This window comes from Bidens hawaiensis, unplaced genomic scaffold (assembly GCF_021521415.1).
Source record: "Bidens hawaiensis isolate Kalapana, Puna unplaced genomic scaffold, B.hawaiensis_p1.1 tig00006359_1, whole genome shotgun sequence".
In the NCBI taxonomy this organism is placed as follows: domain Eukaryota; kingdom Viridiplantae; phylum Streptophyta; class Magnoliopsida; order Asterales; family Asteraceae; genus Bidens; species Bidens hawaiensis.
In genome coordinates, this window is record NW_027491424.1 from 1,189,710 (window position 1) to 1,261,798 (window position 72,089).

General features: G+C 36.6%; 4 protein-coding genes and 2 pseudogenes across 5 annotated transcripts; 4 read left to right on the forward strand and 2 right to left on the reverse strand.

Moving 5' to 3' along the window:
- The first annotated feature begins 18,546 nt into the window (after positions 1-18,546).
- On the forward strand, positions 18,547-21,451 carry LOC143632046 (O-fucosyltransferase 20-like; annotated as a pseudogene). Its single transcript, XR_013153476.1, has 5 exons — positions 18,547-19,378; positions 19,740-19,908; positions 20,102-20,191; positions 20,302-20,585; positions 20,959-21,451. The product of XR_013153476.1 is annotated as an O-fucosyltransferase 20-like (transcript).
- A 2,102-nt stretch (positions 21,452-23,553) lies between these two features.
- LOC143632047 (S-adenosyl-L-methionine-dependent uroporphyrinogen III methyltransferase, chloroplastic-like) lies at positions 23,554-26,192 on the reverse strand. The gene is made up of 5 exons (XM_077100642.1): positions 25,545-26,192; positions 24,677-24,754; positions 24,516-24,585; positions 24,147-24,424; positions 23,554-24,049 (listed from the first exon to the last, which is right to left on the reverse strand). Exons 1-5 carry the CDS (start codon positions 26,070-26,072, stop codon positions 23,897-23,899), a joined length of 1,107 nt encoding a protein of 368 aa, XP_076956757.1. The 5' UTR covers positions 26,073-26,192; the 3' UTR covers positions 23,554-23,896.
- A 3,381-nt stretch (positions 26,193-29,573) lies between these two features.
- Positions 29,574-31,457, forward strand: LOC143632048 (small ribosomal subunit protein cS22-like). Its single transcript, XM_077100643.1, has 4 exons — positions 29,574-29,742; positions 30,733-30,834; positions 30,904-31,203; positions 31,288-31,457. The coding sequence occupies exons 2-4, from the start codon at positions 30,736-30,738 to the stop codon at positions 31,324-31,326; spliced, it is 438 nt and encodes a 145-aa protein (XP_076956758.1). The 5' UTR covers positions 29,574-29,742; positions 30,733-30,735; the 3' UTR covers positions 31,327-31,457.
- Positions 31,458-32,652: 1,195 nt separating this feature from the next.
- On the forward strand, positions 32,653-37,241 carry LOC143632073 (disease resistance protein Roq1-like; annotated as a pseudogene).
- Positions 37,242-43,140: 5,899 nt separating this feature from the next.
- LOC143632049 (large ribosomal subunit protein eL6) lies at positions 43,141-45,385 on the forward strand. Its single transcript, XM_077100644.1, has 4 exons — positions 43,141-43,438; positions 44,406-44,512; positions 44,873-45,054; positions 45,145-45,385. Exons 1-4 carry the CDS (start codon positions 43,182-43,184, stop codon positions 45,298-45,300), a joined length of 702 nt encoding a protein of 233 aa, XP_076956759.1. The 5' UTR covers positions 43,141-43,181; the 3' UTR covers positions 45,301-45,385.
- Positions 45,386-45,752: 367 nt separating this feature from the next.
- On the reverse strand, positions 45,753-48,528 carry LOC143632050 (FT-interacting protein 7-like). Its single transcript, XM_077100645.1, has 2 exons — positions 46,994-48,528; positions 45,753-46,862 (listed from the first exon to the last, which is right to left on the reverse strand). The coding sequence occupies exons 1-2, from the start codon at positions 48,381-48,383 to the stop codon at positions 45,871-45,873; spliced, it is 2,382 nt and encodes a 793-aa protein (XP_076956760.1). The 5' UTR covers positions 48,384-48,528; the 3' UTR covers positions 45,753-45,870.
- Between the last annotated feature and the right edge of the window lie 23,561 nt (positions 48,529-72,089).

Below are 72,089 nucleotides of genomic sequence, written 5' to 3' on the forward strand. Positions count from 1 at the left end.
CGAGACCACAGGCCACCACTAAGTACACATAGCAGTCTGCCGCCCGCCGTTGTCGGCCACCATCTTGGAGACCACCAGCCACCACGCACAGGACAACGACTTCAGCCTTGGAGACTCCAAACACGTCGCAACACCGAGTAAACGCACATCGCAATCACTAATTAACAAGGTGATTGTTAGTTTTAGTTTATTATTTATCATTGTTGAGTTGTTAAACATTGCATTGCGTGTATATTGGGGTTTATAATTACGGAATTGGGGATTTAGAAAAATAGATCACTTGAGCTTATAACCGGTATTGTATGGTTAAATTTTGGTTTAACTCAATCTAATGAAATCTTTTTAGTTAGGTAAATCATGGGAAAACAACAAGATACTATTCATTATTTTTTTCAAAAAAAAAACGAAAAGAATGATGAACAAACGGGTAATCCTTCTTCTAGGTAAATCCAACCGACTCGAAGAAGCTACGAAAAGCACAGAAACTGGAAGCATCAACTTTTATAGAAACGTAACCAACAAGATTATCATCAGGATTCCCAAAGTAAATCGGTTGAGAACATCTTGATATAGCAACTTGACAATAGCATAAACAAAGGAGTCTAACTACAAATATTATACATAGATATCCTAGAAATAGTCAATGCTTACATGGGTTATCGCTCGCCAAACAAGGGGCAAAGCTCCCGCATAAGGGAAATCGAGAGGATAAGCTCTACCTCATTAGGAAGGTGAGTCGTCTGCAATGAAGCTCCCTCCTGCTTATGAAAGGAGACTCAATACTTAGTAAATATTTATTCACTTCGTCTTAAAGCATTCATAACCTATCCTATCTTCAAATTCAAAATTACACTAAAATCACTATCTTCTTTCTCTCTGTTTTAATTAAATAATATTTTTTTATACATTCATCATTACATTTTTCTCTTTCTTCACTCATAACCACTTTAAAAAAAATTAAAAAATAATAGGGGGTTAACAGTAGTTTTTTTAAATATACAGAAAAATCATTGTATTTTCTCACTCTTACACTCACAACACCCTAAATCATTCCCTACATTATAAAAATCTCACTCACAAAATTTGATGGATTGAATGTGAATGCTCTTACTCTCATTTAATACTTATCATATTCTCTATTTCATCTCTTACTCTCATGTCGAAGGCTAACCACATGAGAGCCCCTCTTACGGTGAAGCTAACAATGCTATATGTTTTTAGCAGACACCAGGAAGCCCGAGCCCCTCTAAGCACAAACATAAAATTTAAATTCGTTAATGGTAGTCATCTAATTCAACATTAATTTAAAAATCTATAAAAATATTAAATTAAACATCAAATTTCAACATGAATAGTAAGTTGGAAGCATACCGAGTTATTCGGGATACTGTAACGTAGACAGGTGGTGTGATTAGGGCAGCTGGGGCGAGCGCAGAGGCTGAAGGTTACAGGTGTTCGATGGGGTTGTGGTGGTTGTGTGTCTTCAGAGTTCAGTAGCGATACACATTGTGAAAGGGTGAAAATGTGAAACCCTAGTTTTTACCTGGTTAGCGTTTAAAAAAAATGAAAGAACAATGCACATGTGGGGATTCGAGCTAGGATTATCTTTGTAGGGATGCAAAGTGTTTAACACTAGACCATGGTTCACTTTGTCTATGAGGTTAATGCGTGAAAAACGCGATGTTAATGTATTTAAAGATAGTTTCACAAGTTAAGTACTAAAAAGTGGATCTACCCAATTACGCTCCACACGGTGGCAAGTGTATCAATCACAGAGTAGCACCGGATATCAAACTCAAAAAACCATAACGAAAAATTTTACCAAACTTTTTATTTAGTTGATGAACTAATAATATGATGAAGTTTTATTTAATTTTAAAATAAGCTTAAGTCTTTAAAGCAAAAAAGATTGACTTGAGAGTTTACTTAGCAGTTTTGATAAAGGGGTCATCTGGACAATTAATCTTAATGACGCTAACAAAGGTCGCGGGTCTCAGCAAGCATTGTCATCGGGTTCTAAAAGAACATAGATAAAGGTAACGAGGAATCGCCGACCGACCTCACCAATCTTCCAATAATCATGAAACTGTAAGCGATGGGCATTCTAAGTATCCAAATGAATTATTACGTGGTCATTTGTTAATTCATAATCCTTCTAATGATTATTTAGACAGTTAAGTATCTTGCCTTACAGTCTGACAAATCCTTGAGGGTCAACTAATCGTGATCTCGAGAAGGTCAACCATTTCAGCGGGTCAAAAAAATAAACCAAATCTCAATTCCGTGGTCAAGCAATGGCAATGGGATGTGAGCTAATCGCACGGAAATGTTGAAGGTGGGCCTCTCCTATGGCGAGCTTAAACCATAAATGACCCAAAACACCAAGTAACTAATCAAAACACGCAAACCAAGTTAACATAAAACCAATTTGTACAACCTAAATTACACTAGACTCATTTCAATTTTAACAAATTAATTCACATCAACATATCACAATACAAAGGTCATAAAAACATAATATTACAACCGAAACCCCACTTACGTCCATTAAAACCCAAAAATACTTGTTAATAAATAACCATTCAACCAAATCTAGATGGCACTAGGATTTTAGCCTCTCATTTCAATTAAATGCCCAAAATTAGAAGCAGTAGCACTCAACATGTTCATAAATTCAGCTTCAAATGTAAAATGACGTATGAATGTAAAACCGAACCGATTTACTCGCTTAAATATTCAAGTCTTTGCTTCGATTCCTCTTGATTGAATCCAAAGGTTCCTCCTTTTCTTCCATGCTGAACTTTCTTGCAATGTGGCGAAAACTCGCTTAAAAAGGCCAAGAATCAAGTGGTAAATGACTTTCCAAACTTGTTGGCCCGACATGGTTATTGGTTAGGGATGGCAACGGGCTGGATTCGGCCATGTATCGGTAATTCCCATGCTCATACCCTTTTGTAAAATCATGTCTCATACCCGACCCACCCATTGCATGTCGTGTAATTGTCGGGTAATTACCCTTCGGTTATCGGGCATACCCGCAGGTATTGGGTATACCCGTTGGGATTTTCAAGTACATTTTTTTATCATGATAATTCTTTTAAACCTTTTATTCATACAACAATTATTACAAACTAAAATATAATATACTCAATATATACAAGTGTTACAATAAATAAATAATATCATTATATATATATATATATATATAAAGGTTCAAATAAAAAGAAGTTGTTTCCTAGGAATTGTAAGAACCAATAGAATTTTGACATTTGGCATTAAAACTTATGGTGAAAGAACAATTATAGGAAACTATGTCGGCTATAATGGTCAAAGAGTAATTGTAGAAAACTATGACGGTTTTTTGTAATTTTAAATCTCAACCATTGATTGATATGATCCAATGGCTATGATTTATTCCTAGTCTTCCTAGGAAACTACTTGTTTTTAGGATAACCCTCCCATATATATATATATATATATATATATATATATATATATATATATATTTCACAACCTATAAAATACAAAGAATTTTTTGGGTATATGGTTTCAGTAAACGGGTACACGTTTTCGAGTAATTAGGACATGCATCATCTAATCCCATACCCGGCCCATACCTACGAAAATTTCTGAATCCTAATCCCATAATCGGCCCATACCCATCGGATTTCGGGTATACCGTCCAACTTTTTTAGGGTATACCCATCGGGCTCGGACTTGTTTGCCATCCTTAGACAGGATGGCAGCAGCCCATCCCGATGATGCAACCAACACTGACATTAGCCCTTCTATAATCAGTCATATGTGTCGTTGTAAGGGCGGAAAACTGTCATGAATCCATGTTGGTTCGTCGGGAAACACGAAATCAGAATCTTTGCTTCATCTTCAATTAGTCGATCGCAAAAAAAAAGTGAGGGAACCTGAGATCTGTACCAATAGCGTCAAATCATCAAGTCATCGTCACGTATACCTCAAAATCAAAATAAAACACAATTTAATACATAATTTACAACAATATAATACAAAATGGGTAAAAAGTGAGGGAAATCGGTACTAAAATATGGATGGTGCGGTCCGTTGTGGATGCTGGGAGTTTCGGTTTCCAATGGAGCGATTGGGTCCCGAAAAAAAGATTCATGGTCTTGGGCGGTTGGTAGATGCAAAGAGTTCGAGGTTTCGGCGATTAAAAGATGGATGGTGCGGTCCGTTGTGGATGCTGGGAGTTTCGGTTTCCAATGGAGCGATTGGGTCCCGAAAAAATGTAATATTTTTATGTGGAGGGCCGTTCTGGATAGTCTTCCAACCAAGCAGGCTTTAGCTAGACGTCATTTGCATTGTGATGATCATAGTTGTGCTTTATGTGAGAGTAATGAGGAATCGCTCGAGCACTTGTTAACCGGGTGTTTCATTTCTATGGCCGTTTGGAATGCGATTGGTTCATGGTGCAACATACCTAGATCTTTTGTTTTTCATGTCAATGATTTGGTGGAACTGCATAAGGTTTGTGGTGCGACGGGGAACAAGAGATTGATTATTCATGGAATTGTCATCATTACTTGTTGGAGGATTTGGCGGGCTAGGAATGAAAAGATTTTTTCGGGCAAGAACACTAAGGTGGTAGAAATGGTTGCGGATATAAAATCTTTGGGCTTTCTTTGGTACAAAAATAGATCTAAGATAGGGGTAGTGGATTGGAAAAGATGGTGTTTATTTGATGTAACGTGATTGTTGTTTTTGGTTTTTGGATTTCAGCGTCTTTCTCCGTCTTGGTGATAGTCGTTGGTTGTGTTTGTTTTTAATGAAAGTCAATTTTCAAAAAAAAAAAAAAAAATCAATACTATTAATGATTGGGTAAGAATGAGATGATTGAAATAATCCTAAATACATATTAAACCTACATAAGATTGCAATTGTAATCATCCTTTTTTATAATTGTTTCTACACTTCTGAATTCTGATTTAGTGTCATTGATCTTATCCTAATCCTTTTTTCTCATGTCCTCTATGAAGAGGCATTTCTACTAGTTAACACGTGATTTCTAATTATAAATTCTTTTTTAAAGGCTAACGAATCCTTTATATGGGATTTTGGCTATTTTCAACACACCATGATACACTTATCTTTTTATCGGGGAAAAACCCTAACCTAAGACCGACGCTCCTGAACACTCACCCTATGACACGACAGTGCAGTGAGATAACACTCGTTCAGTTCAAGGATCCAACTAGTGAAAATCACATAAGCGTCTAGTCTCCCATCATCACCCTAATGTCTCTAAAACTAAATGCTAGAGACATGAATCGAACCTGGGTCACATTGAACACCATCTATAATATATATAAACGAATCATTTAAAAGCTCTCTAGTTGCTCCATATTTTTCTCAAGCCACCAGATTGTTTTATTTGTAAATAAAGGCTTCTTATGCTTTTGACCCTAATTCACGGGTATGGGTCTCACCAAACCCATATAGGCATTAAACGGGTTATAACATGTCATTAAATAAATATTAATCTCACCAAATATTTGATATGAAAATTCATATAAAATAGGGATATACTAAAAATTAATATCCTACTTTTTTTAAAAAAATTATTTGTAATTAATAAACAATTTTATAGTAAAAAAAATAAGCGGGTCATTGGTCTCACCAAACCCAAATAGCTTAAATAAAAATAAATTACATGTTATAATTATTTCCTTCGAGTTTTCATGTTTCGAAAACAATTCATCACGTCTTGAATCACGACTTTTAAAAACAACTAATTTTCAATATAACAAATGTAAGCGTCATTCATATGATCATCACCCATTCAACTATGTGAATCTGTCTTCACGCGCTTTATTAAAGAAAACAACTCTCAACCTTGTTATTTTTTACTCATAATAGATTTGGAAAACAAAATCAAAGATAAATGGATAATGGATGATTGATGATTTTGAAAATCAGGTCGACTAGTCAAGTTCGCTTATTGCAGATTGCATGTGGCATCATTGGACGCTTGATCGGCTTGTACGCTGAAGGGGATCGTGGCTGTTGGATTACCTACGTTCAAATATTTTTGAAAAGATGACAATGGATCCGCTCGTAATAAATGGGCTCATTCGTTATTACGATACTATACCTATATATAAAACCGATATAAGATTAGGTTCAGACGAACCCGAACCCTAACACATCCCTACGCCCCTTGCTCCTCTTAGATGTGACCATAGTCACATAAATTGTGGTACGCTTCGGTACGGGTACGCGGTTCGCTAGGCGATACGGATTCGGTACGGAGGGGGGTAGGTTCATTTCGGTACGCTTCGGTACGGTGTACCAAGTAGTCTGGTTCGATATATGTCTAATATATTCTTATGCCTATAGTAATACAATCTTACCAAAACACAAAACTGTAAAATACTTCAAACTTCAAAACAAAATCTTCATTACTAATACCACCAACAAGAACAAAGTTACAAAGTACAAAATAAGTTCAAAACATATAAGAAAGACATTCAGAACAGAAAGTTCAGATTTCAAAAGTCAAAACAATAAAGTTCTAATCTTGTCGTTTCCTTTTTCCTCTCCCATTTTGAACCCCTTCGTCATCAAGATCATCCCACATCATTTCCTCCAATCTAGCACTTGGGCCTTCTATGTAAGCGCTTTCCGGATTGATATCCCACTTTTTGTTCGGGCCCGATTTATAAGATTCCGTGAAACGCGATTGAAGCCTAATGTTAGAGTGAATAAACACAAGTTTATCCCCTCTCTTGGAATTTAAACGATTCCGCTTCACGCTATGGATATAGGAGTATGTACTCCAATTTCTCTCGGCCGAAGAGCTATTAATTGGTTGTGAAAGTACCTTTTTTGCTACTTCGGCTAATTCGGGTGTCTCTGATCCATACGTAGCCCACCAATCAATTGCATCCATAACGACAACATCGGCTTGCGTTGCGGCTCTTGCATATAATCCTTCTTCATATGAAAAGTTGCAAATTGTTGTTGCAACACTTGTCATTCAGCCTCATTTTCAGAAATTCTTTAAAACGCCCCCATAACACCAAGTGTAACTTCTTTGTCATCGTTAGGAGCCTTTCTACGCTCTCCACCGGGTGCCAACTTCTCTAAATAGTATCTATCATAAAACTTAGGACTTAAAGCAAAGCCTAAAAAATGAAGAGAGATTGTCATCTTATTCCATCGAGCCACAATAATCGCTTTCGTTTCAAGGAAATAACTCGAGAAATTGTTTTCCACCATAATATCTTTAATTTCACCAATCATGTTATCCATTTTCTCATAAATTTCTCCCATTCTAGGACCTTCACCATCATAAAATTTAACTAGCAAATAAATTGGTTTTGTGATGGCTAATATGTTCTCAACATCTTCCCAAAACAAGTCATCGTTGATGGTCTTAGCCACATTTTCCCCGGTTGTTCGACTATTTTCGTCCCCACTTTTCATCAATTTCCTCTAAGAATTGAGAACGGAAACTGTTGCTAGTGCCTCTCGACATTTCAATAACCTACTCAAGAGAATATAATGCGATGCAAAACCAATCTTTGAGTTTTCTTTGAAAATTGCTAAAGCATGAGTGTGGTTAAGGAAATACTTAAAAACATCCTTGCCTCTTTTATAAGTGTCAAACATCCAAAAAAATTGCATTTGCCATGTCTTTAAAAATAAGATTTAACATGTGTACGCAACAAGGGAACCAAAATATATGTGGACATACCTTCTCGATCTCTTTTCCGGCAGCCTTGCAATTCGCCGCGTTATCCGTCACAACCGACAACACTTAGCTTGGCCCAATCGTCTCAATAGCTCCACTAAGAAAGTTAACAATCTCCACTCCAATTTTCTCCACCCCTAAAAAATCCTTCGCGTACATGAACATTGCGCTACGTGAATTAACCGCAAGTACATTGATAAGTTGACTCCTTTTGACATTAGACCACCCATCTGAAACAGTCGATACTCCTTGGGTGTACCATGTATCTTTAACGGGTGCTAACTCCTTCTCCACATCCCTTACCCATTCGCCAAGGAGTACCGTTCTCGACTTTTCACTTGATGGTGGCTTATATCAACAGGTGCATTCCTAATGGCATCTATCATTTCAAGAAAGTGTGGGTTACGTAACACATTAAATGGAATTCTGTTTGCACACAAGCCTCTCTCTATCTTCAAGTCCACCACGTTTCTCTCTAACGCGCCAAAAGTTTCAGCAATGTCTTTCTTTGAAGGTGCACGAGTTGATAAAATTGATTTTTTTAAAGTCTTTCCCTAATTCTCAACTTCTTTTACCTTGGTAAAAAGCCTTTCGTACAGCCCTCTGTCTCTAAGTACCGCTGAGCATCTTTTAATCTTAGCTTTTTTGCCCACAGCAACCCCGAAGAAATGAACGTGAATTCTCGTGTAAGTGCTTGTGAACTTCTCCTTACAATGATTGCAAGTCCACTGTTTGCTACCTCCAGGATTCTTACTATTTCCCGCACCATGGAATGTTACTTCACCAGTAGTGGCTTAGATGAATCTTTGTCAATTTTCGATTGAATACCACCTGATGCTGCTGTTGATGGATGAACAGCCTCATCATCATCAACGTCAATGTAAGTATGTTGTGTCTCACTTATATGTGTATCGCTTTTATCTACTATTCTTTGTGATTGAGATTGACTTCCAAAAGCCATTTGCAAATTTCTAATATTGGGCAAAACCACACAAGTTACAGACTAAAAGTTACAGATTGTTTTTTGAGTGTGAGTGTGAAATTAGAGATGAAAGAAATATGATCTTATAATAATGAAAGCCTTTAAAATAATAATAGCCTGTGGAGTGAGAAGCTTTTATAATAATAATAGCCTTTATTTATAATAATGACTATGGAGTGAGAAGTGTGAACGTCGGTCCTAAATTCCCGCTCAAAAATATCAACTGACGCAATAGCGATTTCAATTAACGATAATCGCGAATTCGTAATCAAATCGAATGGCGTACCAGGCTCAATTGAATCGCGAATTAGGGTTTTATGGTTCGAATCGTACCGGCGACCGAAACGCCGGCGAATTGCGATTGGGTACACATCGTACCAATTCGAAATTCGCGGCTAGGCTAGCGATTTATGTAACTATGGATATGACAATGGGATGTTTCCCCAAGTCCATATCATTATTAATCATTTTGAAGTCCTAACATCAAAAACATGAATTTGTGAAAGGGGGTGTTGCCTTCTAGAGCGTGTCCACAACAATGGCGGTGGGCACAAGTACCATCCTTCATAATTGTTTTCAGCCAATCATAGTTACTCGCATTGCCTAGTTTCAATTCATTTGTTTATATAACTTAACTAGTTTTTATCCCCCATACTACGGGGGTGTTTTATATTATATTTTTTTAATATTTATTTTTTTTTTGAATTTTTGTTTTTTTATTGTATGAAAGTTAATAATATACTTATGGTTTGATGATAAATTGTTCACAAATAAATGAGATGCTATAACCCGGTTTAAAAGCTATATGGGTTTGATGAGACCCAAGACCCGTTTGTTTTTTTTACTATAAAATTGGTTTTTTAATTATAAATTATATATATTTTTTGTAAATAAATCATATATTAATTTTTAGTATATCCCTACTTTATAGGATTTTTATATCAAATATTTGGTAAATTAGTTTTTAATTTAATGAGATGTTATAACCCGTTTAAAAAATATCTGGGTTTGATAAGACCCATACCCGTGAATTAGGGTCAAATGCATGAGAAGCCTCTATTTAAAAATTAAACAAATCTGGTGACTTCAAAAAAATGGGGAGCGACCACATCGCGACACCTAAGATCTTTATGTTTTCGTTTATATATATTATAGATGCTATATAAATTAGAGTGAATAGGTGAACCATTAGGCATCTTCTTTGTGCGACACTTTTCACTTACACATTACTTACGTGACAAAATGTTTTTCACTCTTTTACAAAATCACTACGAATGTTCTTAGAACATCTCCAACGCTCCGTCAGTAGCCGATATGACATACTAAGGTGAATGTGTTTTGGCAATGCTCTTAAAGAAAAAATTGAAGGTGACTTGTTAATTGTCATTATAGGGTCGTGGATAAACATTACAAAGTGTGTATAAATAATACCTTGACCCAAAGGGTAAAGAATCTTGTGATGAGTTGTGTACCTTTTAGATGCCAACGTGGCAAAGTTGAATTAAAAAGGTCACTGTATCCACGTAGGACAAAAACTGCCAGCTGGTGGAATAGCTGGACAGCAACAAATAATTGAGAATACTAGTACTATAGCCCAGCCTGTCCCAAATAAAAAGGCCATTGTAGGGATGCAGCATGTCACGTGTTCCATTTCCATATAATCAATCAATTATGACATCATCAATTTAAATCCTTCAACTTTGTTTGGTTTTTTTTTATTGATAAATTATGGTTTATATAAAGTTTTTAAATTTTTTTTATTCATAACCTGATAATAATAATAATAATAATAAATTTAATTTGAAAGAGTATGGGTACGTCTTAAGTTTAATACAAAGACATTGCTAATTTAGTGATAACGATAATAACTACCAAAATGTAAAATATAAGAAACTACATTTATTGTATTTATTTTCTCAAAATATTACATTAAGTGATAATAACAAAAATGGTGATGTAATAATAGTGAGATTATCGAAAAGTAAGAAAAACTTTCAAATATATGTTATATTTCTCGGATGTTTTTTCCACATTTAGAAATTAAAATCAAGACAGAGAGATTGCATGTATTGTTAAAAAAAAGTTTGTTTGATTATTTAACTATATTAGACAAAAAAAAACTAAAGACTGAATCGTGCTATGCGTTTTTAATACATAATTTGAACATTTAATTGACGGTCCAATTATAAGGGGATTAAGAACAAAGTCTCGTTATGCAAGCCTGGGGATTTGGGTTGCATTCCAGACTTCCTGTAGGAGTCCTGGACACTCACAACTCAAAACGTTTTGATCGAGTTTTGTAAACCATGCTTGTATGTAGGTTTTAAGTAAACCAAATGTTAGGAGTTTACACAACCTAGAGAATCCTTATAAAGCCAATTTGAAGTTTGTTTATTAGCATCCTATGAAGATTTGTTTATCATCCTATCCTATATGGAATAAGTTCTCACCTAATTCTTAGCTTGTTGCAAACAAACATATTATTTTTTATTACACATTATTATTTGTGCCTAAAACTCATTAAAACTAATTTTCCACTAATTTTTCTAACCACTAATAAGGATCATTAAAACTAATTTTTCCACCTTCAAACTAGCAAGTCAAAAATAAGGATCAATTTAATGAGAAGCAATATTGTTAAATAATTAATTGTCGTGTTCCTTTAATCTTTTCATTTTAAATGATGAATATATTTATAGACAAACTCTAGTAAGTGACATTTTTAGCTTTCATGTTACAAGATATAAGGAATTATTGAATTCTAGGTGATTTTTGTTACTTTTGTGACCTAACCCGGTAAATAATGAAGGGCAATAGTAACATCGGTTAAAAAAAATTGGGTTTGCATGCTCATCCTTGTATGTGGTATATTTGTACATTCACGAGCTTAAGTCATTAAGCATACACATTGCATACACTGACATGTTCTTTTTTAAGCTGACCCCGTAGCACTAAACTCATGGAACCCCATCAATACTTTGGTAACTAACTGGATCATGTAAGATGTTCAAGACCAAATGTCACCTTATTTGTTATTTGAACAGTAAAATTTTTATCTTGGTTTTAATGGGGATAACATTTCTCTCCTGCATGCCTATGGAGTTTTGTATAATCCAAACATCTCAGAGATAGAAAGATAGGTAGGATTTTATTGAACGAGCCGCACTTCGTCATATATGTCAGGAGTCCATTGATGAGAACTGAGAACGGGCTAGGGAAAGCTCGAACTCAATTCCTACAGTAATGAGTTTGAGCGCAATTGATTTTCCTGTGGAGTTATACATTTGTTTATTGATAGGACAATTTACTATACCTTGAAGCTCAATCTCTACTAACAAGTGATCTACTAGTCTTTAAACTATTAAAGGTAGAAGACTGGTGAAAGCTAGATTCAAACATATCAAACGTATACCTCTGTTTAATTCATCTGAACTGGGAGGTTTTAATGTAAGTCGAAAAAAGTTGTGTTGAAGTGAAATTATAATACATTTTTTAAAACCATGAAAACTTCATCGATTCTTGGTTCTTTAACAATAATTTTAAGGTTAGGCTAAACATACCCCCTCCACTACTTGTCATACCCTCTCCCTTGAATTTTCTTTTTTTAAGAGTTTTATTTGAGATATTACTCCACTGTAATATTTTTTTTTGCATTTTATAGTGTCAATTGAAAATATTAAATTAAAAACCATAAAGTTTTTTTTATCTTCTCTTAAATTTCATTTTCTTTTAAGAATTTTATTTTACATCATTACTTTCATGTAACATATTTTAATCCTCTCTTTAAAATATTAAAATAAAAATTGTAAAGTTATTTTTTTCTCACTTTTTTGTGTTTATTATCCTTGATCGTAATAATAATATTTATTATTATCATTATCGATGTATTGTTATATTTATAAAATGTAACATCACGAAATTTATAAGAATAAATAATTAATATATTATTTATTTAAAATGAAAAAGTTTTCTTGAGTTAATAGAAAAATAGTAAAATAATAAAGATAGAAGGATAAATAGACTAATTAGACGTAATTAATTATGGACCAAAAAGGAAAGATAAGCCTAAGGTCCATGGGCTTAAGGGAGTATAAATACCCCTTAAAACCCTAATCCTTTCCATTTTCATACATCTGTACACCATAGCCTACACCATCAAAACACACACTTAACCCAATTCCCGTTTTTGAGAAAACCACCCACAAAGACACAAAGATTCCCGGAGATATAGCCGTTGGATCGGTCTCAAATTTTAACTGAGTGTTCACGGTTTAAATGAAGATTCCCACCGATTAGATCTTCGATCAGAGGTCGGGAAGTACGGTTTTTATCAGCAAAACCATAGCAGCTCAAAAGTGAAGATTCTGGCGACTGTTCAGTTGTTCCGGCGACTGTAGCGGCGGTTTCCGGTGAAGGTGAGCTGATGGGTTTGTAGATCGGGACAAGACGGTTCCGTGGCCGCTTGAATTACTCAAATCTGAGTTCGTTTGATATGGTTTTGAGCCTCTCGAGTGATTTCAATCAAAAACCTCAAAGGTACATTTTTGTTAAAAATGCTTACTTTTCATGAACGGATTTACTTGAAAATTGGTAGGATGATAGATCGGGACATGATTATTGATAAAGTACTGAACTTGATTGTAAACGGGTTAGTTGGTTCGTTTCGGGTAAAACGAGTAGTGTACGGTTTGTGAAAAGAACGAGTAAACGAAGTCGGTTTTGCATGAAACTTAGTAGAATAGTAAATCGGACCTTATTATATGATAAAGTTGCAAACTTGATGTTTAAAATGGACTTAACGAACTCATGGACATATACGACTCGTATAAAGAAACCCTAGATCTAGCCTTGGACGTTTTGGACCATAAAGATCCAAGCTTTATGGTCACTCGGGTCAAGTTTTGGCCGAAAACGGTTAAGGAAATGTTTATGGGTTAATACCAAACCTTAATAAAGTATTAAAGTCAAGAAATGTAGTAATAAAGGTGAAAACCGGTGGAAAACGAGTCAGATCTCGTTTTTCCGGTGAGGCCACGGTTTTCCGGCGACGATGGTGCCGGTAAGGCGGTGAGTATGAGGTTGATATGTCAGAGAATGTTTCTGACATTCTCTGACCTAACCCTAATTCGTTAACGGGGAGTTAACGAATTAGAGGTAATTCGTCATGCGATTCGTTAATGGAAGCTTAACGAACTAGCCTTAGTTTGTGTCCTAATTCGTTAAGGAAAAGATAACGAATTAACCCCAATTCGTTATGACTATTCGTTAAAAGGAGATAACGAACTAAAAGGTTTCAATTCGTTACAGAAGTGTCATTCGCTATGAAGTCCAATTCGTTACATGGACCGGTTCGTTATAATGGTCAATTCGTTATAAAGTAACGAAAGGGTCATTCGTAATGAACCCAATTCGTTAATAACCAAATAACGAAATAGAAGTTTGATAAAATGACAGAAAAGTCCCTGGACTTGGAAAGAATGAGATAACTACATAATAACCCTTGAACTTTGATAATTGATGAAAGATACCTTTAAAGGTTAACAAGTAATGATTAACTAACCGGTAAGGGTTCAATAAAGTAAAACCGGCTTAGACGCTGAATATTAATTAAGTAAATGATAAGATGAGCTAGATCCGTATTTAGTATATGTAATGATTATACAGTTAGTCGCGCACAACAAAAGAAATGAGTAACCATAAGCGGGGAACGTAACCGAGTTCAGGTGAGTTTCTAGCCCCACTTCCTTGTTATGTTTTCGGGGCTGTGTGCATACTTGATGTGATAGTTAATACACTTACCTTAAGTGGTAAGTGTATGCCTCGTATGATTTATGCATGATGATTGTTTGACGGTGCGTGAACGATCTTCGGATATTGCATGTACCGCCAGGTAGCAGTTAAAGATATGATTGGTATATATAATGTATGAATGACGTATGTATGATATATATTTATGATGTATGAATGATGTACGTAAGATATGTTGACAATACGTGAACGATCTTCGGATATTGCACGTATCGTCAAGGATAGTATGTAAAGACAAGTATAGTACAGTGGCACGAAATGTAGGGTGACCGGACCCTAATAATATCCGAGGATGGAGGGTGACCGGACCCTAATAATATCCGAGGATGGAGGGTGACCGGACCCTAATAATATCCGAGGATAGATAGGCCAGTAAATATATAATATGAAAATAATAAAGTATGAAAGTATGTACGACATTATGTAATGATAGTACATCAATATAGTAATTATTATGTATCTTCGAATGCATAATTGGTGGTAAGCGTATGTATTGTATGATGTGTGATTAACTAGAACTCACTCAGCGTAGCTGACTTTTAGTATGCACGCAGGTGAATATGTTTAATGAGCTAGCTTGAGGAGGGCACATGGCATGGATTAAACGGCTGACATCTGAAGATGGAATAAACGATGTTTTAAATATAACGTTTTATGTTATGATGTTAAAGAAAAGATTAATGTTTTGTATCGAATGATTAAAGTTCAACTTTTCCGTGAAAGTTTTTAACGAACTCTGATTTGTAGAACTGTGTTTATGAGTAAATCCAACGTTAAAGTAGTGCTACCAGGAACGGGGCCTTACATAAAACAATATATATATATATATATATATATATATATATATATATATATATATATATAATATTGATACTATTAAAAAAGATATTATAAATATTTACAATATTAATACTAAAAAAATAAAGTAACAGTAATAGCTTAATAGTTTTTAACTTGATATATATATATATATATATATATATATATATATATATATATATATATATATAGTGGAGACTATTAAGTGAAAATGATGTTGTAGGGACTAATATATACATAAATAATGTTAAGAGCTAATAGTAATTGATCTAATAAATTCAGAGAGTATATTTAATAAAAATGATATAGATGAGGTACGTTTAGCAGCACCATAATTTTAAATTTAATCGACTTACTAAAGCTAATAGTTGGCCTAACACCAATCTTTTGCTTTGAAAATGTATACAACAATAAATGTCTTACCAAACAGGATATAACAGGAAACAAACAAAAAATGATAGTTAAACAGTTTCTTACTTGACTAGAAACAAGAACTCACATTCTGGTTTTCTAACATAACAAACCAATCACTTGTACTTAATTTGAGTCCAATCGTTTTTAAAGGCTTAAACCAAATTTTATATTCGGGTCGTTTCTTAATTGCCTGTCAACAACAACTCACAAAATAGTCATGTCAGCTTACGGTTAAAACAGTTGTTTGTTATTCGGCTACTATCTGGGTCTGTTAACCTAAAAACGTTGTTGTTTGGGATAGTTTGCGAAGACCAATTAAACAAAAGAAGGCATAGCAGAAACAGGCGGATTCCATGTCACACATCGATATCTATTAAAAAAGTTGATTTTGTTCCGCTGCTAAAGCATAAATACATATCAATATTCCAAACCATATGAGAACAATTAAATATGAAGTTGACTTTAACTATAAATTGCAAATGGTTGACTTTTTCTGTACAAAGTTGTTAAAAGACGAAAACTCTACAACGATATATGTTATAAATAAACGATATATGTTATAAATAATGTGACAAGTTAAATTAAATAAACAAATAAATACATAATATATAACTGCAAAGCGGTATACGTGTCAAAAACATATACACTAGGTATACCATAAGTCCATAACGCTTGTTTGTTTTAGAAAAAATATTTTTTAGCACCCACGATAAAAAATCAAGGATAATTAACATGTATTAGTTTGGAAAAAGAGGTTACTTATTCGTGCAGAAATATATATTTTTGAAAGTACAGGTTTTTCTAGAATTGTTGTCTTGGATTTAAAGCCGGAGGTATGTATAGCGGAACGGAGTCAAGCGTAGCTATTGATTTTTGAAATTTGCATAGATCGGGTATAATAAAATTTTACACCGCTCTTTTTTTTTTATATTGAAGCCATGAATATTACTTTATTACAATTGAAATTACCTTCAAAACTAACCCAACTACATAATCTAATTTTTTTTCCAACAAAGATTTAAACAAAATCATTTATAATGACCGGACCGTGTAAGACTGCGTTCATATAAACGAATGTATGGGAAGAAATGTGAATCCGGTCCAAAATATTTATGGCCTCGTCACTCCTTGAATTTGTTTGAAGAGTGTTACAACATTAACTAGTTATCATGACCTGCACTTTTAGGGTGGGGTGGTTTACCCACCCACCCAAAGTAATCGTTCGATCAACTAATAGGATAGCGCACCTCAAAATAACCAAAAACTACTCAACAGTCAACACTACTCAATTTAGGGGGCAGAGTGTACTATAGTACTTACTCAATAATTAACAAAAAAGAATATAAGATAATGTCATCTCAAGCCAACTAAAACCATCCCAGCCAGTGACGCTAGTTGGACGGTGGGGTGGAGACTAGTGATTAATCGGAAATAATGGGAACAAACTTTAATGTATAATTTTCAGTTTTATATATACATGCACACATTTTTATATGTAATTTTTAATTTTATATGCGCACACACACACACACACATTTTGGCTTGAAATTGGCTGAATCTCACTGGAAATCGCTAACTATGACTGGAATCTCGCTGAAAACCGCTGATTTTGGCCATAATCTTGCTGAAAACCACCGATTTTGGGAAGAACCTCATCAGAAAAGGCTGACTAGGTCCGATTAAACTTGATTTTGGCCGGATTTGACTGTAGACTGGTTAATTGGCTGATTAGCCCAAAATTAATCAGTGAAATGGATACTAACAATTAATCGACGTCTAGTTGGGATTTTTGCAACACTAATCCCAGCTACATTGCATTGAGTTCATATGAGTATTTATACTCGATCCCAACTACCTGGCTAGCTACTCGATTAACCCGGGATGGTTTCCCCATCTACCCGGTTACTAGGTGGCGGTATTCGACTAGGCCGAGTACTCGATCCCATCCACCCTTAGATGGTTTACACATCATTACATTAAGTTAATGAATCAAACATACATCAATCAAGTGAATCTTCAAACTCATTAGTCATTAATATATGAATCGGATATCTTGGTGTAAAAGATTCTCTTTTTATCAAAACTATACTGTTGCTTTATACATTTTAAGTTACATTAATGCTATTTAAGGACGAATGGATTGTTCCTTTTACCAAAAGACCAAAAGGGCAACCGTTTCAGCATCATTTACATTTACCATTTGAAAACCACCCAATGCTATTTAGAGACAGTAAATTCTCAGGTTTGAATCTGATCTCAACCGGGTTTTTATTATAGTGGCCTTTCAAACGAGTGGTTTTCGTTAAAACATGAGATGGTGAGCTTAAGCTGCCTAACGTTGTCTGCGATCCCGAATGTATGAGATTTCCTTTTATCATTGGATTACTCCGAATAGCGAGCTTTATTTGTTGAAGTTGACAAAAAAATACCATAAAATAAAAAAACTATTCTATCATGATTCGCATTTAACGTACCACCAAATGCTATTTGGACTTTGGAGACCGCAAAGTTTAAGCTCACATCTGAATTCAACTGAGTTTATTGTAGTGGTTTTTGAGCGGTGGGTCTTCTCCAAATTAAGAAATATAGACTTGGGCTATCTAGCGTTATTTGTGATCATGAATGTATGAAGTCACCTTTTATCATTATTATTTCAAATAGCTACACTTTATTAGTTGGAGTTAGAAAATAAAAACCACCAAATGGATTGCAAGTATAAAATATAAGTCTAAACTAAGATTCAAACTACCTATACTAAAATAGCTCCATAACCCCCTTCCACCCCCCCCCCCCCCCCCACTCCCCAACTTCATACAATCACACCTATATATAAAACTCTGACACAAATTTATGACTTAGCAAACATCTTCGCTCATTTCTTCATCCATGGCTCCATACCCTTTCATTCAATTCTCTGTAAAACATCATGACCAAAACAAATAATAATAATAATAACAACAAAACCAACACCAAAAGGGTGTTCTTCATCTCCCACTAACACCTTCTTTTCTTCATCTGTCAATGGCCATTTCAAAGAGTGTCAACAGCAAGAAACACCATCATCACCAATGCTACATATCTGTACCTTCAGAGATCATAAACTCTCTCTCATCCAACTCACTCCAGTCTCTTCTTCTTTCTCCCAAGAAAGCTTCAAAGACTGCACCTTTTTCAAGATCAAAGCTTTTCAAGAACCCCAAAACATGGTTTTTATGTCTTTTTCTTTGTGGGTTTTTGTTTATGATGAAGATGTGGTACAATTTTGACCCTTTTGCAACAAACCCATGTGGGATTACACCCCAAAAGGTGATTCCAAATGGGGTTTCAGAATCTTTAATTAAAGATCAAGAAAATAAAAAAGAAATGGAAAAAAAAGATGAAGAACTGGAGGGGTTTTGGAAGCAGCCTGATGGGCTTGGGTACAGGCCTTGTTTGGATTTTAGTAATGAGTATAAGAAATCAAGTGTTGAGATTTTGAAAGACAGGTCAAAGTATTTGGTGGTGGTTGTGTCTGGTGGGATGAATCAACAAAGAAACCAAATTGTTGATGCTGTTGTCATTGCTAGAATTCTTGGTGCTACTCTTGTTGTACCTATCTTACAAGTTAATGTTATTTGGGGAGATGAAAGGTATTTTGTTAATCTTTTACTTTTTTTTGTAAATTTGTTCTGTTTTTCAAATTTCAAATTTGATTCTTGTATATTTGTTCTATGTCAAGATTTTTTATTTTTGAAAATTTACAGAAAATCAATTGTCTTTTTGAGTTGATTTTCATCTTTTTCTTGGCTTTTTGGTAAATTTTCAAATACTCTGTTACAAAAATTGTCCTTTTTCACTTAAATTTTTTATTTTGAACACACCCTTTTGAGTTGTCACCATTGATCTTTCAAGGGATCAGCCTTTTCTTATTAATTCATAAAATTTTGAGTCAACCTGTTTTCTTGATCCAAATTATTAATTTAAAAAAAAATATTTTCATTATTTTTGCAGTGAATTTTCAGATATATTTGATGTGGAACACTTCAAGGAAGCTCTAGCAGATGATGTGAGGATCATCTCATCATTACCATCTAACCATTTGATGTCAAGACCAGTGGAAGAGAAACACACTCCCCTTCATGTTTCTCCGCAATGGATTCGGGCCCGATACCTCAAAAGGGTAATCATAGTTCCATTATTCGAATTTTACCTAAAATACGCGGTTTACCAAGTCAAGTAGTTAACTTTAATGATTCCAAGATTCAAACTTTAGCCAAAAAACATCATACATTGTTGCATTTAGTCATCTGTTAGCCGTCTGTTGACCAATTCAATGTTCTTACAATTGCACGTGTGTTTGTTTGTCAATACAGATGAAACGAGAAGGCGTTTTGTTGTTACGCGGGTTAGACTCGAGGTTGTCAAAGGATCTTCCGTCTGATCTCCAAAAGCTTAGATGCAAGGTAGAATAAACTAATTTAATAAAAAACTAATTTGTCAATTATCAAAACATGAGGGTGTTGAATATAAATACACGTACGCCGGTCATAATACGTGTTTGTAACTTGTTTAGGTTGCCTTTCATGCCTTGCGATTTGCACCACCGATTCGTGAGCTAGGAAACAAGCTCACGGAGAGAATGAGGAGCAAAGGGCCTTATCTTGCTCTTCATCTTAGAATGGAGAAAGACGTGTGGGTCAGAACTGGCTGCCTTCCAGGCTTGAGCCCGAAGTATGATGAGATAATCCGTAATGAAAGAAAAAGTCGGCCCGAGCTCTTAACTTGAAGATCAAACATGACCTACCATGACCGAAAACTTGCTGGTCTTTGCCCGTTGACAGCCTTGGAGGTCACTCGGTAAGTCTTTTTCCATCAAGGCAAACTTTATTATTACTTATTTGTTAAGGTGGCAAAACGGGCCGGGTTGGTCCAGTCCTGTTGGGCCGGACAATACACTTTATGGGTTTATGTCGGCCATTCATGTTGGGCGGCCCGGCCCAGTCACGTTGGGTCGGCCCAGTCATGTTGGGCCGACCCAGTCACACCGGGCCGGCTCATACACTTATTGGTCTGGGTCGGCCCAGTCATGCTGGGCCGGCTCATACACTTTATGGGCGGGTCAGCCAGTTACTTTGGCTAACCCAATCATGTTAGACCGGCCCGTATGCTATGTGGGTCAAAATACCATGTATAGTCATTTTTGTTCCTTGCTGATGATATGGACCTGCAGGCTTTTGAAGGCGCTTGGAGTACCGAAAAATGGGCGAATCTTTTGGGCGGGCGGTGACCCGTTAGGGGGTAAAGAAGTATTATCACCATTAATGACCGAATTTCCTCATTTCTACAACAAAGAAGATCTAGCATTAGCCGGAGAGCTAGGCCCGTATGCTAAAAAAGCATCCATCATGGCTGCCATCGACTACATTATCTCTGAAAACAGTGATGTGTTCATGGCATCTCATGGTGGTAACATGGGCCATGCACTCCAAGGATACCGGGCCTATTCAGGACATAAAAAGACGATTACGCCCAACAAACGACATATGTTGTCTCATTTTCTTAACACGTCTCTTCACGAAGACGAGTTTAATAAGATAATATTGGATTTACATCGGGACTCGATGGGGCAGCCCGAGATTAGAACCAGTAAGGCCGGACGCGATGTTACAAAGTTTCCGATACCTGAGTGTATGCGCAATGATTCGTCTATTTAAAGAATATAACAAGATTCAACAAGGTATTGGGAAGATCTTCTTTTGATTCTTGAAGTTGAGGGGAGTGGAAACAAGTGTTCATGGATGTGGAGATATTCATTGTTTTGATTATTATACAGATGTATACTAGATTAGTAACATGTATATAAAAATTATACAATAATATATATAGTCATATTAACCTCCCTATTTTTGACATATGATGTCAACTGTATGTTGTAAACTCATTTAGAAGTATTTAAAGATTATTATTGGCACAAATTCGCACCTTCCGTCTTCAATTGTTTCAGACTCTATGTAAACTCGTTATATCCAACTCAGCTCATTTAATTTCCGAGAGCTCGAGTTGGGGCCTAGGCTTTTGGCTCATGAGTAATTTTACAAGCTAATGCACCAAATACACTCGTTTAGGCTTCTGAGCCTAATCAAATTCGATATATGAAACTCGAGCTCTAACTCGTTTATTAAATGAGCTCCATTTGTTTAAAGTTAGCCCGTTGCCTTAACACGAGCTTTTAGCAAACTGGTTTTAAGTAGCTCGTGAATAGCTCAGCAAAGAGTAATGTAATTCTTTTTTTTTTACTATTGGATTTTCAGTTAAAAGTTAGTTGAAAGTATATATGTTGGTGTCATGAATATCTTTTGTCATTGTGATGTGGGATTAGCATTGTGGCTAGATTGTGCACACTTTTGCACTTAGGTAATAATTCTTGATATGTTATAAAAGAAAAAAGAAAGGTGAAGACAAAAGAGTCCAGGTCCACATTGGTTTAGGTCCCCATTGGTCCATACTGATTCTCTTCCTTGTGGTTAGTGGTGTAGGAACCTGGGTGGCAGGGCAGGTCAGGCTGGTCCAAGCCAGGTGAGCAACAACCCATAAAGTAAGCCTCAAGTTAAGAAATATTTTACATTTGACAAAGTTGGAGTTAAAAAGCTTCAAAAAACCTGGTTTTGAGTGTGAAATTCAAGTCCTCTCTTGATTCATGGTTCGGTTCGCTTTAGTTATGGGTTACAACGGTTTGTTTTTTTCGGTTAGCTCGAGTAACCGTTGGTCTGAACATGCACCAAATGAAGCTCATTTCAGTTAAAAAGTTAATGAAATTTAAAATAAATAAGGAAACAAGCTCATTAATGCAAAATGAATGAAAACACTGTGATGTACTATCTTTAAAAAAATTTATAAAAAGCGAAATACAAACGATTGTTTGATATATAGAGATACCAAACAAATGGAATTTAAAGAGTAAATAAAAAACCTGAAACATTTAAGAGGGGTACCACTTTGCCCTCTCTTCGCCTACTTTTTTAGCTTTCACATTTGTTGCTTGTTATCTCTTACATGTTGGTTCCACATTACCCTATTATGAATCATTATTAAGTTGGACATAAGGGGTCTCATCCAATAAATGTAACATGTCTTTACCCAAGCAAATACAAATATATATTTAACTTAAGAATTCATACACTGAAAAGTTATAACCAAACCATTAAAAAGAGTTATCTTACTTGACTGAAGTCTTGTGTTTATTTTTAATGATGACCTATCTGAGAGTCGATGAGATTGGGATCGATTTGAATGGTTTGATTACTGAAATAGATATGAAAGGTGTGGAGAATACCGATCGGTTGTAAACATATAATTGCTTAACCTATATACAGTAGTATAAGACCATAAACACGCGTACATGACACATTTTAACTATATAAGATCATAAACACGTATGCATAATACATTTTAACTGTATAAGACCATAAACACGCATACGTGATACATTTTAACTATATAAGACCAAAAACGCACATGGTACATTGGGTATACACGTGAACCCAGTAGGAAAAGCCGTAAAGGTAATGAGTAATAGTAACCTGATGAGTTGAAACTGGGCCATATTGTAAACACTAGTTGTATTATAAAAGCCCATTTTTTTCTCAATAGGGCCAGTTATTGCAGTTTTGGCTTTTTATTTTTTTTGTTGAGTATTCAGTATTCTACTAGCACAGATTACAGCCCGTTGAGTATTAAGCAAATTAGCTAAATTTGACTAACAGAAGTATTCCATTGCCTATACTATATAGATAAGTAGACAAAATAATATTGTTAGATCAAACAACAATATGACACCATATTGAACACCACAAATTTATTCATTGTGAACCGTTACACCTTACCAATCAATTTAGCCAAACACAACCTTCAAAAGTCAAAACAACCCACATTATGTAACCAAAATCCCACCATAACACCCGCACTTAGTCAATGTTGACCAGAAATTGTGCGTCTTTTGCTTTCCAATCGTTATTCACAAACTCGCAAAATTTGTTCATGTTAAACAGCTCGAATCCGTAAGCAGCAGATCTATAGTTTTCCCTTCCAACTTCGCCACTTCCCATAAAGATATTCATTCACCTGTTACTGTTCTCAGGAAATGCGTACGTTCTTCTTGATCAGAGATTTCATACTAACGGGATGACACATGACGACTCGTCCATACAAGATTGTGGCCATAACGGTGAAAGAGCCACAACTTTCCCAATAAATATCAGAGTCGGTGATACAAGTTGTTCCGATGTTATTTTATCAGCAAGATCCTTCAACTCTGCTAATACCTGCATAATGTTGCAACATTAGTCAAACTCCCGACCTGTTACACAATTCTTCATCTATGTGTGTGTATAAATATATATGTAATATATGTGTACTTACAATGCGTTGCTGTGGTGTGGTTCCGCGCTCAACCGCAGCTGCTGGTGTGTCGGGTGGTAAACCATGTTGAATTAACTTCGAAACGAGTGCAGGGAGAGTAGATAATCCCATGTAAACAACTAAAGTTGAGTCAGGATCGGCTTCATTCTCGGCTACAAAAAGGGGGTCGGTCCCACCTTTTCTTGAGTGCCTGGTTAGAAACCGAACACTGTTTGCTACTCCCCTGTGTGTTAACGGAATACCCAATTCTGCTGCTATCCCTGAAGCAGCAGTTATGCCTTTAAAAAATACAAGTCATTGACTATTAGTAAACTGTCTAATATGCCCTTTATAGTTAGTTATTAAATTAGTTAATAGTTAGTTAGATACCGGGAATAACTTTGACTTCTATGCCTTTTTGTTGAAGAAAATCCATCTCCTCACCACCTCTTCCAAACACCTATTAAACCCAAACCGTTTTAAAAATTAAGAACCCGTGAATTGTGGTGACAAGTTATAAACACCAACCAAATTGTATATAAAAAACGCACCAGCGGGTCCCCGCCTTTAAGCCTCACAACGTTTGCCCCGACTTCAGCAAAACTCAAAAGCAACTCGTGAATCTCCTCCTGCATACATTATCCAAAAAACAGTTAGAAAACAGGAATATATGAATAAACCAATTACGGTGTGTTATTTATGTAGTTTTACAACAATTTTAGCAGCAATTTGCAAGTATGGATAGAATCTTGAAATTTTTTAACGTTTCCCAAGTCCAAAACATATCACAACAGTTCACCTGATACAGGTGTATATATATATACACAGACAAAGTTATGATATAAAAAAATATGACAAAACCAAACCAAACCAAACCATATTTACGAATTTCAATTTTTATTTCTAATTTAAGTAATTTATATAACTTTAACAAATAGTATACCCCAAATATTTTATTATCCCAAAAGTATACTAATCAATTAATTAGTAATCAACAAAAAAGTTTAGACCCAAAATCATTATTTTAGGCCAACTTTTTTTTCTCGTCATAAGAATTTCAAGCTCAAATGGCAAAATAGAAAAGTTTTCAAAAACTAAAACTTGTAGTTTAGTTTTTAGTTCGGTTTGAGCACAAAACTGATCCATGCACACCCCTAGATAACAGTAGCAGCGGTTTTCAAAAACTAAAAAACTGAAACTTGTAGTTTTTCGTTCGGTTTGAGCACAAAACTGATCAATGCACAACCCTAGATTACACTACCATTTTCTATAAGCTTGATTGGATAATCAATCAATTTCAAAATCACAGTCCCGGTTAACTTCGAATCCCATAAAGCTTCAAGCTTTCCATAACCCATTTTACAAAAACCAAAATGCATAACAAAACATACATAATAAGTATTATTATTAACAACTAACCTGTGTTCTGCTATGGTACCCAGCAGTCTTTCCAACATAAAGCATTCTCGCATTCGGACCGACCAATTCCAAGACATCATTAGACACCAACCTATCATATAACAACAAGTCCGCCTTCTGTATCACCTTCAACGCCTTCACCGTCAACAAATCCGGGTCACCCGGACCCGTACCCACCAAATACACATTCCCAGGACCCGAATAATTCCCACACCCATTTCCACTCTCCCTCTTCTCCCTCAACACACCCAGCAGGTTCTTCAGCTCCGGCAGCTGAAGGGCAATTTCGTAATCTCGTGTTGAAAAGTTGGAGTCTTTATTGTTATTATTGGGTATACTGAGTAATGGGTTTTGACCCGATTCGTTTTTGAAGACCCAGCTGTCGCGTTGGTAGCGTTCGATTGAGTGTTTCTCGGTGAAGGGTGATGTGAAATTGATACAATTTGGGGGTTTTGGTTTGTGGGTTTGTGGGGTTTTGAATGGGGTGATTGGTGATGAAGATGAATGGAGTTTAGAGACTAGAGCCATTGGGTTGAATTGAATTTGAATGTTACGAATTGGGGTGAAGACACATTGATGGTTTAATAATATGTATGTATGGTGGAAGAAGAGAAATTGGATTTGAAAGTGGAAGCTTTTGATGAAGGTGAGAAGTATTATGTAGCTTTTGGGAGTTTGAGAGAAGCGGCTATGATGTGAATGTGATTTGGAGATGCTGATGAAACAATTGTTGTCCTTGTTTTTAAGGTATTTGTACCTCTTTGGTCCTTGTGTAGTGTTGCCCAACTTGCAAGTTGAAGTTGCCACTGATGTGGTTTGGATTGTTTTGATGAGTCGCATTTGGCTCTAAAGAAGCAAGAACACTCACTAACATCATATTTCAAACTTATTTTTGAAAACGTTATTTTTTTTATAACAAAAAACATGAAATCCTACGTGTCACTCTCAGGTTGTTCCCCCCAATTCTTTAAAGGCACCAGATTGCTTGATTTCTAAATGGAGGCTTCTTATGCATTTCACCCGAAATCGGGGGTATGGGTCTTACCAAACCCAGATAGTCTTTAAATGGGTTATAACATCTCATTTATTTGTGAAACTATTTCATAATCAAACAATAATTTTCACGGGTCATGGGTTTCACCAAACCCGGATAACCTTAAACGGGTTATAACATCTCATTTATTTGTGAAATAACCACTTAATCATCAAAAAATAGTTTCCACGGGTTATGGGTCTTACTAAACCCTAATTAAGATCTTATTTATTGGTAAATACTTTCATCCTCAAACCTTAATTTAATTTATATTCTTTACATGTTCTCTATTGCTGCTGGTTAACTTCCGAGACTACCCGTCATCGTCAACTACCTCAACGTCCCATTTTTCATTAGACAAATATTTGTGTTAATGTTTGTTCGTTTAAAAAATCAACATGTTCATGTTCGTGTATTTTTGTTCGTTAAAAATCTAAAAAACCTACACATTCTCAATTGAAAATACCCAAACGCAAAAAAAAAATATAATAACAAACTAATGTATATGTATTAAATTAAAACAAACTACGTTAAAAAATAAAATAAATCATCATAAAATAGTAAAACGATTTAAAAAAAACTTAAATAAACTCCCGTAACACGGGAGGATCAAACTAGTGTATAATATATACGTGTGTGCATGTGAGGGGGGTGTCACATTACTAGTTTTTTGCAAGTTTGCAAGAAAGGACTTTACATCCAAAACCTTCACTTCATAATAAGGAGGTTTGTGTCATTCAAGTTTGTCCATTATCATGTATATTCAAACCTAGAGAAAAAAAGCTTGTTATGGATGCTCTAACCCTTTACGCTGCAAAAGACACAAGCTTTTGTTACTTGTTAATGATTATCATATATTACAAGAGTAAAAGGTTTTTAAGTTAATATAACAAGACTCTTCTTATGCCAAATTAAGGAGTTTGAATTATGTTTTTACATTCAAACGTAAAAAAACTCATAAACAATTGAGCTGTTTTTAGCTCGAACCTAAGACCACTATATGTTAACTTTATTAAAAGAATTTTCATTCTATTCTCTATCCTTAAATTTAAAATTACACTAAAACACACTATATCTTTTTTTTCATTTTCAATTAAATAATATCTTTTAATGAAAAAATTTTTGAAACAGGATAATATTAAAAGGATAAAATGGTTTTTAGAGGAGAAAAAACTTTTATTAGGAAAATAGTAGATCCGTCATTTGAAATGGCGGATGTCAAACAAGTGGGCCATGTCAGATCTTGTTGGTGAGGTGGACGATTACCAGGTGTTCCGTCATTTCAAATGGCAGATCACGAATAAAATATTCGTGATCCGCCATTTGAAATGACGGATGTCAATTTTGGTGATCCGTCAGTTTGACTGGCAGATCACAATTTCCAAAGTAGACTCTACCCCTATGTGTAAAAGTGTATTTTGATGGACATCCGTCATTTGAAATGGAAGATGTCATATTGACATCCGTCATTTCAAATGGCGGATGTGAATAATGTTTTTGGGCTGATTTGATCACACTAAGTCCTTTTTTCTTTTTATTATTTAATTATTTTCTAATATAATAACATTTTTTAAAAGACGTTATTTAACAAATAAAAAGTGTATACATTTTTTCTTTTTGTTATTTATTAATTTTCTAAATATCATTATTTAAAAAAATACAAAATTTAATATTGAAAAGATTTCTAAATATCATTATGTTTTAATATTTGATGAACATCCGTCATTTTAAATGGACGATGTCATCTCGACATCCGCCATTTCAAATGACGGATGTAAATAGTGTTTTCTGGCTGACTTGACCACTCATTATCTTTTTCTTTTTATTATTACTTATTTTCTAATATATAATAACTTTTAAATAACCTTATTTAACAATAAAAAGTGTTTTTAAAAAATAACGTTTTTAAAATACGTTTTTTCTTTTTATTATTTATTAGTTTTCTAAATATCAATTATAGGGTGGAGAGAGAAAATATATTGATTTTTCTGTTAATTTGGAAACTACGTTTGCCCCTATTTATATTTTAATATTTGTTGAATTGGTTGTGAGTAGATGAGATGAAAAAATTATAAATGTATAAAAATATTATTTAACTAAATAAGAGAATGAAATGTAGTGTTTTTTAAATATAATTATAGAGATAGAGATGGATGACGGACAATGAATACTCTTATTATTGTGTGAAGAGCGAGCTGCGGTTTTTGTCCATGTGATTTGTCCAAATATGTTGTATAAGTCCAATAGTTTCAAATTTGCGATTTTCGTCCATGTGGTTTCATTTCACTTACGATTAAATCCGAATTTATTAACCCCGTTAAGTTTGGTCATTAAAATCATCAGCATGCCCTCACGTGAGGGGCATTTTTGTCCTTTTTCCCCAAATAAAACCCCAGTTATAATTCGTAACCCCTCACGTGAGGGGTTGGGCTGTATTTAGGGGGAAAAGGACAAAACTGCCCCTTACGTGAAGGGTACGTTAATGGGTTTATCGACCATACTTAATGGGGTTAATGAATTCGGGTTTAATTATAAGTGAAATGAAACCACGGTGACGCAAATCACAAATTTGAAATTATTGAACTAAAACCGTGAATTTGGACAAATCACAAAAACGAAAACCGCTTGTGTGAATCTATTAAAAAATTAAATGTAATGTAATAAAAAGGAAAATGAATAATCTCTGTATATGATTTTGCTGTAGCAGTTGGTCAATCGGGTAAACCCCTTGGCCACTCCTGAATCATTATCCATCCCCTGCTCCTCACCATCATCTTCATTTCACCTGCAAAAGCCTCTTGTTGAAATTAAATGGCTGCCACACTTTCATCATCATCATCATCATCATCATCATCATCATCATCATCATCATCCATAATATCATCTTACCTCCATTACCACCACTCGTCTTTCAAATCCTTCAAACCCCATCTACCCATTTCTCCTAAATCAATCCAAACCTCTCTCAGGTTTCATATTTCACCTCTAACTTCAAACCCCAGACAACCCACACGACTTCTTTGTGTTGCCGAGGAAACTCAGCCCACGGAGGACCCCACCTCGGAAGCTGCCAGGAGACTGTATGTCGGTAACATCCCTCGTACAACAACCAATGACGACCTCCAGAAGATATTTGAAGAACACGGTGCAATTGACAAAGTTGAGGTATTTTAATATTATTGTTGCATCAAGGTTTTGACTTTTGAGGTCAAATGACTTAGGATTAATATTTACAACTGGTCCTTTTAATTTAATCCGGTTTAGGAATAGAATGCTGTTTTATCTTTTGTTTGTTTAAGCTAACATGAATCCATAGTTGTTATCAACTTATCATCAAACATTTTGACTTTTGGTGTACCTAGGATTCTCCAAATTTGCTCTAGTTGTAGAAATCTCTTGTTGTCAAAATCTTGGTTTAAATCGCGGGTGGTGCTTTTGATTTCGATGCCCAATAGTGATGGCGCCAATGTTTTAAAAAACAGCTTTTTGAACCTTATAGGGTTGGACTCAGAAATAATGGTACAACTAGTTGTATCGGGCGGTTCAACTGGGTTGACTACTTAACTAAAAGTAAAATATAAGGAAGTTCATGATTCCATGGTATAGGAAAGACCACTAGGCTAAAACTTTTAATTGGAGGTAAATATAGGCGGCTAAAAGTCTCTGGTCTAAAGTCTATACAATAAAATATACCTTGGGCTTAAACCGGTACAACAGTATAAACCAGTAATACCCGTGGTTCAAATTACAAACCATTCACCCAATTTACTGGGCTAAAACGTACCGACCACTTGTCCGGCATCTGGTTTAACTGGCCGGCTGGTAGAAACAGGTTTTTGAAACACTGGTAGCGCAATGCGAGACGTTGGTGATTGAAAAATTACTGAAAAATTTTTATAGCCTTGTAGGTGGTTTTTTAACTTGTTAACTTTTAAATACTAAAATATAAGGTATTGTCTATCTATGACTTAATTTGTTTAATTGTTGGTTTTATTTGTATTAATACTCAAACCCATTGCGCGATCGACAGTCTACTTTGTTCAAAATTATGGTTAACTGCATAAGGTTCCCCATCAGACCACATCAACACGCAATTTTAAAGTTGATTATAGTGACTTCAAGAATCATTCAAGTTTGTCTAATGCGGTTTTGTAGGTAATGTATGACAAATACTCAGGAAGGAGTCGAAGATTTGGTTTCGTCACAATGAAGACTGTTGATGATGCAAATGCTGCCATCGAAAAGCTAAACGACACAGTGAGTTGTTTTGTCTGCTTCCATCACATGCCAAAATTACGTGTTTGCCCCTAACTCGTGTATTAACAGGAAATCGGAGGGCGTAAAATCAAAGTAAATGTTACAGAGAAGCCTCTGAATGGAGTCAGTTCTACACTTCTTCAATCAGATGAAGCTCCATTTGTTGACAGCCCTTACAAAATCTACGTGGGAAATCTTGCGAAAACAGTGACGTCAGATTCACTCAAAAGCTTTTTTGCAGAACAGGGGAATGTTGTTGGCGCCAAAGTGTCGCGAGTTCCCGGGACTTCAAAGTCGAGTGGGTTCGGGTTTGTTTCGTTCTCGTCTGAAGAGGAGGTAGAAGCTGCAATTTTGGCTTTTAATGATGCTGTAAGTTTGTGCATCCTGCATGTTTTGATTGTACTAGGTTAGTTGTGTTTCTGATATAACTTATGTGTGTGCGTGTTCTTGCAGGTGCTTGAAGGCCAAAAGATTCGTGTAAATAAAGCCTAGATTAGTGTACCGGAAAACATCTCTTTTCGTTATTAAAATTATATGAGGTACTTAAACAATGATACTTTTGGTAGACATAATTAATTACATGTACTGCTAGTTCTTGAATCATTACCTAATTCATAAGTGTTTGTTACTTTATTATAAAACAAGGTTATTTAACATCATATTTTGTGAAACTGAATAAACTGTATCGATTATTCGATTTTAGCTTAAGTATTCAAACAATCTAACACATTCATATTCATATACATAATGTAAAACAAAGCATGTGGTTTTCGGTACTAAACAATTAAAAACCACGAGAGACCGGCACCCAACCGAAGGTTTACTTATTACTGGTTTGGTTAGGTTTCGTATGCAGAACATAAACCTGATATGCATCAAGGGCCGAGGCAGTTCATCGATTTTATCATCAGTCATCACAACTACTTTGTTACTTAAACCGATTGCAATCCTTTAACACTTTGTTCAACGATCTTCATCATCTCATCTTCGCAAGCCAGCTGGTTTGCACCGCTGATGCTCGGAGTAAGACGCTAAATTATACGGTGTGATTTGTGAGTCAGACTACTTTGGAAACCTAAGTGATTTGTTTCCTGTTTAAAGAAGATGCAGCATTCTATGGAGAATTTGGTCTTCAATCATTATTATATTATCTAAGAGGCATGTAGATATATTTATATGATTTTATTTTTCTTGTATAGACATATGGCTTATCTTTAACAATAATTCAGGGAGATTATATACAACTGTAGAAGATCCTCGAGTTAACATGTCAACGAACGACACTAAAACTGCAACACCAAAACCAACAAATCGTCACCTTGTCTACACGGTTACAAACATCAAAAACAAAGTTCGTATCCTGGACGATACCAATAGCTCTGTGCGTATATATATATTTAATGAATTTGCAAATAAGAGGTTCTACATCTTTATAATTATAATCGAGAGTAGATTGCAACCTCGCTGGCCATTTAAGAAAAATGTTCCATTGATGATAGCAAGGAATAACTAACCAACAAAATGGTGTCTGCATTTAAATTTTTAACTTTATAATAGAATTCAGATACGTGTCCACACCTAAAATGTCATCGCAACAAACAGATGGGTTAAATTATGGCGAGCTTAAAATATTTTTTTCGTTATTTCTTTTTAATAACGGTGACATTATCAATGAGTAAATTGGAATTTCTTGAAAACTCACATGATCTCTTTATATTCTCTTCATTTCCTAAGGTGCTCATGACATGCATCTTATACTCACACCTGGATTACCCTTAAAAGTACTGATTAACACCAAATCAACCAAACTAACAATTAATGGCATCATCATCTTCTACTAATTCCACAGTCATCTCTTCTCCACTATCATGGAATCATGATGTTTTTCTTAACTTTAGAGGAGAAGATACTCGCAAGACCTTTGTGGATCATCTCTACTCAGCTCTAGTACAACAAGGAATCCACACTTGCAAAGACGATGAAACACTTCCCCAAGGTGAATCGATCAGCGAATCCCTTTTGAAGGCTATCGAAGAGTCACATATTGTCGTCGTCGTATTCTCCAAAAATTATGCTGATTCTACTTGGTGCTTAGATGAACTTGCGTACATTATGAAATGCAAGGATACCAGAGGCCAGATAGTCATGCCTATATTTTATGGCGTGGAACCCTCTGAAGTACGAAAACAAAAGCTAAAATACGGTGAAGCATTTACCAGACATGAGTTAGAAAACAAAAACAAAGTTGAATCTTGGAGAAAAGCACTCGTGGACGCAAGCAATATTTGTGGATGGGAACCCAAACACATCGCTAACGGGTAGTTATCTTTCCTTTTTTTTAAATATATATAAAGCTTTTGTACTTTAGAGTCTGCTTTTTAATATATGTGAGATTTAGAGGTGCTAGAAATCTTTTCATCTTATTTCATGAAACACATATTATCTCAACTGTTAAGGTGAGCATATGTTAATTATCCTTGTATATATGATGTGCAGGCATGAGTCAAAATGCATTAAAGAAATTGTTGACACAATTTCAGATAGGTTGCATCCAGCCAATTCAAGTGTCAATTGAAACCTGGTCGGAATAGAGTCTTGAATGCAAGATTTGATACCAAAGTTACAAATTTGGTCAGGTGGTGTGCTCATGATTGGAATATGGGGTGTTGGGGGTGGTGGCAAGACTACTCTTGCATCTTCTGTTTATTATGAGATCTCCCACAAGTTTGATGGTTGCTGCTTTGTAGAAAATGTCCGAGAATAATCAAGTAAGCATGGTTTAAAACTGCTACAAGAGAAGATTCTCTATGATGTTTTGAAACAAAGGAAAATGGAAATAAGGAGAGTTGAAGAAGGAGAACATTTGATGAAAAGTAGGTTGTGCCATAAAAAAGTATTGATTGTTCTTGATGACGTCGATAAACTTGACCAACTAAACGTGTTAGCTGGATCACATGATTGGTTTGGCGAAGGAAGCAGAATAATAATCACAACAAGAGATAACCATTTGCTAAATGCACACAAAGTAAATGTGTTACACAATGTTTGCCTGTTGAATGATGATGAGGGTATGGAGGTCTTTTCTAAGCATGCACTTTAGAATCATCCACCTATAAAACATTACGAGTTGCTTTCAACATATGCGGTTTCCTATTCTAAGGGACTCCCGCTAGCGCTTAAAGTTCTTGGTTCTTTTCTTTGTGACACAGATGTTAATGAGTGGTTAAGTGCACTAGCTAGCTCGATTGAAAGAGATCCCTGATGCCGATATTGTGGAAAAGCTAAAGGTCAGCTTTGATGGACTTAAACCGATCGAGAAAGAGTTGTTCCTAGACATTTCATGTTTTTTAGGGGAGTGAAGAAAAACATTGCAATAGAGATACTTGATGCTTGTGGGTTTCACCCGGTGATAGGCGTGAAGGTGTTGATAGAAAAGGCGCTCATAACTATTGATCAGGACGACAAGTTTGATATGCATGATTTGGTACAAGAAATGGGGCATTACATTGTTAGAGGGGAACACCCTAAGAATCCTGAAAAGCATAGTATAGTTTGGTATATGAAAGATGTTCTAAACATATGTAGCATGGATGCAACCACGAAAATGGTTAAGCTAGTTGTGTATGATTTGTGTATAAGTATACTCATAACTCGTCCATGACACCGTTTTGTTTATATATCACAGGATCTTGATAAGATTAAAGCAATACAATACACCCCTCATTCGTATGATCCATCACCATGCCATCTCGAGGTTATTGCAGACATGGAAAAACTTTGGTGGATTAATTGGAGAGCTTTTCATACAAGTCCATTGCCAGCAAGTTTTTCACCAAGGGAGCTTTGTTGTCTAATGTTTAGTGGTTTTGTGCAAAAACGACTTTGGGAGGGTTACAAGGTAAGTCTTCAATTTTTTTATTTTGTTAATAATGGATGGAAAACAATGTGAATGATACCTTACAAAATAGCTAAATTTTCATAATTATATGAATTTGAGCACTTGGTTTGATTTTCACTAATTGATCCACTTAGGTTGTAGTTTTCATGTAAGTAGATAACATTTATTCTGTGTGATTTCAAGTCTGCTTTTGTTTCTTATTTTCATATACTGGTATTGCAAATCTTCTTTAAGACTAAGTGTGATGGAGGGGCTTTAATTAATAAAAAAAAAAAAAACCCGTCACGTCACTTAGGCATTGGGCATTCATTGACTTTCACTTAAAAACCCGTATTAATTTAATTGAAAACACAATTATTATTTATTTATTTTTAATTTGAAAGGGTAATTTGATTGGCTAGAAAGTGAGTGGGCCCACCTGTTTTTGCCCTTTAACTCCGTTAATCGACTATCGTCCTCTTCTTGGAACGCTGTAATTAATGGTTTAACGTCAATTTGGTGGTGATGTGACAGGGAGTGATGCCACACCACATTCCTAATACACTTGGTCTTAAAGCACTCGAAATAGACAAATTATTAGGAGCGAACATGTCCGCTAAACTTCTATCAGAGTGAATCTTAAAATTTGGTCCTTTTCATAATGCTAACAACTTATTGGATTTAACATGGACATAAACCGCAGACAATCTCATCGCATTGGAATCACCACATTCTGTCACTTAAAAGGATTTGAACTTGATATTAAAGTTAATACAAGTACAATCAAGAAACATTCATGCATATTAAGCTCTTAATTAATTAGAGGGCACGTAGTGGAGTCCAGGGGGAGCACAGGAGACTTATAAAAAAGATTTTAGGACAGAAACGTTAATGTATAAACAATATATAGCAGATTTAATTTAACTTGAACCAAATTTGTGAATATGATGACAAACTTTTGACATAATGACTTGTACACAACAGTATTTGCCAAATTTGAGGATGATCAAACTTCAAGGATTGAACAACCTCAACATGACACCAGATTTTGATGGACTTCCAAATCTTGAAAAGTTTATGATTTATGGATGTCCGTATCTAGAAGATATCCATCCATCATTGGGACGTCTGCAAAGGCTTCTTTGTGTGATTCTACACGGTTGTGTCAACCTTAAGACGTTTCCACCCATTACCCATATAAAGAAAGTTGAGAGTCTTGTATTTTCAGGATGCATCAAACTATTTAAGCTCACAGAGACCAAAAATAACATGGAGAAAATAAATAATTCTCAATTAGTTAAGCACGGGAAAGAAGTTGCATCTTACAGACAAAACTTTCTTGTAACCTTTTGGGCCAATGGTCTCAGCACACTATGTGGCGACACCAAATTTATGCAGCTATCACAAAGTGTAGAATGTTGTTTAGAGGAGCGCACACCTTCGTCACCTCATAACAACGACAACTACAAAGGTAAACCCCGACTCAACGTCACACGTTCTCCAGGTCCGAAGGGATCCAGTGCCCATCTACATGGCCGTGGCATTGGGTTACAATATTTTCACAAAAGACTAAGAAAGTTAGTTTTTAACAAGTGCAATTTGGGAGATGAAGAAATAAGTTCTAACGTTTGGAAGTTACCAAACTTAGAAGAACTCCATCTAACAAGAAATAAATTTTCAAAGTTAAATGTTAGCCTCTTGCAAGTTCCGAGGCTCAATGGCTAGACGTTTCGCGATGTGAAAACCTTGTAGAAATCATGGATCTAACATCAAGCATAGCTATTCTTATAGCAAATTTTTGTATCTCACTTGAATCTGTTGGTGACATTTCAAAATGTAAATGGTTGTTGAAAGTCTCATTTCTGAGGAACAATAAACTTATCAGAAAGATGATAGTGTATCCCATGCTTGAGGTTAGACTCTACCTTTTGAAATTAAATCTTTAACTAAGTTAAATAACCCGAGCTCAATTTGTTTGTGTTAATTTGTGTTCTTTTGTCAGGGTAATGCTATTGAAGAACACTTCATTAGTATCGCGTTTTAATATTATAATAATCCACATAGGTATATGACAAATGGGCTTGTTAGTGGGAATACATTTATATTGCAGCTTCCGAATAATTGGACAAATGATTTTTGTGGGTTCTTAATATCCCTCATACGTCAAGTAGAGTCTCCACGTATTACAATAAGTATCAAGCAGGAACAAGACGCGTGTTCTGAAGCGAAGGCTGGGCATGATGCACTTACATCTGCGGAAGCATATATAGGATATGTTTCTTTCAGCTCATTGAGGCACATCACTTGGTTGAATTCAGCATGCGGGTTGATTTCGTTTTCTTTCTGTAGTGACAATAAAAGTTTGTTTGGAGTTGAGCTAGTTCCTAGGAGAAGTGAAGGTGATCCTGATCGAACATCAAAAGGCGTGATGGATGCTTCTGAAGTTTGGGATGATAAACTTGGAATTGGGAAGACATTTACAATCCAGCATGATTTAAATTCTTGTATCAAGATTATATGGAATCTTTGATTGAGATTTGCTCTACATCGAACCTCTACTTATATGAATGTATTGGTTTAAGACCATTTTCGGCAGTCAAGATGGTCGAAAAAACCATCCTTGTAGTTGTTTGTGTAGTAGAGTAGTGGTGAACAAAGTCTGGGAAAACAGAGTTCCATTTGTGATTTCATTTCCTTGTTTCCCACTTTCAGCTTATTCTACCATTATTGCAAATGAATTATAGTCTACAATTCTACATGCTATGTAATTTTCTATAGGTTTCTAATCAATCTTTGCTCGGTAGAACCTTGTGACTAAGTGCCATTTGCATGACAATCAAGCAATTTGAGAAGTTTAATTGCATTTAGGGGTGTTCACGAACTTGTTTTGACGGCTTTTTTTTCAAACTGTAAGCCAAAAAGTCATACCTGGGGAGGCAGTTGGTGGAGGCAAGGAGACCGACACGCAAATTGACTACCTTTTGATGAGGCAAGGAGACCGACGTTGGTGGAAGGACTGCAAAGTCATACCTGGGGAGGCAGTTGTGACTCAACATCGACTACTAGTGACAGATATAGCCTTCAGAAATAAGCTGACTGTTCGAGAGAAGAAAGGTACACCGAGAATTCGATGGGGAAATTTGAAGGACGAAAATCTCCTACTGTTTAAGGATAAACTCATACTGCATACGCGGGCTCGACTAAATGGGGACTCAAATCATATATGGGAAGCTATGGAGACAAAGATCATCCAAGTAGCAAAGGAGACTCTCGGGGTTACAACAGGAAAGACAAGTGGGCATAAGGAGTCTTGGTGGTGGAATGACGCAGTGCAAGACAAGATAAGGGACAAACAAGGATGTTTTAGGGAGCTAATGAGGTGCACGAATGAGGAGGAGCGAGTGGAATTGAGGGACAACTACAAAACGGCCAAGATAGAGGCGAAGAAGGCAGTGGCGGAAGCAAAGAAGGCGACCTTTAAACGGATGTATGAAAGTCTAGAAACAAAAGAGGGGGAACATGCTATGTTTAAGATTGCCAAAGCCAGGGAGCGTAGAAGGCAAGATCTAGGACCGGTGAAGTTCATAAAGGATACAGATGGGCATGTACTGGTCAAGGAGCATGACATCAAGCTAAGATGGCAAACCTACTTCCACAATCTTTTTAACAATGGGAGAGCTTACCAAGAAGAACATGACAACACAAACTTTTAACGACAACAATCGAATAACTGCTACTGCCGACGGATCACACGAGAAGAGGTGAAGGATGCACTTAGGAGGATGGGAAGGTCTAAGGCGGTTGGCCCAGACAACATACCCATCGAGGTGTGGAAGTGTCTGGGGGAGGAAGGAGTCATGTGGTTAACTACTCTGTTCAATAGTATTCTCAAATCAGGTAAGATGCCAGACCAGTGGAGGAGCAGCGTTTTAGTTCCTATCTATAAGAACAAAGGAGACGCCCAATGTTGTGGTAACTACTGAGGAATCAAACTACTAAGTCATACTATGAAGCTATGGGAAAGAGTGATTGAGGGTAGACTTAGACGAGAAACTCAGGTTACGGTCAACCAATTTGGCTTCATGCCGGGGCGTTCCACCACAGAGGCAATACACCTTATAAGAAGATTAATGGAAAAGTATAGGGAGAAGAAGCGTGATCTACATATGGTGTTTATTGACCTAGAAAAGGCCTACGACAGTGTGCCACGACAGGTGCTCTGGGAGTGCTTGGAGGGTAGAAGAGTGCCCAGGAAATACATAGAGATAATTATGGATATGTATACCAGGAGTGAAACAAGTGTCCGTGCACCAGTGGGGGATACTGATTTCTTTCCTGTAGAGGTAGGTCTTCACCAGGGGTCAGCGTTGAGCCCGTTTCTTTTTGCAGTAGTCTTGGATGAGTTGTCAAAGTCGATTCAGGGGACTCTCCCGTGGTGCATGATGTTCGCAGACGATATTGTGTTACTTGCTGAGAAAAAACAAGATCTAAACATGAGGCTTGAGGAGTGGCGAACAACCTTAGAGACAAAAGGTTTAAAGATTAGCCGATCTAAGACGGAGTACCTCCACTGTGATTTTGGTGGGATAAACGACAATGAAGACGCACATATCACAATTGAAGGGCAGGTGGTCCCGCAGGTAACGAAGTTCAAGTATTTAGGATCATTTGTACAGAGCGATGGGGAATTAGACAGTGATGTGACCCACCGAGTTCAGGTAGGATGGTGTAGATGGAAAGCAGCCACAGGTATATTGTGCGACAAGAGTTTCCCGACTAAACTAAAGGGAAAATTCTATAGGGTGGCAGTTAGACCTGCAATGCTATATGGAACAGATTGTTGGGCCATCAAGAAGGCACAAGTGCGGAAGATGGAGGTAGCAGAAATGAGAATGCTACGTTGGATGTGTGGGCACACAAAGCTAGACCGAATAAGAAACGTTGCGTTTCGCGAGAGATTAGGGGTGGCGAACATAGCAGACAAGATAAGAGAGGGGAGATTGAGATGGTTTGGACATGTAAAGAGAAGACAGACGACGAATCCTGTTAGATCCGTAGAAAACATTACTATAGAGGGGAGGAGGGGTAGAGGACGACCGAAATTGACTTGGGATGAGAGGATTAGGCATGATTTGATAGACCTAAACCTCTCCGAGGACATGGTTGAGGATAGGAATTCGTGGAGAAGTAGAATTAAAGTTAAGGATTTTTAGAGAGAATTGAATACCTTAGGGCTTAGACTTAACTTATTTAGGTCACATACCATAATGGTATTTCCCTTACATATATTATTATTATTATTATTATTATTATTATTATTATTATTATTATTAGCTTTTATATAGCTGTAAAACTGTGATCTTATTATTAATATTATTATAATTAGCAGTAGTTTTTATATAACTGTTAAACTTTGATTTCCTTTATTTTGCTTCATACATATGTATTTAGAGCCGAGGGTCTCTCTGGAAGCCACCTCTTTATTCCTTTGGATAGAGGTACGGTGTGCCTACATCCCACCTTCCCCAGACCCTACTTATAGCTTTGCTGTCGGTGGGATTTTACTGGGCATGATTGATTGATTGATTGAAGCCAAAAACTTAAGCATGGAAGAATATCATGAAACTTACAACACAATCTTGTTTACCATAAGTTATTAGATCATAGTCCAAATTAATATATGAGGTCTAAATATAGATTAATGCATCTCATTATATGATTTATGTTACTCCTACACTTCTCCAAACTAATATATTTCATGTCCGGATCCGAACTTTGAGACCGGCCTCCTATTAAAAAGACAAGGGACTCTATCAAGTGATACATGTGTTTAAGCTTTCAAGTATCATGTATTTCTCATTGAAACATTTAATGAACATTTATAAAAAATGGAATAAATTTCAATCACCATAAATACTACTTATGGGTTCAGGCCATGCAATTTCCAGACAGAAGGTGATGGCACGGGTTTAACTATAAAAAAACAAGGGTGTAAACGAGCCGAGTCGAGCCTGAGCTCGATTTGTTTTGACTTATGAGTGCTCGAGCTCGAGCTCAGCTCGTGAGTTGTTTTTTCAAGCTTAGGCCCTGGCCGTTGATTATTTTATTATTGACATGTATACATTATTAATTTTTTTTTTATATTTTGAGAAAACCCTTAAAATGAGCCTAAGTTCTGATTGAGCTTGTGTAGTACCTTAAATGAGCCAACGCTTGGCTCAAGTTGGCTGTGCAGTGTAGATTGTTAGAGCATTCTCATCTAACCCTCTATCTTATGTGACATATGTTTTTATAATTTAGAGGGCGATTTAGGTTGATATGAGTGAAAAGTTTTTAAATTTTAGAAAACTCAGTGATATTTCTGTATATTTGAAAGTTACTGTTCACCCCTATGATTTTTTAATATATTTTGAAAGTGGTTGTGAGTGAAGGAAAGAGATATGCTAATGATAAATGTATAAAGAATGAAATTTTTTTGAAATAGGAAAATGTTAAAGGATAAAATGGTTTTTAGGAGTGAGAAAAGTTTTATTAGGAAATAGAGATCCGCCATTTGAAATGACGGGTGTCAACAAACAAGTGGGCCGTGTCAGATCTTGTCTGGTGAGGTGGACGATTACCAGGGGTTCCGCCATTTGAAATGTATAAAAAATGATTTTTTTTAAATAGGAAAATGTTAAAGGATAAAATGGTTTTTAGGAGAGAGAAAAGTTTTATTAGGAAAATAGGAGATCCGTCATTTGTGTTGACGTTTATTTTTAATATGTTTTTCAGGTAAGTGATGGTTTCGAGGAGACATGAAAAGGAGGGCGGTTTGTGTGTTTGAATAATGAAGAAAATGGAAATTTTAATAAACCGTGCGGTAGCACGTGTATGAACTCTGACATTGTAATGAATACTTTTATTAAATAAAAGTTAATCTTTTATTATTAAATATTTTTATTCTATTATTATTGGCTATCAGCATCTATCATAACCCGAACGACTTAAGTTAAAATCTCTCGCTGTCTTAATTAAGATTTTTGGGGTGTGACACTTGCCCCAATCTAGATACTAGAGTTGTGCAATTCAATGCGAAGACTATGGTATTGCGAAAAGAATCTCAACCACCTCATAAATGCTATTTTAACCATACATTTTTATTTGCGTTTTTAGAATTAAATGGAAGGCGGCTCCCGCTAAGGACACTTCTCATTCTCCTACCCTTAGTTTACTTAACGTACCAAATATTATTCGAAGTATTTAATCCCTATTAGTTAACAACTTTGTATTGGTGAAATTGATCAAGTTTATCTTTCGTTATTTATGTTTTTATAACATCCCTGATTTATGTTTCTCAGCACGTCATGGTCATAACCCAGCCCACTTATTACGAGGAACGTATTCTAGTGATTTTACCAAATTGAGTTGAGGTATTTAGTGATCAAGTAAATAATGATAATCCTTTAATGGTTGAGACATGCATAATGCACCTTTGTTGCAAAGAGTGCTTTAGGGTTTTATTTCCCCCTAATTCTTGTGATCGACTAATAATAATTCTGCATAGTCAAGACTGATTCAAGGGTTTGATCATCCATCAATTCCCTCAGCCACCCATGGCTAGATAGCCTCATTCGATCGCCATCGATGTCATTGTTCAGCTACATCATTATTTTCCCTTTTTTGCCGAGAGATAGATGAAAACGTATGTGATGGAAGATATAGAACAAGCAAGAAGGTATATTTGAATCTCTTACAAATTGCTACGACATGCATAAATATAAGTATAGTCCATGAAAAGTATCAAGCTATGAGTCTAAGTAGTTTTGACAATTAATAAATTTTATTTTTTATATAATACACTTAAGAAATATGATTTTAAAGGGTGTGTTTAGAACTGTCAATTAGATACTTGTTTAAGACACGATAAGACTTATTAATAAAAAAGTGTGGTATGCGATTTTTTTTTATTTTTTAAATAACTGAAATTAATAGGCCACGCTACACCGTTTCTCTTTATTGATATATGACACTTAAAACTGTCTCATATCCATGACGTATGATGTAATTAAAATATTTAATACATGTATTGAGCGCGTCGTTTCTAGGCTATTAAACACGTTAAGACACGAATTAACGGCCCTTGTTTTGTTTTTGTTTTTAAAAAAAGGGGCGCACTTGTAAAACGTTAAAGAAAGAAAGGTCTTTATTACAAATTTGCCCTTGACATAACCATTAGGGTTTTTCAGCCTCACTTCATCCGCCTCAGTTAATCTTCGAACACACACCACAGGTAACACACAACACAATTATCCTTCACTTCATCCATTAATCACTTAAACCCACCTCTACAATCTCATATCCCATCATCTTACCTCAAAAACTCTACACAAAACAATTCAAATCTCAATCTTTTTCTTTGTTTTCAACTTTTAACTAAACAATAATCTTGTGTTTTACTACTATTGTCAGGTAACATAACATACATTCAATGGCACCACAACAAAGGAAGCCACATGTGTGCAGAAACCCAGATTTGATCAGAGGTGTGGGCAAGTACTCAAGGTCTAAAATGTACCACAAAAGGGGTTTGTGGGCCATTAAGGCCAAAAATGGCGGTGCTTTCCCTAAGCATGAGAAGAAGGCTGTGGCTGATGCTCCTGCTGAGAAGCCGCCCAAGTTTTATCCAGCTGATGATGTCAAGAAACCGCTTGTTAATAAGCGGAAAGCCCGGCCCACCAAGCTCAGGTCTTTGTTTCGATTGGTTTCAGTAGATGTGAAATTATAAATAGTATCAGTGTAGGGGTGTGCATGGGTCGGTTTGTCCTAAAATTGTAATTGATGTTGGTTAATTAGTTTTGAAGGTTATAGCGATAAGCGGGTTGGGTAACCGTGAATTTGAGTCTAGCTAAAAATAGCTCGTGGAACGATATAATTGGGCATTAGTTAGGCCTAGGGGTGCAAATTAGCTGAGCTCGAAACGAGCGGAGCCCGAGCTTCAAATGATGCTTGCTTAGTTATCGAGCCCGAGCTTGAGTTTTGTATGGGAAGCTTGTTTAGGCTTGTCGAGCTTTAACGAGCCTTGGGAGTTTTTTAGTTTTGTTTTTTTATAACTTCTATGTGTTTGTTTTACTTTACCCAATCGAGGTTGTGCTGAGATCTGGCTCGTTTAAGGTACTACATGGGCTTGAGCCATCTTAGGGCCCGTTTAAAGTTTTGTTAAAATATCTAAAAATAACTAAAAACATATATAAATTGATTAATAAATAGTAAGCGAGCTGAGCTCGAGCTTACAAAAACAACTAATGTGCCGAGGTCAAGCCCGCATAACTTATAAGTCAAAAAAAGTCTAGGGAGATCGGGCTTGTTTACACCTCTAGACTTGGGCCTGAAAGTTTGGGTTAGATATTTTTTGACCATGGAATCGATTGTTATTAGTTATTACACATTGGTATATATTAGTACAACACTTAGCATTAAATGAATACATATAATCTTTAATATTAAAAAAATATATATAATTGGTTTAGGTTGGTTTTGGTGGGCATGGAAACCTTGTTAACCATAACTGACCCACTATTGTTGGTTTTCAGAAACCAATAAACCGACCTACCAGTTTTTTGGTACAGTTTGGTTATATTGGTTTGGTTAATTTGATTTTCTGCACGTTATAATGTATGTGTTTACTTGGTTTGTGTTGTATGTATGTGTTCAGAGCTAGCATTACTCCTGGAACCGTGCTGATTATTTTGGCTGGGAGGTTTAAGGGGAAAAGGGTTGTTTTCTTGAAGCAACTCACGTCTGGATTGCTTTTGGTTACTGGTAATGTTCTTTTTAAGATTGTTGAAATGTTGAGTTATGAAATTGTATTTGTTATTGTGCATGCTATCTTATGTCATCTTATTCTTTTGAAGTAAACACTTTTGTTGAAGAAAACCTACCGTCAAAATCTTTGTTAATGCCGAGTTTTTAAAGTATAAAGATAATATTGGAATAATGCTTCTATATGAGTTACAGTGCAGATTTTGAAATTTAGTATGGTACTATGCAAACTATTTTCGGTTTTGAATTCAATATTATAACATTGTTTGAGTTCATTGATGTATTCAAGTGGTGTTTTTGTCTATACCGATGTCAATATTTGTTTTGTTTGTCTTTTAAAGGTGGTTCTTGATTTCTTAGGTCCTTTTAAGATCAACGGTGTTCCTTTGAGGAGGGTGAACCAATCATATGTGATTGCCACATCAACCAAAGTTGACATCTCGGGAGTAAACGTGGAGAAGTTTGATGACAAATATTTTGGAAAGAAAGTTGAAAAGAAGAAGACTAAAGGAGAGGGCGAGTTTTTCGAAGTAGAGAAAGAGGTAATTTTTAGAATTTATGTTATTTTGTATAAATAACATGTTAAATATTGATCATTCTCATGTTAATTTTTTTATCTCGATGCTGTATAGGAAAAGAACGTGCTCCCACAAGACAAAAAGGATGACCAGAAATCAGTGGATGCAGCGCTGATTAAATCCATTGAGGCTGTTCCTGATCTCAAAACCTATTTGGGTGCACGGTTTTCACTCAAAGCAGGCATGAAACCCCATGAGCTCGTCTTTTAGAATCAACTTTTTGATTATGTTTATGCAAACTCTAGATTTAGAGGCTACATTGTGTCGGTTTTTTATGATCAGCACTGAAATACTGTTTTTAAATGTCTATCGCAACTAAATTTTGGAATCTATACATTCGTTGTTAAATTATTATATTCAGTTTATTGTGTTATGCATCCAGTTGATGTGTGTTCATGGTCCGGTTCAACTTTGGTTTTAAAAAACGATAAATTATATATAAACTGGTTTAAGCGGTTTAGCAGGTTTTAAAGTTTTGGCTGAACCATTAAATAATCATAAACCGAACTATGAAACTGACTAGTATGAATCTAAAACTAGTCGAATCAGCCGACTTGATTCTGGTTGTCGGTTTGCAGTTTACAAAAACTCTGGTTATTAATAGTTATTACATGTTTGTTAATTTCAAGTTTCTGATTTTGTGTTGGTTGGTGATGTCTGAACTAAAGAAAAACACTGATTTATATATTATATATATTTATTCAAACATTACATGGAAATTAAAACTGAAATATCAGAAAATCAACAGTTTCCTGCTTTTGCTTAATGATTTGAAACAAGTTAGAGCAAGCTGTCTGCTTTCGCGGGTAACCTCTTAAAGAAGTTACTTGGGACCGAAGGCAACTTGCTTCTGAACCGAGGGTGTCGAAACATGTACAACCCGGTAACCAATGCAACCACCCGAAAAGGAGTCACATATAGAACCACCGCTGAGCAAAGGCTAAAAGCCACAAACAGACTAGTGGCCCGAGGGTCTCGCCAGCTGAGCAACGAACCTATTCGTTCTCCTTGCGTGGCCAAATCTCCCACCACGGTCTGAATCCTCCCGGCTATGCTTCGGATCCGGTCGTACCTCATCCGGATTACGTCTGGCGGTCTTGATGTTGGGAAAGTGTCAAACTCTTCGTCAAGCTCATCAGGATGCACCGCCTCGGCCCATGAGAGTTTTGGGTCCATATGAGGCGGGTGTCGGGCTCGGAACCTGTAGTTCCAGAGCCCGATTAAGAACATGTAGAGACATACGGTTGGTAGTATGAGCTCGGGATACCATAACAATATCAAAAACAAGATATGAACAAGAACCGTTGTGACCGGGTTCTTCCATTCTTTAACATTGTTGAACCACTTGCTAACCGAAAACAAACCCGAAAGCAACGACATGATCCTGAAAAAGTTGGCTTTGCTTCTTCTCATGCTCCACATATGAGAATCAACATCCAACATGTACTCGACCACCTCTTTCCTGAGAGGCGGTTCGGCTCGACCTAGCCGGACCGCCACTATGTTCATGGCTTGGTACCTTAACGTGTCGACTTGGTTAACCGTTAATGGGTTTAGGTAATGCATCTTGGGCAATAAAGGGTGACCATAGAGGTACACCATGTTGGCTAGTGATAGTGTGGTGAACCGAACCGCTAGTTGGAGCTCACCCATCTTCTTCACCCCGGACGAATGGAGCACGAGTAGTGGGTACGCGTGCGTGTATATACGATGAGTTTCGAGGGTAGATAACCGGATCCTCACCTTCCCGATTCTTGAATCTCGTTCTGTACCTATCAGATACAAAACACAGTTTTAACAAATCTTAATCAGGTCGATTTGAATTTTATTTTATTCGAGTAAAATAGATTAAATATAACATATAAAAGATATGGCCCGTCCATTTTGCCACCTCTGCGCGTACCTGGTTTCTCAGCTCCCAAATGACAATTATCGAACACACCGAGAGTGATAACCGTACAGGGATCATAAACTTCCCAAGTGTATTGTTCATTCCATCTCGGGCTAAGCGTGTCGAGAATCGTCCGTGTACGGACCCACTTTTGTCCATACTTCGCCACGCAATAAGCATCGGTCGTCCCCCGCCCGTCTTTCATTTTCATAGGAAGCAAACCGTGCGCACCCAAAATCCCGACTTCAAGGATCCCGCACGGTTGCTTCCATAGTTGTTTAGCGGTCGGCCTTTGATCGCTTATATACAAAGTCGACTCGTCTAAAACATGGTACCCCCCTTCTAAACAAACCCGAATGTGTATTCTACTTGAAAACTTCATCTCACCAACTGGTCCAACTCCATACCTTTCGAGATTGAACCACCGGGAATGAACCGGTCGATGGTCAAGCCGCTTCTCGAACACGGTCAACGGAAGGTTCAACACCCCAAGAACCTCGTCCCTCGACGAGTGAACCCGGTCCTCAACGGTTAGAACCAAGTGCTCCTCAAACGGCTCCGCAGCCACAAACATGAAATCCTCATGCCACACGGGGTTCATCGTCCTCGCGGAGCTTATCTTCGTTCGCAACATTTGGTTCCCGACTTCCACCTTCACCGAAACTTCGGGAGCACGCGTTCGGTCATTCGGGATAACATCTTGCGCTTCCAAAACATTCACCCGAAGATACCAAAGTTTCGGAGAAACATAAACTTTTGATCGAACATTAAACACGCCTTCCCCGTGCAAAAACGATGCATCCGAATGCCACGCCTCGGGGAACGCCTCGTCGGCTTGAGTTCCCATCCAAACCGCAAGCATTATCTCACTATGTCCCCTCCTGTCCTCCACCCGGTACCACTGTGCCGCCAGAGGACTGTCTGGCGGCACACGTGTCGGGATCTCGTTTAAATCAAAAACGACTCTCCCGATATATTCGTCTCGCCCAAACATTTCTTTATCTTTCAAATAAACCTCCAAAGTCGAAGACTGAACCCGCTCTTTCGAAAACGCGAACACTTGGTTCCACTCGGGGTTCGTTTTCTTCTCGAAATGGCGCGTTCGGCCTCGGTAGTTCCCGAGTTTAACTTCAACATACGGATCAACTCCTAGAGGAAGTTCCTTGGCCTTGACGACTCGAACATAAAGATGATACGTTTGTTCGACAAGATCATACGTGCTAGTTAACCTCTCGCCCCCGAGGTGCGGGTTCGTGTGTTTTAGCTCGTAATCGTCTTGCTGAAGAGTGGGGACCGCGCCCGGAATGGGGCCCGGTCCGCCTGGAACAGGTTCATGATTCATTTGACGGTTACTTAACCTGATATTCATGTTGGTGTTTGTGTTGTGAGTGTGGTGAAACATGAATGAGTGTTCGGTTTAAGAGCATGAGCAACGGTCACATGTCAACGTGATTGATTTTCTTTTTCTTAATTCTTTGCTTGTGTGAGAAGTCACATGTCATGCATATATGTTGTACGATGATACTTACTTGCATTGTAAGTAACTTTGAGTTTTGTCCAAAGAGATTCGGATGCATATATAGAAACTTGAGGTTAGATTGATTGAGCAGAATCGAGGCAAGGCATAAACTTTCTACCAAAATATTGTTAGCGAGTTTTATATTTGTATTAACAAGATCGCATGGTAATATATATCATATAAACAACCGAATCTCATCAACTTAACGTTTTCTGACTTTCTCTTTATCTTGAGTAGCATATACACACAATATATTAAGCAAACTTTAATATGTACGTAATTGAATTATTATAATAAAAAAAATAATAAATCGAAATTGTTCAAATTTTTTTTTTGTTTTTTTATGACTACCCAAATTTTCAAAAACTTGAAAATTTAGTATCCTTTTATGACCTCGTTTATATTAGTCCGTTAAGTCAGGGGCTCTTTTGTAATTTCATTTTTTTAATTTAGTTTTTCTTTCTTTTAAACAACTCACTATAGCTTTATAACACACACTGGTTCTTGTAGTGATCTCAATATTATTATTATGATTAAAACTATTAGTTGCAGCCAATATATCACTTAACTTAATCTTAACAATTACGCTGTGTTCTCGAGTCTCATTTAACGAAGGGAAGGGAGGGGAATTATGACAGAAAAGAAAGCTAGGGGAAGGAAAATGTGTGATTTTATTTTGTGTTCCCGAGTTTAATGAAAAGGGAAGGAAAAGAAGGGAAATCAAATATTTTAGGTGTTCCCGAGTTAAGAAGAAGAGAAAAGAAAGATACATTTTCCTATTATACCCTTTAAGTAAACTATTATATGAAGTTAAATATAAGAGTAATTTAGGAATTGATAAAAGTTATAATTAGACATAAATATTTTCTCTCATAATCTCTCCAATTTGGGAGGATGATAATATGTTTAAATTTTCTTGCATTTTCCCTCCTTTCCCCTCCACTCCCTTTCTTAAAAAATCTCTGGAACATGATTTTTTTATATTTTTCTCTCTTTTCCTTCCCCTCCACTCGTTAAATGAGACTCGGGTTCACAGTGTCAGTTTCTGAAACGACACTTGAACTAACCAATACGCTCGTAACTTATCGACCCAGTTACTCCGGTCATCACCGCCTGTTCCACTCTCACCGTCGTAACTTTTACCGTTTTTACCCGACCGGAGAAAAATCACCACCAGATCGCAAACCCTAACATCAACGACACCGCAACACTGACAACGCCCGCGGCGAATAACGGTTAATTTTTTTTATTCAAACGATTACATTATGAACTAACCGGTGGACCGCATAAATTACCGTTTTCGCTAAACGAATCTGCTTCGAATCGTGATAAATCGTCCGGGACTGAACATGAGAGTTCGTTGTTTGACAGATCGAGCTTCTTAAGCTGGTCTAGTCGTTCGATCTGGTACGGAACTACACGAACAAACCACCATGATCGATGGATTTGGGGAGAAATGGCTTGATTTGTGGATTAGGTTTTGAATTGGTTTTATGGTGTGTGGATTTAGGTTTTATGGATATAGGGGGGGGGGGGTTCGTTTAAAAGAAAAGGAAAAATAAATTAAAAAAACGAAATTACAAAAAAGCCCCCGACTTAACGGACTAATATAAACGGGGTTATAAAAAGGTACTAAATTTGAAAGTTCTAAAAAAAGTCGGGTAGCCATTTGCAATAAATTAAAAAATGGTACCAAAGTTGCGTAATCATACAAACCACAGATATTAAAATGGCACTTAACTCTAGATTTAAAATTGATTTTGTAATTTACGACCATTCATGACATTTGTGAAATTTTTTTTGATTAGAACCAGTCTTAAACTCATGACTTACAGCTAAGCAAGACACAAATTTACTACTAGACCAATGCATGAGCTTGAGTTTAATTTACCTATTACAATATATATATATATATATATATATATATATATATATATGTGTGTGTGTGTGTGTGTGTGTGTGTGTGTGTGTGCGCTTAAGTTTAGGAGAGAAATGATATTACTACGAGAAATCCGAGAAATGAATATGAGTCACTAATTTTATTTTAGGTTTTAAAAGCTTAAAAATAAATGAAAAGATGTAAATACAACAATAAATTCATTATCTCTCTTCAATTAATAATTTAATCATAATAAGTCTCTTTAATTAATATATATCTATCTAACTTAACTATAATAATTAAAAATGTAAAACACTAATTTAGTTTTATAATTTAGTTACATCCTCTTCATTTTATCTAACAAAAATACAATTTATTCATACAATACTAGTTCTTTATATTAAAATTTTTTTTCTTTCCACTCAATTTATTAGCATATATCAACGCGTAATTTTTAACAATAAATATCAAAGCATATTTTTTTTTTCAATTGATATATCTAGAAAAATTATTGTCATAAATAAAAAAAAATGTCATACAAATGTGTCCATTAAATATAAACAATACATCTACAACCTACACAAAATTATATAACCTACACTTGTTTTGAGGAAATACAAAAAACCATACAACTTATATATTTAATTCGTGAGAAATCTGCAATTTGCCTCCCTGGATTATATCGTCGCTTGGATGGAATAACCACTGAAAAAGATTATGCGAATGTTGCGCCACTATGTTTCTCCGGCGGGTTTTTCTGACTCCTGCCGTCAGTTGACTGTTGGTATTTTAGTAATAATATCAACATATTAAGGGTATTTTAGTAATCTTCTTCTAATAAATAATAAATATAATAATAATAATAATAGTCGTAACAAAGCAACAACGACATATTAATATGTTATTAATAATATTAATATGTTGTATTATCATATAACAAAAGCATATTAAAAGTTCATCTTCATCATCATCAGCAGTTCAACTTCATCATCATCAACCTCAAACATACTTGATATTCTTCATCATCATCAACCTCAAATCCTCAAACCCACCACCAAGTAATCCCTCTTAATCTCATCATCTTCATCATCAGTTTCATAACAAGTAATCAAATCTCTCAAATCCTCAAACCCTAGATTTCATCACTCAAACCCTCAAATATCTTAAATCCCACCACCAATCGCTTCAATAATTCAACTACCGCACCCGTAAATCATTATGATCAAAACCCCTAACCTCCGGCACCACGCCACCGCCACGACAACCATCGCCGCTATGGATTCTGGCCATCACGTTTTTCAGGTCATCTCGTTTTCCCGGCCATCACGCCACCGCCACGGCAACCACCTCCGCCATGGATTCCGGCCACGAAGACCGGTTCATTTTCCCGGCAACATATCCAATATATTCATTGAGTTTAAACCTTCATATTATTGTTAGTATAATCAATGATGTTCGATTCAGCCTTAATTTTAACAAATGATGTGGCGGTAGTGGCTGTATGTTTTGATTTTTGGGTTAGATAATTGGTGAAGATAGGTTGGTTTGGATGAATTGGTGAAGATAAAAATGAAGATAAAGATGGATGAATTATGGGTTAGATTTTAGGGTTCTTCATCTTAGAAATATGATGATGAAAATGAAGATGGATGGGTAAATGGGTCATCTCTTATATATTTTACATGAGGATCAATTGTCTGAAATTAAAACTAAGTAACCCTAATTATAATTGGGGAAGATGAAGTGATAAAAGTGATAATATATAGTTTATGTTGTATAGTTATACCAAACATTAACTTAGTTCAACTGGTAGTTTTGGTGGGTCGTTAAACCAGAGGTCTCGGGTTAGAATCTCAGCATTTACATGGTTTTGGATAATTATTTTTAAAATGAATTAAAGGCTTAGGGGTAAAACGTAATTTCAACATTTTTTAACAGGTCAACGCTTGGTCAACTGACGGAATGGCACAGACTGACCCGCCAAAATATCACAGACGTGCAAAATGCGCAAATTCGTTTTCAGTGGTTATTCCATCCAGCGACGATATATTCCAGGGAGGCAAATTGCAGATTTCTCTTAATTCGACATCAACAATCATATAAACTACACAAAGATATACATATCCTATGCGTGTGTAAGTTATTTGTTTTTCGTGTGTAGGTTATATGTATTCTTATTCTTAGAACAAGTGTGGGTTATATGTTTTTGTGTAGGGTGTATATTTCACATTTAATGCAAACATGTGTAGGATAGTTTTTTGTATTATTCATCACATTGTAACTACGTGTTGATAGATATTAATAAGTTGAGTTGGAATAAATTGGTTTTTAATAGAAAGAAATTTTAATATATGAATAAATTGTATTTGTGTAAAATAAAATTTACATGTGTAGGTTATATGTTTTTCGTGTGTATGTTATATGTTTTCGTGTGTGTGTTTATTTTATTGATGATGAATTTTATGTGTAAGTTATATGCTTTCTTATCCTTAGAACAAGTGTAGGCTATATGTTTTGGTGTATGTTGTATATATATATATATATATATATATATATATTTATGTCTAATGCAAACACGTGTAAAATAGTCTTTTGTATTATTTATCACAATGTACAATGTAACTACGTGTTGATGAATATTAATATATTGAGTAGGAAGAAATTGGTTTTGTATATAAAGAAATTTTAACGTATGAAAAATTGTACTTGTGTAGGATAAAAATTCAAGAGACAAAAAATAAATTATAAAAATAAAATTTTTAATATTTTTTAATTATAGTAATTTGATTAGTTATATTAATTGAATAGATAATTATTATGGTTTATTAGTTATATTAATTGAAGAGATATAATACATTTATACTTTCTTAATTTATCTTTAAGTTTTTAAACTCTATAATAAAACTAGTGGCTCATATTCATTTATCGCATTTCTCGCAGTAATATTATTTCTATCCTGAACCATCCCTATATATATATTAGGGGTGTTCAAAACTATCTGAATCCGAATCCTTATCCGAATTATCCGACTATCCGTATCCGAACTATCCGAATTTTTGGATATCCAAAAATTCGGATATCCGAATCCTAGATATCCGAAAATTCGGATTCGGATTCGGATAGTAGTTTTCAGATTTTTCGGATATCCGAATTATCCGAATTATCCGGTATTTTAATTTAAATACTTTTTAATTTTATTTTATTTTACATATAATAACAAAACCCTAACACATATTAACATAACAATATAACACAAGCAACTCTTCTCTTTCACTCATCATCCCTCCCTCACGGCAGCATCAGCCGTCGCGCATCACCGCCACAGCACCACCCCCACGACAGCACCAACACCACCGTCGCAGCACCACTGTCGCACCACCACCCTCACGGCAGCACCAACACCACCGTCGCAGCACCATTGTCGCAGCACCACCCTCACGGCTGCACCAACACCACCGTCACAGCACCACCATCGTCTGTTCCAACTTCACGGAAGCACCGACACCACCATAGTACGTCCCAGCCATCGCCCATCTCAGCCAGTCAGCCACCATCATCGGCCATCGTTCGTCTCCGTCTCCAGCCATGGATTTTATGTTTTTTTTTTAATTTCTTTTCGGATATTTGGATATCTGAGGTTCAGATATCCGAACTTCGGATATCCGAAGTTTCGGATTCGAATTCGGATAGTGATTTTCACTATCCGAAAGGTTCGGATATCCGGTTTTGGATATCCGAAAGTTCAAATATCCGGTTTTGAACAACCCTAATATATATATATATATATATATATATATATATATATATATATATATATATATATATATATATATATGGAAGGGATATTTTGAGAACTTGATGAGTTGTAAGAACTTTAAGAACTCAATTTTGGACCCATACATTATATTAAATGATATGAAATATCTGGCTGCGATTAATTTTAATTAAAAAATAAATCAGGAGAGAGAATAAGTATTTTTGATGATTACACAAGTTTAAATGTTAGTTACACATGTGTAATAAGTCGAATCGGTGTTTAAAAAATATTGTAATTTTTTATACATTACTTACACTTACGTATTACACATGTGTAAAAAAAATTCAAAATTTTATTTTGTTACTATAACATTGTGAAAATTTCGATTTCAAAATGTCAAATTTCCAAAGTATAGGGACCAAAAATGTCAATTTCAAACCTTAGGGTTTAAAATGAAAAATCTGTTTCCCTGATCCATCGCGTATGAAGAAGAGAACCATCGTGCATCGCGATGGGATGTCTGAAACTGAGGCATGTGTCGTACCACGTGTCAACAAGTGGCACAATCTCAGCCACGTGTCACCACGTCCGCCACCTGTCGCCACGTGGCGCAACGCCTGCCACGTGGCGGGTCTACGTTGTGACTGGCCATGGCTACATCGCGATACGCGACGGACCTAGCCAAAGGGCCATCGCGTATCGCGATGGGCCCCTGAAAATTGTCTATAAATAGCAACGTCCGGGTTCTCTCATTTGCACACCAAAACCTGATTCCTCTCTCTCACTAAAACATCTCTCTAGCTTCATATAACATACCTTGAAGTTCGTGCCAACCCTCGATCGTTATCTCGTTTTCCGTACCACAGTTTTCTCGTAGTTTGTGCCACATTCCACTGACGTACCCACCAAGAAGGAGTTTTCCATCCCCGACATCATGATGATTAAGCGTGCCAACAAATGGTGAAATATTGGTGTTCGTAGATTTGCGTGCCAAGGAAAGGTGACGAGAAAGAAGTTTGAGCAAGAAGATAAAGAAGGTGAAACGTTGTTGAAGTGCTGCTCGAGCATTTAGGGTTTATAAGCCATGTAAAGGCAGGCATAATGCCCGAATAAAATAATAATAAAATATTATAAATGCTTAAACCTTAAGTCGAGGTTATACTCGATACCTCGATAAAAATAAAAGAAAATATATAACAAAGAAAAGTAAAAGAAAGAAATTATGAATAATAATAAAGATATATATATATACATGTGAGATTATATATATACTTGATTCTTTCTTATAGAAATATTATTTAAGTAATAAATAACTATTCTTAAATAATAAAGAAAAGAAAAGAATACGTTTCTTAGAGAAGAAGAAACGTAGGGTTTTATAAATAAACTAAAGGTTTATAATATTACTTTTTTTAACTAGAGGTTTTAAAGTAAAAGAGATTTTGAACTAAAGGTTTATCGAGGTAAAGTTTATAAAATAAGACTAAAGGTCTTAAGCCGGATTGTATATCCGACTAACAAACAGTTATACTCGTACTATAGGTGCGAGATAGCAACGGGAAAGATCCTCGGACGGTGTTTAAAGCCGATCCAAATTGAAAAAAAAGTGAATACGCCCCAACTTTACAAACTTGTTTTCAAACGAGTCAAACATGAAACAAATGAAAAGGTTTGCATGAGACTAAGTGTCTCCAAAACATTTATAAACAAGGGTATAAACACTGGCCTCAGGCTATCTTGTAAGTTTGTCTGGATCCTTACATATGTGATGGGCACATCATACCTGGTCACAATTACGCTGCCTGCGGGGAGTATGACATTGTGTATACGTATAGGCACTCAACTAGTCGAACGCTGCGGTGTTTTCTAGGGGATCTGAGTGTAGAGACTTGAGTTTATGAGTTGTGTTGTTTTAACTTGATTATTCCTAAGCCACGATGGGCCGAGACCTACAAAGTCTCGAGGGGTGATTAAGTAAAAGAAAATATTTTTAGCGTCAGCATATTCACCAGCATTCGTTGCTGACGTATTTTCTTAACATTTTGTAGGTGATCAAAGTTAGGGCTTGGAGTAACGAAGTGCTCAAGATATCTGATGGCTCAGATCTTTTTGTTTAACTTATTATAAAATGAATGGTGGTTTTGTAAAACTTAAACAAGTAATCTTTTAACATTAAACGGGAAACTTTTAAATCCCGTCTTTTGTATGTAAATATTATAATTAAATTCACATGTTTTCAAGACTTCCGCTATTAAACCGTAACTCTGATTTATTTATAAATGTGGTACCAACATATGAGTCACACGCCTAGGCCGCGGTTTGGGGTGTGACAAGTGTTGGTATCAGAGCCATCGATCTTACCGAATTAGGTATTACATGATAATACCTAAGCTTCGATCCAAGTAAAGGAAAAATATTTTCATTACTTGTTCTATTTGAAATAGGGATAAGATAGGCTGGTAAACCTTTTCTTTCCCTCCTCACTCTAAATCACCCAACTTCTTAGATGTCTTTCAAGAACATGATGGAGAACTATGTACGTAAAGCCAAGGAGGCTGGAATTTCCGAACCTCTACCAAAAGATAATATGAGTGAAGACTATTATGAAGCATTTTTTGATCAAGACATAGAACATGATCTAACCAAACCATTTCAATTTCCCGATACTGAACAAAATCCGATCAATCTGCCCGACGATACACCATGGCAAGGATATCAAGCACCGAGACACTCAAGCTACCATCCACCAAGAATCCCCATGTACCACCCATCCGAAGTTCCAACATATCACCCATCTGAGATCCCAACATATCAACCATCCGAAGTACCACCGTATTACCCAACTGGAGCTTCAACATACCTACCACCAAATCCTCACCCATCATACGCTTTCCTCTCCAACCGAACAATCAAGGAGGAACCAAGATCTCCCTCATCTGACTGGATGCAATGCCATTCTGACCAACTTAGATGGCACACTGGAAGCTCTTCCTTTGACTCAGTTGATTTCCGTCCCAACAAAGATAAAGGACCATCCCTCAAGCCCAAGATAAGAGTAATGATGCCCTACGAGAGTTTTTGGATGCCCCCGATTGTGAAAGAGACTGTTCAATTAATGGAGGAAGAAGAACCCGAGGAAGAAGAGGATCCGGAGGAAGAATCCGAAGAGGACCCGGAAGAAGAATACCCCGAGAACCCAAATGAAGTGTCAACCCCAATGAAGGAATCCCTCTCTCCCCAAAACCTGAGTTATGGCTCTGTCGATCTGTACATGCAATACCTTAAGAACTGAGAAACAAAGCATCATCAATCTTCCCACCTTATCAAGGCACAATTCCAACGGAGGAGGAACAAGCGGATGAAATCCACCAACAAAACGAAGCCGCCGAGGTGTTCTTCAACTACTCATCTGACGTGACCGCATCTCTATATCCAGACCCGAAGAACCATTTTGACGTAGTGATGATGGGTTACCGCGACCTACCTCCAAGATACGAATATCCCAACGAGATTCCTCAGTCACAGGAAGAATACCTGGATCGAGCCCTGCATGAGAAGGATGAATTGAGAAAGAAGATATCGATAGATGAGAAGAAAAAGAAGAAGATAGGAGACAAGCTTCTTTGGAAATGTAACAAGTTGACCAAGGTGGTAAGAAAGTTTATGAAGGATTGAAGATGAGTGATGGAAAGGAAGTGCGTGTGTTAAAATGTAACCTTGTGTGATATATGTCTTATGTATGGATAAGTATAAATATATACATCGAATATGGATGTATATATACGTATGTATAATGTAATAATCTATGTATATATCATATACGATATAAACATATGTTGAATAAATAAAAATGTGTGTTTAAAGAAAGAAATTTGTTAAAATTTCAGATAAAAAGAAAAAGTTGAAAAGAAAAAGAATAATGTCTCAACAAAGTAATAACATTGAAAAAGCCCAAAAAGAAGTTGGTAATCGAAAAGAAAAGAGGAAAGACCCCGAGAAAGAACAAGATGAACCAATTCCTGATAAATATATGAATCAGATTCAAAGAATGATAAAAGAAGTCGTTAGGGCTGAATCGGAAGCAAGATCTTAATCCAAACAATCAAAACATTCTCAATCCGTTGAGCTCTAGCGAAAATCCGTTAAATCCCATACGAAACCATCCCATATTGAGGAGAGTGTTCACGAGTCAAATGCTGATGGTGGTGTTCGTCAAGAATTTAAGAAGTTGAATATTGGTGGATGTTCGTTCAAAGACTTCAAGTATTTTGGGACAAAAGAATTTCATGGAGACAAGGGAGTTATCACGACTGTTAGGTGGCTCGAGGAGATGGAATCGATTGTTATTATAAACAAATGTTCAAGTCAAGATATGATACACTACTCCGCCTAAATGTTCAAGGGCGAGGCGTTGGAATGGTGGAACACACTGATCTTGAGCAAAGGACGTCAAGTTTTATACAATCTTTCATGGGAAGAGTTCAAAGCAATGTTGATGGCGAAATTTTGTCCGATGCACGAAACCGACCAAATCCAAACTAAATTCTTAAACCATAAGGTCGTAGGGACAAATCTCCGAGAGTACAACACAAAGTTCCATGAGTACTGTCGCCTGGTTCCCCAGCTGCAAAGTCACGAGATATATATGGGGATTGCCGCGGGAAATCCATGACATGGTGAGGTCTAATATTCCTCAAACTGCCGACTCCGCGATGGAGTTAGCTGGATATTTGATGGGCGGCCTTGTCCGCAACAAAGAAGAAGACAAGAAGATGACAACGACCAACAATCAAGGAAGAACTGGTGGAAGCACCCACTTCAAAGGCTAGGGTGCAAGTCAAAACCGAACCGGATTTAATTCAAACGCACCGTTTTGTAAGATTTGCAGAAAGCTCCACCGAGGGCAATGCCGACACGTTTCATCAACTGTTTGTGAATCATGCAAAAGACCCGGCCACGCAACGGCCAATTGCTGGAAGAATAAAATGACGTGTTATAACTGCAAGGAGATGGGACATCTAAGCTTCGAGTTTCCCAAGAACAAACCTGCGACTAATGGTGCTGGTGGAGGTGGTCAAAACAAGAAGGGAAACACAAGAGTCTTTGTCATTGACACGGAAAAGGCTGCTGACATGCCAGAAACCATCACTGGTACGTTTCTAGTCAACGACACCTATGCTAGAGTTTTGTTTGATTCGGGTGCCAATCTAAGTTTTATAGATTATAGCTTTTGTAGTCTATTAAACGAACCTTTAACAAAACTAAATAAAACTCTAAGCGTCGAGACTGCTAGCGGCGAAATAGTCAAAATCTCCGAAGCTCTTGAAAATGGAAAAATTCTTTTAGCTGGTTATATTCTGCCTATTCAACTTTTACCAATGACTCTTGCTGGTTTTGATATTGTACTTGGTATGGATTGGTTATCCAACAACCATGCACGAATCATTTGCAATAGAAAAACCATTGAACTTCAAGCCCCTGATAAACGAACCATTCGAATTGAAGGGGACAAAGACGCTGGCAAGTTAGCATAATTTCGATGATTAGGGGCTAACAAATGTTTAAATCAAGGATGTTTAGCATTCATGGCCTACTTCTCTGAAGAATCCAAACCAAAGGATATAAAATACGTACCTATTGTCTCCGATTTTGTTGATGTTTTTCCCGATGAACTTCATGGAATTCCTCCCGATCGGAAAGTAGAGTTTAGGATCGATCTTATTCCCGGTACTGCTCCGATCGCTAAGGCACCGTATCTTCTTTCTCCAACTAAAATGAAGGAACTAAAGAAACAACTCGACGCGCTTCTCGAGAAAGGCTTTATTCAACCGAGTTCATCGCCATGGGGAACGCCAATACTTTTTGTCAAGAAGAAGGATGGATCCATGAGAATGTGCATCGACTATCGAGCTCTCAACAAAGTCACAATAAAAAATCGTTATCCACTCCCTCGAATCAATGATCTATTTGACCAGCTCCAAGGCGCAAGTTTCTTTTCCAAAATCGATCTTCGTTCTAGTTACCACCAACTCAAAGTCCAATCCGAGGATATTCCAAAAATCGCATTTCAAACAAGGTATGGCCATTATGAGTTCACCGTTATGCCATTTGGACTTACTAATGCGCCAGCCAAGTTCATGGATATGATGAATCGAATTTGCAAGCCTTACTTAGATAAATTTGTAATCGTATTCACCGACGACATACTTATTTATTCTAAATCTAAGGATGATCATGAAAACCATCTCTGAACCTTACTTGAATTACTTAGAACCGAGAAGTTGTACGCCAAATTCTCGAAATGCGAGTTATGGTTGCACGAAGTACAATTTCTTGGGCGTGTCATAAATGTGAATGGTATTCAAGTCGATCCCGCAAATATTGAAGCTATCTCTAAGTGGGAAATTCCAAAGTCGCCAACCGAGATCCAAAGTTTCTTGGGATTGGCCGGCTATTACCGAAGGTTCATCGAAAATTTTTCTTGTATAGCCGTTCCCCTAACTTCTCTAACTCGCAAAAACATCAAGTATGAGTGGGAACAAAACAAAAGAGGCATTCGATATACTTAAGCAAAAACTCACCCAAGCACCTATACTGGCCTTGCCAGAAGGTATTGAGGACTTTGTTGTCTTTAGTGACGCGTCTCATTCTGGTTTGGGATGCGTACTCATGCAACGAAAGAAAGTGATCGCTTATGCCTCTCGTCAACTCAAGGTGCACGAAAAGAACTATACAACTCACGATCTAGAGTTAGGCGCCATAATCTTTGCATTGAAGATATGGAGGCACTATCTCTATGGAGTAAGATTTATTGTGTACACTGATCATAAAAGCTTAAAGCAAATCTTCTATCGAAAAGAGCTTAACATGCGCCAACGACGATGGATGGAAACTCTAAATGACTATGATTGCGAGATCATCTATCACGAAGGCAAAGCCAACGTTGTGGCCGATGCCTTAAGTTGTAAGGAGCATGAAAAGCCAAAAAGAGTCCGAGCATTAAGGCTAGAACTTCAAGTAGATATTCTCGAACAAATTAAATCCGCTCAACTCCAAGAGATCAATGAAAACAAGATCTCTGATGAAAAACGCAACGGCACCATTGACTCGCTAGTCAAGGGTGACGATGGTATCTTTAGACTCGGTAATAGGATTTGGGTATCAATCATTGGAGACTTGCGTGAGAAAATCATGAAAGAAGCTCACAAGTCCAAGTACATGATGCACCCCGGTAGTGATAAAATGTATCAAAATCTCAAATCGAACTACTGGTGGAATGGGATGAAAAAGGACATCGCTTCGCATGTGGCGCAATGGTTAACTTGTTTGAAGGTCAAGGCTGAACACCAAAAGCCTTGGGGATTGCTTCAGCAACCCGAACTTCCCGTACGGAAGTGGGAGTTGATAACCATGGATTTTATCACTAAACTCCCGAAAACGACTCGACAACATAATGCTATTTGGGTTATCGTGGATCGACTAACAAAATCCGCGCATTTCATACCCATCAATGAATCGTATTCAATGGATATATTAGCACGTATCTATGTGAACAACACGTTGCTTTGCATGGAATACCGCTGTCTATAATTTCTGATCGAGACAGTCGTTTCACGTCTCAGTTCTGGAAAAGCTTCCAACAAGCCTTAGGCACCAATCTAAACCTTAGCACCGCCTATCAGCCACAAATTGATGGGCAAAGAGAAAGGACAATCCAAACGTTGGAAGACATGCTCTGCGCTTGTATGATTGACTTAGGTGGAAGTTGGGATGACCACTTACCCCTAATGGAATTCTCGTATAACAATAGCTATCACACAAGTATTCAAGCTGCACCATTCGAGGTATTATATGGTCGCAAATGTAGAACGCCTGTGTGTTAGTCTGAAATCGGAGACAATCAATTATCTGGACCCGAGATAGTCCAAGAAACCACCGACAAGATTCTCCAAATCCGAGAACAACTTAAAACGACACGTGATCGCCAAAAGAGTTACGCCGGTGTTCGTCGTAAGTCGTTGGAATTTAATGTTGGTGACCCAGTTCTTTTGAAAGTCTCGTCAAGGAGAGGCGTCGTTCGCTTCAGAAAGAAAGGAAAGCTAAGTCCTGGATTCGTTGGACCTTTCGAGGTACTTGAACGAATTGGTACTGTTGCATACCGCTTGTGACTACCCGAGGAAATGCAAGGGATACATGACGTATTCCATGTCTCAAATCCGCGAAAGTGTTTAGCTGACGAATCTCTATCTATGCCATTAAAATATGTTGAAATAAATGAAAACTTAAAATTTGTTGAAAAACCAATTCAAATAGAAGATTCGAAAACAAAGAAATTAAAAAGACGAACGTCGAAAATTGTAAAGGTTAAATGGGACTCACGAAGAGGACCCGAGTATACATAGAAACTCGAATCCGAAATGAGAAAGAAATACCCCCCATCTATTCTAAATAAGCAATCTCGAGGAAGAGATTTATTTCATGGTGGGGAGGATGTAACATCGTGAAAATTTTTAGAGTTCAAAATGTAAAATTTACAAAGTATAGGGACCAAAAATGTCAATTTCAAACCTTAGGGTTTAAAATGAAAAATCTATTTCCCTGACCCATCGCGATACGCGATGAATCAGAAGAAGAGAACCATCGCGCATCGCGATGGGATGTCTGACACTGAGGCACGTGTTGTACCACGTGCCAACACGTGGCACAATCTCAGCCACGTGTCACCACGTGGCAGCACGTCCGCCACGTGTCGCCACGTGGTGCAACGCCTGCTACGTGACAGGTCTACATCGTGACTGGCCATGGCTACGTCGCGATACGCGACGGGCCTAGCCAATGGGACATCGCGTATCGCGATGGGCCCCAGAAAAATGTCTATAAATAGCAACGTCCGAGTTCTCTCATTTGCACACCAAATTCTGATTCCTCTCTCTCAATAAAACATCTCTCTAGCTTCATAACATACGTCGAAGTTCGTGCCAACCCCCGATCGTTTTCTCGTTTTCCGTACCACCGTTTCCTCGTAGTTTGTGCCACATTCCACCGACGTACCCACCAAGAAAGAGTTTGCCATCCCCGACATCATGATGATTAAGCGTGCCAACGAATGGTGAAATATTGGTGTTCATAGATTTGCGTGCCAAGGAAAGGTGACAATAAAGAAGTTTGAGCAAGAAGATAAAGAAGGTGAAACGTTGTTGAAGTGCTGCTCGAGTATTTAGGGTTTATAAGCCAAGTAAAGGTAGGCATAATGCCCGAATAAAATAATAATAAAATATTATAAAAGCTTAAACCTTAAGTCGAGGTTACACTCGATACCTCGATAAAAATAAAGAAAATACATAACAAAGAAAAGTAAAAGAAAGAAATTATGAATAATAATAAAGATATATATATATATATATATATATATATATGTAAGATTATATATATACTTGATTCTTTCTTATAGAAATATTATTTAAGTAATAAATAACTTTTCTTAAATAACAAGGAAAAGAAAAGAATACGTTTCTTAGAGAAGAAGAAACGTAGGGTTTTACAAATAAACTTAAGGTTTGTAACATTACTTTTTTTAACTAAAGGTTTTAAAGTAAAAGAGATTTTGAACTAAAGGTTTATCGAGGTAAAGTTTATAAAATAAGACTAAAGGTCTTAAGCCGGATTGTATATCCGACTAACAAACGGTTATACTCGTACTATAGGTACGAGATAGCAACGGGAAAGACCCTCGGACAGTGTTTGAAGTCGACCCAAATTGAAAAAAAAGTGAATACGCCCCAACTTTACAAACTTATTTTCAAACGAGTCAAACATGAAACAAATGAAAAGGTTTGCATGAGACTAAGTGTCTCTAAAACATTTATTAACAAGGGTATAAACACTGGCCTCAAGCTATCGTGTAAGTTTGTCTGGATCCTTACATATGTGATGGGCACATCACACCTGGTCACAATTACGCTGCCTACGGGGAGTATGACCTTGTGTATACGTATAGGCACTCAACTAGTCGAACGCTGCGGTGTTTTCTGGGGGATCAGAGTGTAGAGACTTGAGTTTATGAATTGTGTTGTTTTAACTTGATTATTCCTAAGCCACGATGGGCCGAGACCTACGTAGTCTCGAGGGGTGATTAAGTAAAAGAAAATATTTTTAGCGTCAGCATATTCACTAGTATTCGTTGCTGACGTATTTTCTTAGCATTTTGCAGGTGATCAAAGTTAGGGCTTGGAGTAACGAAGCGCTCAAGATATCCGATGGCTCGGATCTTTTTTTTTAACTTATTATAAAATGAATGGTGGTTTTGTAAAACTTAAGCAAGTAATCTTTTAACATTAAACGGGAAACTTTTAAATCCCGTCTTTTGTATGTAAGTATTATAATTAAATCCACATGTTTTCAAGACTTCCGCTATTAATACATAACTCTGATTTATTTATAAATGTGTTACCAACATATGAGTCACACGCCTAGGCCGCGTTTTGGGGTGTGACAGTTACTGTGAGTTCTTTCGAGTTATTAAAACTCAAAGCGGTTCTCAAAAGAAATCAATCATATATATATATATATATATATATATATATATATATATATATATATATATATATATATAGGGGGGTGGTTCAAGAGAGAAATCGTTTTAATGCGAGAAATGTGATAAATCAATCTGAGCCATTGATTTGTCTAATCAATGGCATATATTTATGATGGCAAACTTGTAATAAATAAGGAAAAAATTATAGACGGTTTTTAAATGGAAGGGCGTTATGGACAACATTTTTTGTTGAAATCATCTTAAAGTCAGTATTTATAATCCAATTAAATGTATTCCTATTTTTAGCAATTATCTCACTTCTAACAAATTAATCTACAACTTGGTTGGGTTTCCAAAATAGACTAATTCTTCACAACAAACAACGAATAAAGGCAAGGTGTTTTTTACTTAAAAACCTAAGCCTATTAAAATCCACATTTTAAATAAAGTGTATTTTTTTTTGCTCATTGTGTAGGGATTTTGTATGAATTATTTCAATACTTTGGAGCGTAGAATTATTTAATTATTCCACTGTGTAGGTGAATGGTAATAAACTCACCTACACAAGTAACATATTCAATAATCATCTACTTGAATTTCAATTATTTAATTCAATCTTATTTGTGTAGGTTAATATAAGTTATGTGTAGATAAAAATAAAATGAACAAAATAATTTGTTTAGGCAAATATGAGTTATGTGTAGTTGAAAATAAAATGAACCAACAGTTTGTTTAGGCGAATATGAGTTATGTGTAGGTGAATATTAGTTACGTGTAGGTGAAAATAAAATGAACAGTTTTTTGGTGAATATGTGGTGTGGGTGAATAATAAACTAATAGTTAAAAAAATCTTTATGATTTTTAAACTTAATTAATTGATACATAAAGAAATTTTAAAAAAGATGATGTACATAAAACTATACATCTTTTCGGCATCAAATAATCTCTAAAAACTGCAATTTCTATCAAAGAACATAGCATAAAATGCTACTTATCATAATAAAATGTAATTTCAGGTGAAACCAAGCCCCAAACGAAGAAACAAGCGAAAAGACGAAGAAAAACAGAAGAAAACACAAGAAAAACAAAGAAACACGCCCCCATGCCTCAAGAAACACGCCCCCATGCTTCTGAACACCAGAAAAGACAAAAATCTACAAGAAAAGACAAAAAACTGGGAACAAAAGCATGAGACCGTGCCTCTCAACCACGGGGCCGTGGTTACCTTTTAGAAACGACAAAATAAAATTAGCACATGTCATAAAAATGCACGGGGCCGTGACTCAGGAAGCACGGGGTCGTGGTGAGTCATCATGTATGATCTGACAACATGCAACTGGGACACGTAGACACGAGGCCGTGCTTGATAAAGCACAGGGCCGTGCTTCTATCTCCAGACAGCCTATAAATAGAGGCTCTTGTGTCATTTGAGAAGTGTGCCTTGAAAAGAATTCTATCCGGTTTTCTCTTATAAAAACACACACTAACACTCACATAGAAGATTTAATGAAGAGTTTGAAGGCTTGGAGGTCATCACCATCAACAATCATCATCATCCATCATCATCATCATTAAGAAGAAAGATTCATCTACATTTGGTTAGATTGTTCCAAGTTTAATCATGTGTTTGTTATCATCATTCATCTTAATGTTTATCATCATGCTCATTATGAGCTAAACTCCTTTTACCATCTAAAATCTATGAAGAAGCTTTGTTTTACTTGATGATTATTTAAAACATGTGGTGTAGTCTAGTAAAGTACATGGTTATCTTACAATTATCTTTTGATGAGAAATGTTTCACCATCTTAAATCACTAATTCAAAGTTGGTGGTTGTCAATTCTATTGGCAATCGTTCATGATCGATTCATGTTCTTGAAAGATAGAAATACTTTGATATATTATCGAAACATGGATCCTTATATTGTACTTAGAAATGATGAGATATAAGTTATGATGTATTTCTCTAAGTTTTGGTAATCCGAAAATGGCGTTGCTTAGGATATCATGCTAGTCAAAGAAATCATATGTTAATGGAATGTGTAAGTATAACCTACTTAAATCAATCAAGGGGAGGTTGTGTGACTAAACTACAACCACCCGAAGTTGTTAGAATTGGTATTTGAGAAATCGAAGTCAATCCTAATCTTTCTACTTTACGAAACTACTTGCCAACTTAAATTGACATTTTGGATGTGGCATGACATTAGAAAAGGGTCGACTTTAAAATGCGGATGTTACCTCCCTAGTGCCAAAGATGCTCACTTAAGGCTTAAGGATCTATCTATCATATATTGCTATGACAAGTTTACCACATGTTTGAATATTAATTATCAATGCTAAAATGGAGTGGATTCTTAATCTTAGATGGTAACCTTCACGTAATTGAAATACTCGTTTAGAATCTCGTGTCTTGGTCACCTATATTATATATATAAGCATTTATATTTTATGACAAGTTCAAAAATTAACCCCAAAATGATTAAAACCTCCGATTAAAGGAAAACAACGATTTATCATTAGAAACATTTGTGTCCACGGATCGATACTTGGTTCTTACCAAAACTATTCTACATATATGATAGGTACACTTGCCTATTTTGTGTGTGTTTAGTCTTTGTAGAAATCACTTTTATAAATTTAAAACACGATCTTGTGCAAAAGCAAATCATTAATTTACTCTAGCTTAATTAATTTAGACCTTAGTTTAGTTTAAAATAGCTTAGCCTAACTCATAGTTTAACATAGACTAACCTTTAATTTACATTAGCTAACTTTTACTTATTTGATTTAATCCTATGTATGTCCTCTACTTTTGAGCCTGAGCTCATTTCTCGAATTTCTGAACCGGAATGACTCTTTCATCGACGAGCACGTAAACAGACAGCAGAAACCGCCGAAGCAATCAAAGACGAATCAGTAGACGCCACCACATCACGAGAAAATCAAACCGAAGAAATGATGGCGGCCCAGAACAATGAGCCGAACATGAGCCTATATGCCAAGCCAACTCTGAAGACCCTCTTTCTCATATATCTCGATTCTTACGAATTTGCGGAACCTTTAAAATTCAAAACTGTTTAGAAGATCAAATCAAACTCAAACTCTTTCCTTTCTCTCTAAGGGATCAAGCCCTAGAATGGATAGAATCACTTTCCTCTGGTTCCATCACCACTTGGGACTAGATGGTTGAATAGTTTCTCCTCAAATATTTTCCACCTGATAAAACTGCCAAATACTGAGCCAGCATTACCGGATTCCGGACCGATGATGATGAGTCGTTACACGCAGCATGGGAAAGATGTAAATGTCTTCTGAGAAGATGCCCACACCATGGACTGAGCGTATGGTTGCAATTACAATCTTTCTTTGACGCACAATCCAGTCAAATCAAACAGGCCATCGACCAAATCGCTGGTGGAGACCTGGGATCCAAATCACCAAAGAAGCATTTGAAGTCCTAGAGAAAGCCGCAAAGAAGAGTTTCGCTTATAACCCACCAAGATCTACACCTACCCATAAAGGAATACACCACGTCGACTCCAATACTCTTGTCACAGCACAGCTTGAAGCCCTTTCTAAAAAAATTGAACAACTTCAAGCCGAGCTATCAAAAACCAGACTCACCTTTGACACTTTTGGAGGAAGTCATAAGACGAATGACTGCAAACAAGTCATCATGGCCATGGAAAAAGTCGATTTCATCGCTCGACAGAAAAACGCTTTCAGCAACAACTAAAATCCAGGATGGAGAAACCACCCAAATTTCAGCTGGAAAGACGGAGGTAACACTCAACCCTTACCAGGATTCCAAAAAAGACCGATAAATCAACCCTTCCAGCCTAAACCTCAATTTCAAGATCAAAGTTCTAGTAGCCATCAAAACCCGAGCTACTCAAAGATCAAAGAAATGCTAATCCAACTCATGACGAAAACAAATGAAGCAGAGAAGAAGGCCGACTCAAGAGCTGTTGATATCAGCGGAGTGTTGTTAAAACATGAAGCCGATCTCAAAAGTCAACAAGCATCACTTCAGAATCTAGAAACTAAAATCAGACAAATTCCCGACAATTATCCGAAAGACCATGCGCTCTTCCAAGCAACACAATCACCAACCCAAATGCAACAGCTAACGCTGTTACACTCAGAAGCGGTACAACTACTGTTACCTCACCCACTTCAGAACCAGTTACGGAAAAGGAGTCCCCTAATGAAACACAGGAAAGAATGACCCCGACGGGCACCGTACAACCCAAGGAGCCAGTCCGAACTTATGTTCCACCTATTCCATACCCTGGAAGACTGAAGCAGGAACGATTAAAAGCTCAGTACGGGAAGTTTTTAGAACTCTTCAAACAACTCCATATCAACATCCCTTTTGTCGAAGCTATCGCTCAAATGCCATTATATGCCAAGTTTCTCAAATTAGTGCTGACAAACAAAAGGAAGCTGGAGGAACTCTCGCATGTCACCCTAAGTGAAGAATGTTCAGCAGTCCTCCAAAGCAGGCTGCCAACTAAAATGACCGATCCAGGGAGCTTTACTATCCATTGTCTTATAGGAAATTTTTCTGTTAGCAATGCCCTGGCTGACCTAAGAGCTAGTATTAATTTAATGCCTTATGCGGTTTTTGCAAAACTAGGGATAGGAGAACCAAATCCCACCCGCATGAGCATTCAATTAGTTGACCGCTCTGTTAAATATCCTCGGGGCATTGTTGAAAACATGCTTGTCAAGATTGACAAATTTGTTTTCCCAGTTTTTGTGATTTTAGACATGAAGGAAGACAAAAGTGTACCTCTGATTTTAGGAAGACCCTTTTTAGCCACCACAAAGGCTATTATTGATGTTTGCACCAGCAAACTCACTCTCAGGGTCAATGACGAGGCAATTACTTTTGACATAGGAAAATCAATGCAATATCTGCAACAGCATGATGACACATTATACTGTGTTGACATCATAGATTCCATCGTAAGTTGCTATATGCGAGATTCCTCCATCGATAAACCGCTAGAAACACAAGTCTTAGACAAAACGCTCAACATACCCATGTTAGAAAACGAAAATATCAAAGATGATTATCAAGAAGCATCAGAAGTACTATATGAAATCACTGAATGCAATGAAAAATCAATACCATCAATCGAAGAACCACCAGCCTTAGAGTTAAAAGAACTACCAAACCATCTCGAATACGCCTTTCTAGAAAAAGACTCTCAACTCACAGTAATTATTTCATCTCACCTTTCTAAAGAAGAGAAAGACGAACTTCTTAAGGTTCTCAAGAACCATAAGAAGGCCATCACATGGAAGATCATGGATATCAAGGGCATCAGTCCCTCCTTTTGTACTCACAAAATTCTCATGGGGGAAGAATACAAACCCGTGGTCCAACAACAAAGACGTCTCAATCCCAACATGCAAGATGTGGTAAAGAAGGAAGTAATCAAACTGCTTGATGCCGGATTAAGATACCCAATCTCGGATTCACCTTGGGTAAGTCCCGTTCAAGTAGTACCCAAGACGGGAGGAATGACGGTCGTAATGAATGAGAAGGACGAGCTAATATCAATGAGGACCATCGCAGGCTGGCGAGTTTGCATTGACTACCGGAAGCTTAATGACGCCACAAGAAAAGATCATTTTCCACTTCCTTTTATCGATAAAATGCTTGAGCGATTATCTGGAAAAATGTTATACTGTTTTCTTGATGGATTTTCCGGATACTTTCAAATTCCCATTGCTTCTGAGGATCAGGAGAAAACAACCTTTACATGTCCGTATGGAACCTTCGCCTATCGAAGAATGCCATTTGGACTATGTAATGCTCCGGCCACCTTCCAATATTGCATGGTGGCCATCTTTCATGAAATGATTGAAAACTCGATGGAAGTCTTCATGGAAGACTTCTCAGTCTTTGGAGATTCCTTCGACCATTGCTTAAACAACCTCGACAAAATGTTAACCAGATGTGAAGAAGTAAATCTAGTGCTCAACTGGGAAAAATGCCACTTTATGGTAAAGGAAGGAATCGTTCTAGGTCACAAGATATAAGAAGGACTAGAAGTTGATAGAGCCAAAATAGAAACCATATCCAAACTTCCACCGCCAACTTCAGTTAAAGCCATTAGAAGTTTTCTAGGTCACGCAGGTTTCTACCGAGGTTTCATAAAAGACTTTTCCAAAATTTCTAGACCTATGACCAAACTTCTGGAGAAAGACGCCCCATTCGTTTTCTCTGAAGAATGTGTTGACTCATTCAACATATTGAAAGAAAAACTTGTCAACGCACCAATCATGACTACACCCGATTGGACCCTTCCATTCGAAATCATGTGCGATGCAAGTGACTTTGCAGTTGGAGCCGTACTCGGACAACACAAACAAAAACACTTTCACCCTATCTACTATGCTAGTAAGACTCTTAACGATGCACAAGAGAATTACACCACAACAGAAAAAGAGTTACTAGCAGTAGTTTTTGCTTTTGAAAAGTTTAGATCCTACCTAGTTCTTTCCAAAACCATAGTCTACACCGACCATGCCGCAATACTTACCCCTTCAAAAAACAAGATGCCAAACCCAGACTTATCCGATGGATCCTACTACTCCAAGAATTCGACATAGAAGTCAAAGACAAAAAGGGAGCAGAGAATGTCGCCGCAGACCATCTCTCACGCTTAGAATGCCCAGCTTCAGAAGAACATCATGAGGAAATCATCAATGACAATTTTCCACATGAAGTTCTCATGTATATCCAAGCATTCATAGAGGAGAAAGACGAAAGTCCTTGGTATGCCGACTTCACAAACTACCTAGCTTGTAGAATCCTAAGAAAAGGACTTACTCATCAACAGCGGAAGAAATTCTTCTCCGACCTTAAGTTCTACTTCTGGGAATATCCATACTTATTTAGGATATGTGCTAATCAAGTTATTCGTAGGTGTGTAGCAGGCAAGGAAGCCTTAGATATTCTCAAACACTGCCATGAAGGACCAACTGGTGGACACCTCGGTACTGCCACTATGGTAAGAAAAGTGTTTGATGCAGGATTCTTCTGGCCCACCATATACAAAGATACACATACTTTGATCCAAGCATGTGATGCTTGTCAAAGAGCCGGGAACATCTCATCCAAAAATGAGATGGCTCAAAAAGGCATTCAAATTTGTGAAATCTTTGATGTATGGGGAATAGATTTCATGGGCCCATTTCCTAACTCATTCGGAAATAAATACATCATTGTAGCAGTCGATTGCGTATATAAATGGGTAGAGGCACAAGCTCTTCCCACTAACGACGCTCGAGTAGTTGTGAGATTTTTAAAAAGGTTATTTTCACGATTCGGTATTCCAAAAGCCCTAATCAGCGACAGAGGTACCCACTTCTGTAACGCTCTAATGGACAAAGTCTTA

Bases quoted from the DNA above. Each gene is read 5' to 3' on its own strand.
- LOC143632047 (XM_077100642.1), bottom strand. From the start codon at position 26,072: ATGGCTCTAGTCTCTAAACTCCATTCATCTTCATCACCAATCACCCCA. The intron at 24,755-25,544 runs GTTAGTTGTTAA...TAATGTATGCAG, and splicing joins GGTACCATAGCAGAACACAG to GAGGAGATTCACGAGTTGCT. The intron at 24,425-24,515 runs GTATCTAACTAA...TATTTTTTAAAG, and splicing joins AGAAGTCAAAGTTATTCCCG to GCATAACTGCTGCTTCAGGG.
- LOC143632048 (XM_077100643.1), top strand. From the start codon at position 30,736: ATGTATGACAAATACTCAGGAAGGAGTCGAAGATTTGGTTTCGTCACA. The intron at 30,835-30,903 runs GTGAGTTGTTTT...GTGTATTAACAG, and splicing joins TCGAAAAGCTAAACGACACA to GAAATCGGAGGGCGTAAAAT. The intron at 31,204-31,287 runs GTAAGTTTGTGC...GTGTTCTTGCAG, and splicing joins TTTTGGCTTTTAATGATGCT to GTGCTTGAAGGCCAAAAGAT.
- LOC143632049 (XM_077100644.1), top strand. From the start codon at position 43,182: ATGGCACCACAACAAAGGAAGCCACATGTGTGCAGAAACCCAGATTTG. The intron at 43,439-44,405 runs GTCTTTGTTTCG...GTATGTGTTCAG, and splicing joins GCCCGGCCCACCAAGCTCAG to AGCTAGCATTACTCCTGGAA. The intron at 45,055-45,144 runs GTAATTTTTAGA...GATGCTGTATAG, and splicing joins TTTTCGAAGTAGAGAAAGAG to GAAAAGAACGTGCTCCCACA.
- LOC143632050 (XM_077100645.1), bottom strand. From the start codon at position 48,383: ATGTTTCACCACACTCACAACACAAACACCAACATGAATATCAGGTTA. The intron at 46,863-46,993 runs GTACGCGCAGAG...TGTATCTGATAG, and splicing joins TTTGGGAGCTGAGAAACCAG to GTACAGAACGAGATTCAAGA.